Here is a 72,089-nt window from a genome sequence, read left to right as displayed (position 1 = left end):
TGTGCGGCAATGCCTCGAATGGGGTGGCATTGGCAGTTCTTGGATAGTCCCAGTGTATGTCTTGAACATTGAATTTGCTGACCTTCATCCACAAGATGAAGATGAAGCTCCACCAGGGAATGGAAACCCCCACCCAATGCAGGACCCTGCTCCTCCAGGAAGCCAACAGTTAGCGGTGAACCAACTTGCACAAAACTGGCAACCTCACCACGGAAAACCATGAATGCAACAACCTAGGTCACCATGCAATGCAGGATGATGTGAATAGGATGGGATGTTTCCCCAGATGTAGTGCTAGCTCTCCAAGCTCCCCAACCACAAGTGCATCATCATTCCTTTTCTGTCAGTGCTGGTGTAGAGGAGGAGGAAATCAATTCCTCTTCTTCTTCTGTAAATCAAGTGGTTCAGGATGTTGTGCCTCAAGGCAATGATAGTTTTCCCCTGCAACAGCTTGGTACCCTCTCTCCTGACTAAATGAATCTTGTCCAGAACATGATGTTACCTTTCATGAATGATGCCTTCAAAAGGATCCTTGAGGTGGCAAGGTTGAACTGCATTGCCCAAAGTCACATGACCAGTTTTCTAAATCCCCAGCAGCAGCAACATGTGATGAAAGGTAGTCTTCAAAATCCTCCATCCTTGACTCTAGTAGTACTTCCTTCGTCAACTCCTCAGGAAGAAGATGACACACCTCCACGGCCTCCTTCTTAATGGTGTTAATAGATATGGCCAGGATAAGATCTGTAAAATTGTCAATATCCTCAAGTGTAGGGAACTTATAGATACCAGGGAACTCATTGAGGGAGGAAGAATTACCCAAAGCCTTGATCTTTTGTGGATGGATATGAAGACTTTAGTTTGGATGATCCTATGTTGTGGTGGTTGGTTTGGTTGTTAAACAGTGTGCATGCCTCTCATGTCATCCTGTGGTGTCTTGTCTTTTGGAACACCTTTAACTATTATTTCTTAGCTACCCTTACTGCTTTTAGTAACTGGCGGCTCTCAAATACCTGTTTTCTCTAGTCCTATCTTCTTTCTTGGTTGCTCCATCTTTATGGGGGTTCAGGCTGTGATGTTCTCACTCTATAGTTCTCATGGTCTACAGCTAGCTTAACTAATTTAGCTTATGGTCAAATTCAGGGTTTTCTCCCTCACCTTGTTTGAATGAATGTCAGCAAAAGGAACTGGAACATTAGAGGCCTAATGCTAAAAGGAAGTGGCTTGCAGTTAGAAATAAAATTGAAGAGAGTGCTTGTTCTATTTTCTTCATTCAAGAAACTAAAATGGAGTCCATCAATAGCTCATTCCTTAAGAAAATTGCACCCAAAAAGTTCAATAAGTTTGCTTTTGTCCCCTTAGGGGGGCCTCAGGTGGCATCCTTATTGCTTGGATCGGTTCCCTGTTCACTAGTAATATTACCTTTCTTGCTTCTTTTGCTCTGACAATAGCCTTCACCTCCAACCTCAATGCTGAGCAATGGTACCTAATGTCAGTTTATGGCCCTTGCCATGGTCCTGAAAGAGCTCCTTCGTCAATTGTTTAAAAGATCTTTAGATAGATGATGAGGAAAATTGGTTAATCTTGTGGGACTTCAACTTCTATAGATCTCTGAAGTTAATCTTGTGGAAAACTGGTTAATCTTGTGGAAAACTAGTTAATCTTGCATACACCTACTTTTACTGCTTTAGGGCGGATGACCCAGTACAGGATTCCCAAGAAGTTTATGACTAACCCCAGTACTGAGCCATCCATCTACTACTCTTCTCGCATGTAGGTGGCAGGCGAAGACCTAGAGAACAAGTGGCTCATTGACTCCAGTTGTTCGTGTCATATGACTAGAGATACATTATAGTTCTCCAGCCTCACCCCAACGAAGCGGTACGAGTACATCACTTTCGGGGATGATCAGACACTTTCAGGGATGATCGGAAAGGAAGGGTGAGAGCTAAAGGTATGGTAAGAATGAATAAGAGTTTTACTCTCAAGGATGTGATTTTGGTGGAGCATCTAGGATACGATTTGCTTTCTGTATCTCAATATTTGGATGAGGAATTGGAAGTGCATTTTAAACACGATACTTATCAAGTTCTTGATTCTTCTGGCGCTTTGATTTGCCGGATTTCCAGAGTTGGGAGAATTTTTGAAGCTGATTTTTCTGAGTCCCTTGGTTCTTCTCATTGTTTGATTGCTCAACCTTCTTCTGAGCTTTGGATGTGGCATAGGAGACTATGACATATGATCTTTGAGTTGCTTACTTGTTTGAGTGACCTAGGCTTGATCCGACGATTTTCCCAGCTCAAGTTTGAGAAGAGCCTCGTTTGTGCTCCTTGTCGGCATGGCAAGATGGTTACCGCCTCTCACCACCAGTCAATCTGGTGATGACTGAACGACCAGGAAAACTTCTCCATATGGACACTGTTGGTCCTTCTTGGGTTCGTTCTACAGGTGGGAAGTAGTATGTACTTGTCATTATTGATGATTTCTCTCGCTACTCTTGGGTTTCCTTTCTTTGAGCAAGGATGAAGTGTTTTCACACTTTTGGAGCTTGGCTTTGAGATTATTCAAAGAACTCCCTGGTGCATTGAAAGCAATTCGCAGTGATAATAACACTGAGTTAAAAAACTATCTCTTTGATGCTTTCTGTCTTGAGCATGGCATTGAGCATCAATTTTCTGTCTCACGCGTTCCTCAGCAGAATGGCGTGGTTGAGAGGAAGAATCACACTTTCGTGGAGATGTCTAGGACGATGCTCGATGAGTATAGGACTCCTAGGAAGTTTTGGGCTGAGGCCATTAGCACGGCGTGCTACATCTCCAATCGAATTTTCTTGCGCTCGATCTTGAATTTGACTTCTTATGAGTTGCGTTTTGGGAGGAAGCTGAAGGTTTCGTATTTGATAGTTTTTGGGTGTCGGTGCTTCATCCTAAAACGTGACAATCTTGATAAGTTCGAGTCACATTCTTCCGATGGCATTTTTTGGGGTATTCTCTTCATGGTCATTCTTACAAGGTCTTTAATATTGACACTAACACCATCATGGAGTCCTGTGATGTGACCTTTGATGAATCAACCCCTTATGGTAGCCCTATCTTTGAGTGTATAGGTGATCAGGAGATGAGCGAAAACATTTTTGTAGACAACGACCTTCCAGCTTTCGAGGATGATCCACTACTTTCTACTACTACACTCGCTCCTGAGCTGGTTCCTGCCTCCTCAACACCGGTAGAAGGTCCTGCAGTCTCTACTTCCACTTCAGCTGCTTTTGAGCCTGCACCAGCAGTATTTGAGGGGAGGTCATCTTGCAACGAAACCTGTCAACACATTCAGCAGCGACATCCCCCGCAACTGATGATCGGTGATCTTGGTGAGAGGGTAACGAGATCCAAATCTGTTTCTCATGCTCATTTCACTGGTTTGAGCCCCATGATGTTGGACATGCTTTACATGCTTTATTTGATTCGAGTTGGGTCAATGCCATGCATGAAGAGCTTGAAAACATTGAGAGAAAACAAGTTTGGGTCCTAGTAGAACCACTCCCAAATGTTCACACCATAGGCACCAAATGGGTTTTCAAAAAACAAACAGGGGGAGGATGGGTCTGTAGTAAAAAACAAGGCTAGACTAGTAGCTCAGGGTTTCACTCAGGTAGAGGGGATAGACTTTGGAGAGACCTTTGTATCAGTAGCTAGGCTAGAAGCTATTAGGATCCTCTTTGCATTTGCAGCATTCCGAGGTTTCAACTTGTATCAAATGGATGTCAAGAGTGCTTTCCTAAATGGTTTCATAGAGAAAGAGGTCTATGTCAAGAAACCCTAAGACTTTGAGCATCCCAAATACCCTCATAGAGTATACAAGCTTCAGAAAGCTTTGTATGGGCTTAAGCAGGCACCTAGGGCTTGGTATGATAGGCTTAGGTCTTTCTTGCTAGGGCATGAGTATGTGATGGGGTCAGCTGATAAAATTTTGTTCACTCTCAAGCATGTCAATAATTTCTTACTTGTTCAGATTTACGTGGATGATATCATTTTTTGTGGCTCTTCTCATGCACTTGTGGCCATGTTTGCAGAAACTATGAGCAGGGAGTTAGAGATATCGATGATGGGCGAGCTCAACTTATTTCGTGGGCTGCAAATCAAGCAATGCAAGCAAGGTACATTCGTCCACCAAACGAAGTACACCGAGGATTTGCTGAAGAAGTTCGACATGAGCGATGCAAAGCCATTGGCGACACCGATGGCTACCTCGATCATGCTTCATTCGGATGAAGATGGTGAGGAGGTGGACCAGCAGGAGTACAGGAGCATGATCGGCTCCCCCCTGTAACTGACGGCGACAAGACCTGACATCCACTTTGCCGTCTGCTTGTGTGCTCGCTTCCAGGCTTCACCGAGGACGTCTCATCACCAAATGGTGCAATGCATTATGAGGTATCTCAAGCACACTCTCGAGTATGGCCTTTGGTTTTCTGCATCCTCTTCACTTTCTGCATCCTCTTCGCTTTCTCTTCGTGGCTTGAATCCCTGCTATGTGGCTGATTTACAATTTTGTTCAAGAATAGGTTTCTTGGCTGGATATCTGTTGTGGTGCCGGGCCAAGAACACTTCATGGTGGCACATTTGTTGTTTCCTTTGAGCCGCCCAGAATTGTAGTGTCGCACCTGATTTTACAAGACCAAATCAGATGTAAACTACATGTATACCAGGATTAGTTTCATCATATATGTAGTGACATCATCAGTGATAAACAATACTATATCGAATAAAAACAACTTTGTTGAAATAAATACTAGAGTTTTAAAGAGTAGCGAAAGAACGAGAACACTCTAACGAAAACTTCAGGGCACACCACATGCAATCGACTGGGGGCAACGCAACCTAGGATGCTTCATCTTCATTGTAGTCTTTAGCTTCCTTGATCTCCGCGTAGTCTTCTCCAATTGAGTAGCATTTATTATTGGAAATAGCAAGTGTGAATACATATTATACTCCGCAAGTGTGGGAAAGTATGACATGAGGGATTGAGACAAGAAAGGCTTGAGTCAGGTTTACTATATTTATGTCATCCTAACCTAGATCTCAAAAATGTATAGCGGTCCTATTTACTATCTGAGACGATAAGACTTTAAAGATACATCTCATCAGATTCCATCCAACTACATAACTCACCAGATATTCAATACCTAGCTACCAACTCATCGGTTCATCGCCACCCGACTACCAAAACCAACCATCCAAGATTCCCCACTAATTATGAAGAAGTCCAAGCCCGCTCTTGACAGTGAGCATGGCTGATCTCTCGGTTTTACACTCTGCAGAGGTTACACACTTTACCCATGAGTTGTGATTTCCGTGTTGCTTCACACTTCCAGAGTGTAGAGCTGGGGTCTCACTACAAGGCCTTTACAAAACACCTCTTAATCTGTGTGCACCCACTAAGGTTTCACCGGTAACAGGGATTTCATCCACTGCAGAGGCCCCCTCTTGTGCCACTCAATAGCCAACTGGTGCATACATGATAAGGAGGACATATAATTAATTGGCTAGGTCATAGCCATATAAGCCTTGTGGTTGCGCTGTTGTGACGGGTTATAGGCTTCACAAACTGGTCCTTAGGATATCAAGCAGGTACTACCATCAATCCACAGTGCTTACGTGCACCTATGCATACCCGCACCATCATCATACCACCTCCTGCTCATAATCCCTATGTTCCATGTTGCTAAAAAGATTACCAGACCAGTTCATGTAGTATATATACCATTAAACAGATTAACATATAAACCACCCAACATGATAGCACAACTAAGCAGTTCTACCCACGACACTCAAACTACAACATAGGCAAGAAGGATAATCACGGAAGAATCTAGTAAACTCTAGTCATGTGATTCATATTGAAAAGCATGTATGCAAATAGAATAAAAGATACACTTTCCTATAATAGAGTCAATGTGATCAAGGACACTTGCATTTCCTGAAGTGCTGCTCAAAGTCATCGAAGTCTTGATCTTGAAATATTCTTGAACGGCTCCAGGACATGATCAACTACACGCAGAGAGAACAACACACTCCGAACAAGCTCAAAACAAAGCAGACACAACAAACAAATATTAAGGCTGGCTAGGTTATGATTTTAGAAAGACTAGTACATAAGAATAACCCAAATCAGAGCTACGATGCAGAAACTTCGGCTAAACAAATTTTAAATGGCTAAAAACGATGAAAACTATTTTTTTTGGAATTAAAACTATTTTTAAATGGCCTAAAACATTTATTTAAAATTTTCTAGAATTATTTTGACATAAAACTAAATAAAACCATTTATAGAATTTATTTATATTTTTCTAGAATTAAAACTAATTTTATATGCAACAAAGCATAAATCAAAGAAAACATTTTTAAAACATTATCATAATTAATCTGGATTTTATAAAACTATTTCCAAAGTTAAAACATTTATTCTAACATTAAATCTATTTTTAGTATTAAAACATAATTAAAAACCTATTAAAAATATTTATTTAAATCATATACTAATTATGGAATTTTTATAATAAAGAAAAAAATATTTTCAGAAGTATTCTATTTTTGTGATTTATTTTTCTAAAGGAAATTCAAATTACTGCATAAGCGCTGATGTCACTGCTACCTGGACTCGGTGGTTGACGTGGCAGACATGTGGGCGACACGTGGCGCTGATGTGGACTACATAAACCCAGTCATCAAAGGGACACGTGGCACGATCTAATTGGCCAGCGGAGAGGTATGCCTGGATCTAATTGTGGCCGCACGTTATAGATCAGACGACTGAGAGACGCCGCTCTCGGCTCCGGTTGTTGGACAACGACGGTGTCGGCGAAGAACGACCGGAGGTGACGAGAACGGCGCGGCACAGCTTGGACGTTGACGGTGATCGGCGGAAGAGCACGGGGGACGATGAAGAACTCGTTTGAGGGGTGAGTTTGCATTGGGACGGTCTCCAACGGCTCGGTGACGGCGGCGACCTTCGGGGATGGTTCATCGGCAGCTAGAGCTCCGTGCGGTGGCCGGAATTCGATGGTGAATGGTCGCGGATGATGATATGCTGACGGTGAACACTGGCGAAGGCTTAGACGGCGTCAGGGCGCCGCGAATTGACTCGGCGACGGTGAGGGTGGCTCGGCGGAGTTCGGTGACGGCACGGGAGCTCTCGGGTGAGGGAATTCGACGAGGATTGAATGTGCGGGCACGGTGAAGCGGGAGAAAGCTCGGCCGAGGGTCAGGGCAAGGTTTTTATAGCCACGGGAGGGGCGGGTGGTTGCGAAGACAGGGTGGGATCGTGGTGGCAATTTCGGCAGAGTGGGCGGAGCGGGAGCGGGGTTGGGGATGACAGGCGGGGCCCATGCGGCAGAGAGAGGGGGAAAAACAAGCGTCACACGTAGTGTCCCAACCGCTGCAGAAAAGAGGCCTCTAGTGCTCCATGGCCTTGAAGCATTTGTCTGCTTAGTCGTAGACCCTTATTACTCTTTAATCTTTCCTCTCGAAAAAAATTACTCTTTAATCTTTAAGTGTTTCTCTAAATGGTTTGGAAAAGTTGTTCCTCCAGATAAAAAGTGATTGCAGGGCGCAGAAAAATGCCTTTGTGTGACTAAATAACAAGAGAAGTTGTTTGGTTTATGGTTTTTTTCTTTGAAAAAAGCAGTTATATGCTAATCTTCGTTCGAGTTATAGTAACACAGCATAGGCCAAAATACAAAGAGAAAAGCAAAGGCAGCAGAGACGTTAGGGAAGAAAAACAAGAGAGAGAAAGCAGAGCAGGATAATGTACACACACGGATACTAGAGGTTACAAGCTCATCTTCATTCAACAAATTGAGCTGTAGTCTTCAAGGTAAGTGGATGACCAAGATTATATGCCCAGCAGCTGCACGAGATGAGCAAGAATGGTCTCTCAAGGTCGAGCTGAGCGGCAATGCCTTCCGTGTGAAGGCCTGATATGCTTGCTTCGAGGAAATATTTGGTTCTCTCCAAAGTCTCATTGCAACACATACTCGCAATTTCATTCAGTTGACATGGAAGGGAAGGAGCATCAGTAAGGTGTACAGATGAAAGTAACTTCTACTTAATTTGGATACTGTGACGGTATCTATTGAGTGTGTGCATATATATACAAAGATTATCACAATATATGCATGATCGAGTTTCTCCTGACAATGGAGTTCTACATGAATGGGTGAGAAGAAGCGCATAAGAGATTGAGAATGCGTGATAGGTAGGTATTTACTGGTGGCTTCATGCAAACCGGTGAACCAAAGTGAAAGTGAAGGGTGTCCATACTAGATGATACATATATTGTCAGGAGAAACTCACCGTTAAAAAAAAGATGATGCATATATATTCATACAGAGAAAGAGATGGCAAATCTTTCTTCACTTGTCAAGCATTTCTCCTGGAATCAGTCTCTGTCAAGCATTCCTCAGAAATGGAGTGGCCCAGCTGCAGGAGTAGGCACAAGCGTCGGGTACCCAAGTATTGGTGTTTCACTTCTTGCAAGTCGCCATCACCTTGCTTGCCGCTCGCGCCTGGCCCATCGAAGCACCGTGACGCACGCGCCACGCAACAAGTGGAGAACCCAAGTCTGCCACGGTTTTTTGATGGGAAACCGGAGGGAACGAGTCCCCCATGCCCGTGAAGTGACTTGGATCTACCGAGACCAATCAAATAAACCATGGTTCAGTCCGGTACCCTCTAGATCAAATAAACCATGGTTCAGTCCGGTACACTCTAGATCAAATAAACCATGGTTCTAATACTATTTGTTAGAGAATTAGTCCGTGCAGTGACTTAGATCTACCGAGAAAAATCATGTAAGATTATAGACGATACCGGAGATATGATGTTTATTAATGACGTTCAACGAAGTCTATATCCCGAGTATGACTATAGGCGCTTCTCTCCATAATTGCAACATCGGTTGGGATCCAAGATACAACAGAACCACCGGCATCCCCTAAGAGCCTGTTGTGTTATATCGTCATAATGATTACAACAATGGACATCTTATATTTATGAGGAAGCTGGATTATAAGAGTCCGACTGCAGTGGACCTCTCATATTTATGAGAAGAAGAAAAATAAGCAAGAGCAACGATGTCTTATGATGAAGAACAAAGCATGTAGTCATGAACATCATTCTGCTGATATGCAAACTATGCAGGCATCATTCTGCTCATCTGGTACCTGCTATATCAAAAATACAAGCCAAAGAAGAAAAATGATTTGAGATAATGCATGATTAAGAAAGAGGGTGAAAAACCTTGGATTGATCATGTATGACGACAGCCGGCTGGCAGCACGATAGGATTGGATCATTACGGTACCAAGGCCTCGGGTTCCAATGGATTTTGAGACTGTCAATTTGTCTTCTACTAGTAGTTTATTCAGGTCAAAAAAAGTTAGATAGAATGCACAGCTTTGCAGGAAGTAGAATAGCTTATGAAAGACAGACTGTAACACCATATCGTTTTGGTGATTTCAGCTCCCAAAAGCACCGGTGATCCCCGGAGAAGTCTGTGTTTGTATAGATATGGACACAATTTCATGCATGACCCTTTCTCGTCAAACAAATTTTATTTCCAAGTAAATGGGTTTAGAAGGTGAAATGAAATCCTTTCAATGCAATATAAAAGAAGGTGAAATGAAAAGCATGCATGAGAAAGTGACTAAGTGAGTCGGATAGGTGGATTTCGCTTCACGCAACAGGTTGTCACACCTGATTTCAAAAGAACAAACCAGATGTATTCCATATGTATGTTAGGATCATGTTCCATACATACGGTGATGTTATAAGTGGAATCATTACAGTATCATTATATAACGATATAATTCATTAAAAAGTACCCGTAGGTCTTAAAGGAAATACTAAGATAAACCACCAGCAATAGCAGGTCTTCCATCAGTCACAAACGTTGTTTGGAGGAGCGCCAGCCTAGAACAGAATCTTATGGTCAAAGTTTTCCTCTTGGAAGTCCACTTTATCATCAGGGTTTGAACAGCAATTGGTCGCAGCAAGGGAAAGGGAAAAGAAAAAGAGTGAGTACATAGAGTATTCATCAAGTGTAGTAAAGCATGACATATGTGTTTAGGACAAAGAATGCTTGACTATGGTTTATTGTAACTAAGTCATTCTAAATTTGGACTCAAGAAGGTATAGCAGTCCTATTTACTATGTGTGACGATAATACTATAAAAGATATAGCTCATCGGATTCCATCCGACTACCAAACCCACCATATATTACATATCCAGCTACCAACTCTTCGGATCACCACCACCTGACTACCAAAACTAGCCATCCAAGACTCTCTCTAATCATGAAGAAGTACAAGCAGCTCTTGACCGTGAGCATAAATGATTAATCAATTTTATTTCTCTGTAAAAATTGTACAACTTTATCCATGAGTTGTGATTCTTGTGTTACTCCACACTTCCAGGGTGTAGAACCAGGGTCTCACTACATGATCTCCAACCTGCCTAGATCTGTATGATCCATGCTGCTACAAAAGATTACCCAATCCAGTTCATATTGCATAGACAGTTAATTAGGTTATTAAGCAACACACCCATATCCATGACAGTGGAGCTAAGCAAATCTAACCTTGACACCCGACTCTAACACAAGTAACAAGTATAATCTAGAAAGTACTAGTAAACCCTAAATATGAGATTCATATTGACAAGCATGCAATTGAACAAATAAAGGACACACTTTACTACAAGAGGATCAAAGTGGTTAAGGACACTTGCTTTCAACAGCAGGTTACTCACGAACATCGAAGGCCTACTATTGCAAGCTCACACAATATTCGGCTCCTATTGCATTCACGAATACCGGAAACAAGCAAGCACAAATAACTAAGAACAGTACATCAAACCATATCAAAAGGCTAAAACAAGCTTATTAACAGAAAGTACACGTCACTAAGATCGCGTGAGCGCAAGAATTGTCTAAAACGGAGCTATAACGAAAAAGTTATAAGGGTTTTAAGATACATGGGTCTTTCTGTAAAAGAACATGGACTGGTAAAAACAAAAAGGTATAGGGGCTTATTTGTAAAATTTAGGGACATATATGTAAAAAGGTATAGGTTTAGGGGCTCCTTTGTAAAAAAATGTAAATGTTTAGGGGCCTATTTGTAAAGAAATAAAACTACAAAGGGGCTAAATGTAAAATATCAACTAATCTAGATATTTATGTAACAACAGCAAATTTTAGGGACTAATTTGTAATAAAATAGTAACTCTAGGGTTGTAAATGCAAAAATAGGAAAATATAAGGGCTTTAATGTAAAAATAGTAGTTGATAGTGGCCTTTTATGAAAATAAAAAGGTCTAGGGACCTAGATGCAAAATTACCTAATTAAAAGAATTAACAGATATATTTTAATTACAGAACAATAATTATTACATCAATATGACGTCAGCACGCTGACTAGCCGGCTTGGTGGTTGGCGTGGCCGACACGTGGACAACATGTGTCGCTAATGTGGACTACATAATCTGACTGGGATTTATGAGCCTACGTGGCAGTTTCCTATTGGTTTGCGAAGGGGAACGCTGACGTTCTAATTTGGACCGCACATGTGAGATCCAACGGTGGAGGAAGGGGCTACCTGGGATTTGACTTGAGGGTGACAATGACGATCTCGGGCGATGGCAGGGGTTCGTCGAAGATGGCGGAAACGGCACGGCGCAGCTCAGACGTCGACGGTGAGCGGCGGAACAGCACGGGGGACAACAGCGAACGCATTTGAAGCACACGAACACGGATGGCTTGGTTAGGCGAGCTTCAACGACAAAGCTTCGGTGGCAATTAGAGCTCCGTGCGGTGGTCGAACTCCACGGGAAGCGGTGGATAACGATGAGATGAGGTCGGTGATTGTGGGTGTGACTCGAATGTCATCGGGGATGCGCGGAGGGGCACGGCTACAATGGCGGATCTACAGCGATGGCTTGGCAGTGGCTAGCAGGTTCTTGGGTGTCGCTGGGCTCTGAAAGAGGGTGAATCGACTACAGTGGTGGATGTGGTGCTCCAGGGGGTTTCGGGTGCTTACATAGGCTGGGGAGTGGGCAGTTGCTGAGACGCAGGGAAGAATGCATGCCAAGTTGCGCGGGACGTCATGGCAGCGATTTCGGGCGGAGTGGGTGGAGAGCGGGAGGTTAGGGATGACGAGCGGGACCCACATGGCAGAGAGAGAGCAAACACAGAGAGGGAGAAAAATGGGCGTGACACAAGTGTCGACCAGTACTGTACCTTCATAAATCATATGAATTTGCAGCTTAGGCAAATCATTTTACCACTTAAACAAACAATCATGGAAAAACAAATTGTTACTCCAATCTAATGGTTAGCTGCAATGGGGAACAAGTGTTGATGCAACATTAAGCGCTCTTATCCTCTTTTACACTCATCTTTTCCACAACAAAATCTAGAATGCAAACAGTTCGTGGGAAATATCCAGCAAAAAATTACATTTCGAATTGAATGTGGGTAACTGATTAGAACAAACGAAATCAGCACACCAATATTACTTGGTGTAATTGTGCACTACCATCCAGAACTGTATCTGCTCAAAGGACCCATGAGAATGCCCAGCACAGGCTTGTTGAATCAGAACTCCTCTGTTGCTTTCAACTTCCTCGAATAAATCCTCTTGCGAAGCTTCAGATGAACTGTTGCAACTTTTCAAATTCATATCTTCGTCGCTGGTCGTATCTTATATTTCTAGTGTACTCGTGAAATCTCTGTAGCTCATACATTGGCTGGTAGCAGAAATCGACACCGATAAATCCTGAGTCTACTCTCAAGCAGATTACTGCAAAGTGGATCCATGGCTAACTCGGTTGTACTTGGTCACTCACTCCGGGTTTTCTTCGTCGTCGAGAATCAAAATAGTTCCCTCCAGAGCGTAATCTTTTATTTGGTTTGCTCCAAAATCTCACTGATAAGGTAAATCGGAGTTGAAGGAAAAGCTGGTTAGGAGCATCTCATGCAGATGATATCCCTGTCCCGAAGAAAATATAGATGCATACATATATAGATAGAATGATATCCCTGACCTGAAGAAGATAGATGCATCCATCTGATAACCTTAAAATCTGTTTTGTCATGCATTTCACCTCGAATTCAGTCAATCTCTAGATTGGTGTGAGTGAGTAGGGAGAAAAGCATGACAAAATTACGGGGTAAAGCCCGGATTCCTTTCAGTACAAAATGCAATAGAATCTCGAAGTACAAACTACTTTTGAATTACACGTGCCATTCAAATTACGGAGCCCCATGCTAGAAGCCTCTTCAAGAAACTGTCGGACCAGCAATGATAAGGCCCAGTGAACCTGGAAAACTTTCTCTATTTTTTTGTCCCCCCTGGATGATCATCAACGCTTATAGAACGTTTGTTACTGGCTAATTTTGCCATAACTAGGGGACCTGTTTGGAACGCAGGCAGTGTCTAAGCTAGAATTGAAACAATGGTGGTGCACTATAGTAGAAAAGTTTAGCCTAAATGGTACAAACATGATCAAAATAATAAGCTGATTACAACTGAAATTTAGATTTACCCTGGTGATTGTGCACCATCATAACTCCATTTAGCTTCGCCCCGGAACGCAGAAGTTTCGCGAGAATTCCATATAAAGCAGTGCTTATTTCAGATGAACCAAGAAAAATTCAACAAGATCTAAGCTAAGTGAATTGTGGCTTGACAAAAAAAAAACTATGTCAAACAACATTCGTGCAACAAGTGCGGTAAAGTTAGGCAAACAAAATGTCACGAGTCCAAAAAAGTGCGAGCCTCGATGGCGCTAGTGAACCCTTTTTTAATACTAAAACAATTGTTTCAATGAAGCAAACATATTACAAAGATATTGTTGTGTGATTAAGTTAGGGGGTGGCTACGTGGCGATGGACTAACATTCTTTTTTTAGGAGAATCGGAACATTCTTTTAAAACTCCATGTGTATCGCGCCACTTTTACAGCGCAACCGATATCCTCAATTTGGGCATCTTTTTCCAACCTAGCTAAGTCCATATGTTCACCAAGTTGAGTCAAACGGAAGTAAATTTATATACGAAAGACCTTCATTAGACTCTGATCTAGTCAAATATTCTCTGATCAAACGGTTAGACTAAAAATAAGAGAAAAGGAGGAGGCATGTGTCACCACAGGGAAAGATGTCTTTCGTAGTATTCGATCCTATAAAATTTGCTTCCAAGTTAAGCATGAGGCCTAGCGTAGAAATCGCGCCAAAATGCCTCCCTTGCTCTGTTCGCTGGCTAGGCTAGCTCTTCCATGCATGCACAAGATCGCCGTTCCCCAAAAACCCCAAAGAAAAATGAACAAAAGAATGAATCGTTGCATCTCGATGTTAACCCAGAAAAAGAACAATTTTCTTCAATGCTCCTCAACTGAATCGCTGCTACTATCAGATTCGTGATTCGTGGGGCCTCGATCGTACGTGCGCACCTCTCCAGATTAATCAGACGGAATTGCCAACATGATGGAGCTGCAGATTGGTGCTTGATCTCTTGTTGCCTTAGGAGGTAAATATTTCTTTTGGATTCCTTTTTGGCGCCTTTTGGAACTCAGGAATTTTGCAGGATTCTTGTCTCGCTGTGAATTGCATTTCTTTTTTGTCGTAGGAAAACATCTGACGTCTATTGTTTCATGTGAAATTCATCGCAAGATTCATGTGAACGCTGTGAATCGCGCCTTAACAGATTCTTGTCGCAGGAATTTTGCAAGATTATTATAGTTCAGAAATCAGGGCAATTTCTATGTTCACTCCATCCCCAATTCATGTAACAGCGATGCAACAAAAATCCCTCCTTCTTGATCTTGATTTGCTTAAGCTTTTTGGACTCCAAAGAAAGGCTTGATCTGGACATGGAGAGCAATTAACCGACGAGGAGTCGATGATGTCAGATAAGAACACCGGTGGCGTGCCGTCGCGGGGGAACAGCGAGGACGCCGACTCCCTGAGGAGCGTCCTCAACGGCTACATGACAACGAGCAACGCCACCACCAACACGGACGCCAGCAGCGTGGCAGCGACAACGACCACTACGACAACGTACAGCGATCCCGACCCGTCCACGTCGGCAACAACACCGGTGGCGCAGCACGATGGGCCGCAGTGGAAAGCCGTGGCCGAGGCGTGGAGGTGCAGGGCCAAGCGTCGGCTCTCCACCGGTATCCCGTCTCTAAGGCCAACGATGACGTCGACACTCCGGCGCTTCAGCATCCGCAGGCCGAACCACGGCGAGGTGCAAGAGTTCTGCGTACTCAAGCCATCCCTCCGCACTTTCTCCCTCGCCGAGCTCAAGAATGCCACGCGCAACTTCAGCAAAGGTCGCCACTCTCCATGACCTCCATTAACACACCAGCTCACGAGCTTCACCTCCAAGAACTCATCCATGGATGCCCGCGTGCGTGCAGAGAACGTGGTGGGCAGGGGAGGGTTCGCGAAGGTGTACCGGGGCAGTCTACCTGGCGGGGAGCTGGTGGCGGTGAAGAAGCTGACAGCGATGCAGGGCAGGGTCCGGATGGAGGGCTTCCTATCGGAGCTGGGCCACATCGTGAACGTGAGCCACCCTAACATCGCTAGGCTCGTGGGCGTGGGCGTCGACGGCGGCGAGCACCTCGTGTTCCCGTCCTCCCGCCTCGGGTGCCTCTCCAGGATGCTCCATGGCAGCGGCGGCACAACACCGATGCCGTGGGAGGCGAGGCACAGGGTGGCCATGGGCACGGCGCGTGGGCTGGAGTACCTCCACGAGAGGTGCGCTAGGAGGATCGTGCATCGGGACATCAAGCCTGCCAACATCCTCCTCATGGACAACTATGAGCCCCTGGTAAACTACTCTTCCATTCTTCGGTAAATGTGTTTAAGAATAAGTACAATCAAATTTGGAAAAAATGAGACCTAATGTACACAAAAAGGTATTAATGTTGTTGAGGGTCGCCTTCAAGGACCCCTGACGCCCCTGACTCCGCCAACCTACGCATGTGGATCACTAGCCTCCGAGCCCTTCCGAAGTGCCTAGGATCCGAAACCACCTCAGAGGCCTAGGTTTGCGGGCCCTCGAAGGCCACTGGTCCCCAAAGCCTTAGGGGGACCCATCAACCCTTCAGAAAGATCAACTAGAGGGTGCCTCATTGGCCACCCTCTACTTGCCATTAAGTGACTAGCATTTAATGCTGGTCTAATCGGTAACCGATCTGATACACACAACAGAGCGGCGTCGTAACAGACGACCGACTAGACACTATGCTACTAGGACCACTTGCCGCAATACTCGCTGCCACTAGCTGTGGCAATGTTTTACGGTGTTAGCCCTATGTCCTGGTTATAAAGTAAAGACATGTATCCCAACTCATCCCGTAGGGGTTCTTACACTCTGAATAGAAATATAAATGCTAACCCATGGCCATCAATCCTGGGGGAGATCTTTCCACTATCAATTTTTGCATTCTTTTACTCTCCATTTCTTCTCCAAGCTTGAGCAATTCCAGTGGGTCGCCTCTTGCCGCACTTTATTCGTGTAAGATATTTTCTTTCACCAACAGCCGGTGACGTCCGTGAGGACCGAGAAGCACTAGGAGGGGTAAGATGCTACCGAAGAAGAAGGCCACCAAGGCCTCAGGCCAAGCGGCTGACTCCGTGGCAATGGCAGTGCGAAAGTTCGCACGGCAGCCGTGACCAAGTACACGCTACGCGACACTAGTGCCCCAGCCGAGTGGAACAAGGACCCAGCAACCACCACTGATCCGGCCACGACCCCGACTGCAGCTGGCACTGGGGGTCCTACCAGTTCAGAGGCATTTCCGCAAAAGCACAGTGAGAATCCCGCCGCACCCCAAGGGGCTGCAGTTAAGGCCGTAGCTATACATACCACCACAACAAGCCAGAAGGCGCACATGGCCGTCCTTCGAGCCCAGCTAGAGGAGCTATAGGCAGCCCTATGCGTTGCACAACAATCTACAGACCATTACCATCAATAGTCTCACGACGGTCGGTGCCACGCCGGCTTGAGCTCCGGGGGCCAGTGAGGGCGTCGTCTTAGCTGCTCATTGCCCACAAGCGTTGTCAGCGGTCAGTCTGTAGGCACTTGAGCCTCGGGCCTGTTGGTGCAAGGTTCCACTGCTAGACTCTAACTCTCCCCTGCCGCAGGTTGTATCCTTTCCTGATGGGTTCTGGACCCACAAGCAAACTAAGTCTAAGGGCGATTTGGACCCGGATGAGTTCGTCCGCTTGTATGCTCTCGCCATAGAGGCCAATGGAGGTGGAAAGGCTACCATGCCAAGTGCTTCCCTCTCGCCCTAGAAGGGGTACCCCTCCGGTGGTTCTAGGCACTGGAACCTAGGGCCTTTACGCCTGGGCTAGCTTTGGGACGCTTTCTGCAACAACTTCTAGTTCAACTTCGTTGAACCAGTGACATTTGGGAGCCTGTTCGCCATTAGGCAACAACCAAGAGAAACCTTCCAGGAGTACTTTCAGAGGTTTGCCCAAATCAAGGCCCAGATAAAAGGCATCTCGGAGTCGTCGGTCATTGACGCGACAACCAAGGTTTGGCATCCGGGCCCCTCTTCGATTGACTGCACCGGCGCCTGAGCGCACGGTGGATGCCCTCATATGTAAGTTTGAGGAATACGCTCGTGCAGAGGAGGAGCGGATCTGTCCAGAGGTGATGGATGTTGCCGCAGCCCCCTACATCAAGCCCGCGGAGCTATCCTCGCAAGTGGGGTCCTCACAGGCCCGCCGACTCCTTTGGCAAAAAGGGGCTTCGAAGAGACTAAGGGCTCCAGAGCGTGCAGATTCTAGAAACACCAGCGACACGCCATCCACAACATCGACCACGCATGAGCGGCTCCAAACCTGCCTCGATCTAGGGGATGTGGCCCATTACATGAAAAACAGATAAAGGAGACACTACATAAGTGATGGATCACCAGGACCCATCACTTAAGAGTAATAAGTGATGAGTCATGTTGTGACCCATCACTTATGTAGCCTCAGGTCAGGACCGGACCATGACCCTCACTTATGACAGGTCATCAGTGACGGGTCATAAAGTTACCTGTCACTGATGACATTAGTGACAGGTCAAGTTGTGACTCGTCTCTAATGACAACTCATCAGTGATGGGTCATCTTAGGCCAATCATCAGTGATGGGTCTCCCTGGGCTCTGTTATTAGAGCTGACCAGCTACTGCCCAAGTGAGAACTACTCTTTTCTTACTTAGTTTTCCCAACTAAAAACTAAACATATTGTGAAGATCTGAAAAGATATTGTGCAGAAAGCTTACAACCATGCTATAGCTGAACATTTACGCATAAAAACACAAATGTAAACACTAAACTTAGAACTATGCTATAGCTAAAATTCAAACCAAAGAGGTATGAGACTAAAACATTTACAGAAAAATGCATCAACAAATTACAACTTATGTTTAGCCTATTTCTTGAATTTTCATTCACACATTGAACAAAACTGGTGTAGGTACGACAGTGTAGTAGGCACAAATATTTTTTATTATTTTTAATTTTCTCTTATTTTTTCTCACCTCATCAGCACTAGAATAGGAATCATTCTATATTTGTACTCAAGTTTGATGTAAGAGGTGGTGGCTATGGACACAAACGCGTGTTCCAAAAATAGTGCAAAAACTTTAGGGGACAAGAACTCATTCTTCCAAGCCGAATTTGGCCTCGAAAAATTTGTAGAACCCGACAAAGTCAGAGAAAAATGGATGTAACTTTTTCTGTAGATGTCCGTAGAGTCAAAAAGATGTCAAAATTGGAGTATGTATGCATAAGTTCTGCCCGTTTTACGGAAGGCACTCCGAGTCAGCTATCAAATTGCGATAGTCTAAGAGAAAGAAGTGGCAGTCACCGTGGATCCGATCCTGCAATGGTTAAACTCATTTAAAAGAATACATTGATGTATGGACTCCGGTAACTACAATTTAAGAATTGGAGAATGTGCAATGCAATGGGACTAGAAAAGTTGAGGAGAAACGGATGTAACTATATGATTTGGCAAAACTGAACATTAGTGACAGGCTAAGATTCTGACTCATCACTATTCAATCATGAGTGACGGGTCACGGTTATGACCTATCACTCATGACCTTCGGCAAAGAAGGATAAAAGGATAAAATATCATGTTTATATCACAACTACATGATAGATGAGGTGGTAAGGTGGTTACGTGCATGAGGGGAGGTCTCGGGTTCGATTCCCACAGAACACAGAGTAACAAAATAGTGCAAAAAATAGCAAGTGGCCGATAGCAAGTGGCGATGGGTCTACGTTGAGATGGCTCGGGTGAAAAAAATATTTTTTTTGTCTTTTTTCGTGTTCAAAAAATATAAAAAATGAGACATTAGTGACGGATCAGATTTATGACCCATCACTAATGACCTCATAAATGACGGGTCATAACCTGTCACTAATGACTAGTCATCAGTGACGCGTTCAGAGTGACAGGTCCTGGACCTATCACCCATGACAGTTATCACCCGTCACTAAAGGTTTTTTTCACGTAGTGGCCGTGGGCGCTCTAGCCCCTTCCCCGAGCGACAGCGCACCCTTGGTCGATAGCTAGAAGGGGCGTACTGGTGCACTCTGCACGGGACCAGACGTGCCCATAATACCGAAGACTAACGGACCCTCGTAATCTTCTAAGAGGAGTACCTCAAAAGGCAAGCGGCACGTGCAACGGGGGATAGGATCGGCGACGAGCGGCCCGGGGGTCGTAGGCCCATAGCAGGCTGCTAGGTGGACCACCTGGCCTTACAAAACCCTATTCAGCTAGTCCTGCCCCCTCTGTCTTTGTCACCCACGGTGCAGCGCATCAATGATGGGGACCAAGCCAGGCAAGTGGTCCTAGCCATAACATGACAGAGAACCTCTTGTGACTCCTCAAAGTGGCAGCACTGAGACTACGTGCGTGGGGTCAACCATGTCAGAGCAACCAGCATTCTCCACTAGGTTGCCGGATGGGCTGAACCCCAAGTGACTTTCATCTTCAACTATGCTATAGGGGTGAACTTCCCCCACATCGATTCCCTAGTCGTCATGGTTTACATTGCCGACATCGAAGTCTAGAGGGTGCTGGTCAACGGAGGAGTTCCATAGATCTTCTCTTTATGCATGCCTTTGATCAGCCCCGCATTCCGCGGGGGCTACTCTCTCCAGCCTAGAGACCCCTTTTGGGGTTCAACAGGACCCCTCTCAATACATTAGGCCAGATAGAGCTTCCAGTCACCTTCGGTGATGGCTTTGCTACATGGACCGAGGTGGTCACCTTCGACGTTGTGGATATACCCTACGCGTACAACGTCATCGTAGGCCAGGGCACTCTAAACAAATTCGGAGTGATCCCCCATCACAACTACCTCTGCATGAAGATGCTTGATCCCTAGGGGCTGATCTCCATCCACGGCAGTCAAAGCTTGGCTAGGCACATTGTATACGGGCATCCTACCCCACTCGATAGCCGCCACATTCATAACATGGTCAAAGAACCCCTTGAAGACCCCCTTCAGCATGCCTCGAGCACCATGGCCCCCTGAAGCCACAGCCAGAGGGAAACATGAGGCATGTCCCATCGGGTACGGGACACCTTGACCGATCCTTTCAGATTGGGGCAAGTCTCACTCCGGAGTAGAAATCCTAGCTCCTAGTCGTCTTGCGGGCCAACCTTGATGTCTTCACATGGTCTCCGCAGGACCTCCCTAGAGTCGACCGCCGCATCATCAAGCACACCCTCCAGGTCTGAGTATGGTCTCTATAGCATGAGTATACATGTTTCTAGCTCAGGTCACCTTGCCCTATGAGACTGACCAAAAAGATCAGCTCAAAACAAATATGACTTATCAGATTTGCTTTGGTCACCTTGCCTTATGAGACTGACCAAAAAGATAAAGAGCTATCTCACAAAATTAAGATGGACCCTGCCACTTATTCAAATTCAACACCATCCGCCATGCAATTTTATGTTATAGTTATCTGAGAAGGGGGATTTGATTTTACATTGTATGTCCATGCTGAAATATGTATAGGAGTGCATACCACATGTAAGCTACAAGTGATAGAATAAAATATTTATAGGAGTGCATTTTTATTGCATTGGCACAGGTTGGGGGCAATTCAATGTGTGCGAAAGAATCAAAATTAGAAGTCATAAATGGATAAGGGGATAAAGAACATAAACGTTATAGTTTAGACATGACATATTGTTTTGTTAATGAACCATGCATAGATTTAAATGGATATAATGTGAATGCAATGGGATGGGACAACATAGATTTATTCATAGCCGAATGTGGTTGAGTTTCTTTATAATTCATGTCAAATATACCTATGAGGAGTAGATATGAGTAAAGACGCAAATATTATATTCAGTAGAAAGGAAAAAGGGTTGAGGGGGACATATATAATACAATCTTTGTTACATCTACCTTGATGATAATGTTGATAGATAACCAAGGTTTTTGAATGGCTAGCTGAGAATAGGATGATGATTTGAACCAAAAAGAGTAGAACTCAGATATGAAAGATTGCAAGATGAGAAAAATAAGATATACAAATTCAATTCACAATTGTGAGGGTCTAAACATGCCCGAAGAGTTTTCAAAGGCGCTTACTTGTCGTAAAAAAGGCTATTAGGGTTCGGTTTTCTATGAAACATACTAATATCAAAGTAGGACACGAAATACCTCATAAAATATTTACTTAAATCTTTGTTTGATGTTGTGGTGACCTTTCAAAACAATGCTTTTCTTTCCTTTATTCGGATAGTGCAGTTAGGTGAAAGCATTTTTCTTTGTAGTTGTACACTATAATGTTTTTGGAATTAGTGAAAACATAATGGCTAGCTCAGAATAGAATGATGATATTAATCTTTTTTCCTAATTCACTACTAGAAAATTGGAGCTAGGTTTTAATCTATTTAGATGTTATTTTAACCTTTTTTTCTTAAAAGCATAATCACATACTTTCGAATCTAGAGCAATCGAGCAAATAAATCTAACCACAAATGAAATGTAGATCATCTTTATGTGCCCTACAATGAGAAAATTGTAATTTTTACTCAATTAGAGCTCAATTGGAGCTCTAGCTCCTCCCAAAATTTATCACCATGGAGTAATCACATACTTTCGAACCTAGAGCAATCTAGCAAGTAAGTCTAAGTACAAATAAAATGTAGATTATCTTACTAACATTGGAGCACCTTGGGCATGCAGATTCCTCCTAATTTTGTAGTCTCCAAGCGCAAGATTGGGCACAAATGGTGGGAGCTGAGCATAACAGAGCTCCTCTCTATTTTGTTCGAGCTTGGGGGAGAAGAAGGCGCCTCTTTTATACTATACATTTATTAGTGTCGGCCCGTAACACGAACCGGCACTGATACTGAGTATTTGTCTCGGCTCATGGTTACTAGCCAGCACATAATTAAGTATCAGTGCTGGTTTGTGCCAAGAGACTTCTAAAGTGCCCTAGGACATCCCCATTGCCTTAAACTTTATTATACTAGTTCATGGATCAATCGCTGGTAGAATACAAGTCATACAACATGTGGTAACACAGTCATACAACAAAGGGAGTGGTGAAACAAATTCACCAAGCTAATAATACATAAAGGATTCCACTAAGGCTCACGAACAACCAAGTCCACATCACCAGAGGTCACAACATGGCATGCCATTCCATAGGCAACTTGGGTGCGAACGTGGTCAAGACTTAAGCGTTAGCTTCACAGTCGACGTTGGTGAAGTTCGGATCCTCCTCTGAAATCATAAGCAAGGGTGAGTACAAATATACTCACCAAGTCCCCAACCCTTGCCCTACATCAAGGGGTATGAATGCATGCATACGGTATTGACATGGGTAAGGCTATAAACTTAATTTTGCAGAAATGCCAAGTTTACACATGCAAAGGTTTATTTTTATAAGGCGGGTTTTGTGAAAAATATATCATCATTATTAAATGAAGGAGGGTTCGGCCGTGGTGGAAGGTCACCAGGGCCCAAGTTTTAATGTTGTCGGGCACTCTATCCATAGCAACCCACGACATACTGTCGGACCTATTTTCAAAAACGGGCACACCCTGCCCACTCACACTCCAAGGAAACGCACACAACCTATGCTAGTTGTGGTGACCAAACCATAATTCATCTATGACCGTGGACATGCCTATTCGAATTATTTTACCTCTGTAGAGTGGTACACTTACCCACAAGATGCGTTTAGCCTACCATTGTCATCGTAGTGCGACTCAACAAAGTTATTACCCACCATAGCATCATCCCGCTCCCTCGCATCGACCAACTCGTGGACTCCATCGCCAACTGTGAGTTGATAAGCTTTCTAGATGCATACTCTGGATACCACAAAGTGTGGATGGCCATTGAAGACGAAGGCAAGACGAGCTTCATTACCCCTTTCGAGGTGTACTACTATGTTCCGATGCCTTTGGCCTCCGAAATACCAGAGCCATATTCTCCTGCCTAGTGTGCAAAATCCTGGAGCAACAAATAGGCCGCAACGTGGAAGCCTACATCGATGACATCGTTGTAAAAATCAAGCTTGAGGCTGACCACGTTGATGACCTTTAAGAAACATTTGACAACCTCTAGGTCGCAGGTGTGCAGCTCAACCTGGAGAAGTGTGTATTTGGCGCCAAAGTTGGCAGTCTGCTGGGGTACCTCATCTCTAGGAGAGGCATCGAGGCAAACCCTGGAAAGATATGTGCCATCACGGAAATGTCACCCCCCATCGATGTGAAGGGAGTCCAGCACCTAGCCGGCCGCCTCGCAACTCTCAACCGTTTCCTCTCCAAGTCCGCCGAGCACAACCTCCCATTCTTCAAAACACTAAGGGGATTCGAACCTTTCTGATGAACAGTGGAGTACTAGGACGCCTTCGAGGCCCTCAAGCCCCACCTACCCAACCTCAAGACACTTGCAATAACCTTTCCGGGTGAAGGGATCCTCTTGTTCTGGTCCACCTCCACCTCCGTTGTAAGTGTTGTACTCGTGTGGTATGAGGGGAATGAAGGTTGCTCTCTACAGAGAGCGGTCTACTATATTTCGGAAGCCCTAAAAATGGCCAAAACACGCTACAATGATCTCGAGAAGATGGTGTATGCACTTTTGATGTCCTCACGCAAGCTCGAGCACTACTTCCTCACCCACAACATCATAGTACCAACTTCATACTAACTGGGCAACATGTTCCGTAATCAAGAGGCGATGGGATGTATTGGCAAGTGGGATGTGGAATTAGCACCCTTCGCTGTGAAGCTTGTGGGCCGTTTGGCCATCAAGTTGCAGGTCCAGGCTAACTTCATCATCGAATGGACTCCCCCCACCTCTGGGCCCCCAACAACCCCTCCCCATGACGTATGGACAATGTACATCGATAGAGCATATGGGTCCACCAGCGCGGGGGACGGGGCAGTCCTCATCTCCCCGACTGGGCGGCAAGCTGTGTTCGCCGCCCGCTTGGAGTTCAAGACAACCAACAACATCATTGAGTACGAAGCCTTCGGAAGGCCCGAACCTTAGGAGCCACCAGGGTCATTATCAGGACAAACTATCATGTTGTCACCAAACATGTTGACAAGAGCTTCTAGGCTCAGCATCCAGACCTGGCAAAGTACCTCGAGGCCATATGCACAGCCGAAGGGTCCTTCCGGGGCATCTCAGTGCAAATCATACCACACACAAACAACCGAAAGGCTAATGCCTTGGCCAAAGCTACAACGGGGAGTGGAACCCTTCCATTGGGGACCTTCCTCTAAATCCTCCACCAATCCACGACAAGTACCCCCGACGAGGTCATCGCCAACATACTCCCCATTGGACTCCCGGAATAGAGGGCCCCCCTCCTCTCCTTCCTGAATGGAACGGAGGAGCATGATGACCCCGTCAAGCTCCGTCCTAATGAACAGTGCACCAAGGGCTACCTCTTGGTTGATGGCGCCCTTTACAAAAGCTAGAGTCTGTGCACCCCTCCTCCACTATGTCACCAAGGAGCAGGAGTCCAACCACCTTTGGGAGGTTCACGAAGGACTCTACGACAGCCACCTCGCGCCCTATGCCTTTGCAGGCAAAGCACTCCAACAGGGGCTATACTGGCCCACGATCATATCAGATGTGGAGAAATTAATCCGCACCTACCAAGGATGCCAATGGATGGGGCGTTGAAGCCAATCGCTCCCATCTGGCCCCTAACACGTTGGGGAATGGATCTAATTGGACTATTCTCTCATGCAAGGGAAACCTATGGTTTGCAGTGGTGGCTTTGGAGTACTTCTACAAGTGGATCGATGTCAAGCCCCTCACGGCAAATACATCGTCGAATGTCCAAAAATTCTTCTGAAAAAACATAATTTGCCACTTCGGCGTCCCACAGCAACTCACCATCGACAAGGAGACATAGTTTGACTCCAACCTATTTCTAGAGTTCTGCACCGAGCTCGGCATTGAATAATTGTGCTTCACCATCGTTCATCACCCACAGTCCAACGGGACCATCAAGCGTGCCAACGGAAATATCATCTCAGGCCTAAAGCGGTTTCTCGTCGGCCTCGTTAAGGGCCTATGGGTTGAAGAGTTACCGAAGGTATTGTGCTCCCTCCACAACACGGTCACACGTCCCACTGGGTTTACCCCCCTTTTGCTTCTTGTTTCGTGACGAGGCTATGACTCCAACTGAAATCAAGGGACGCTCGCTCTGGGTTCAACTCCCGGAAACCACAAGAGAAAAAGAGCTATCTCTCTACCTCACCGAGGGCACGAGGCTCCAAGCTATTTGAAACCTCGACCGCTACATCGCCGAAACCAAGGCTTGGTACAACCCCAAGGTCACGCCGCGAACCTTCGAACCCAAAGACCTAGTCCTTCAGCGCACGTTGGCTCCAAGAAAACTTCGAAACAAATGAGAAGACCCTTACCTGTTCCTCGAATCCAACAAATGTTATCACATAAAGATGATATTAGTATAGTCCGGGATTTCAATTTCGCTAGGTGTTTTTATCGTTCATGGGCGAAATCACCAAAATTTGGGTGAAATTTCAAGATTTTCAGTTAAAGTGACCCAAACAAAATTTAATTTTTTCAGCCAAAACTTGACCGAAATTTCAGTCAAAATTTTGCCGAAATTTTGGCAGACTGCAACGTGAGGTCCGGTTTGACATTTTATTTCAACAAAAAAGGTAAATAATATAAACTGCAATGCACCTGACATGCTACCTCACCAAAATGGCAGATCAAATATAAACTGCAGAAACATGTAATAATATGTGTTCTCTTTAACCATCATTGTAGCCTCAGACCATGCACCCGTAACCAAAATAACATCCTCGGAAAGCAAGAACGAAAAATCTTGATACCTGACAGTATAACCTTGTAATATATATCACCCCATCTATACTTGGGTAATACCCCAAACTAAATCATCCTGATATATAACCACAATTTCAAAGAAGACAGACATCCGCCTACCACCACAATCCATCTCCTCCCTCCTCCTACGGTCCTACCTTTCATCTTCAACACAACCCTCTTCCTCATCTCCTTCCCTCTGTGAGCATGCATGCATATACAAGAAGAGCAAAAGGCTACACCATCCACATACATAATGGTAATTGCTTCTTGCCTTGTAACTTGCTCTATTTTATGTATCCATTTGGCTAAAGGTAAAGATTTGGATGTGCAAGTATGTTAGCAGTTGAATCATGGCTACTACCTGGCAGTGGAAAAGTAGATCGTTGGATAAGAAGATGGAGAGATACGGTTTACGGATCCTTTTTTCTTTCAATCAAAGTCTCTCCTATGTTCTTTTGATCCCCAAAGAATGGTATATAAGAAGTAGTAGACTAACACTAGATCGAGCAAAGGGTTCCACCGTACCACAGGAGCAGATGGGTGGCTCACCTTGACCAGGGTAGCGTCAGGCGCCGGTGTCCGGGAACCCTTGGACGGCGGTTTTGGTGGGGTTGGCGGTGAGGTGGCCCTTATAGGCGCTGGCGCTGGCGGTGCCGCCACCGCTCGAGTGGGGCGGCGAGGGAGGCAGGAGCCAGCTGCCAAGAGGACGTAGAGGGTCGATCGTCGGGTGAAAGAAAAATTAAATTTTGTGAAAGCCGGCTGCATATTTGGTGGAGCTAAGATTATATTTGGAATGAGCTTGGGCTGCTCTATCAATTGGAATCGGCCCCATTTAAACTGGGCCGAATTTTTTTGACCAAAATGGGTTAATTTCGATCTTAGCTGAAATTAGCAAAATTTCGCCGAATTTATTTCCCTGAGTATATTCATCATAAAACTATTTTCATATCATTATATTTTTAATAAATGTTAGTAACATATCTTTAGAAAACAAAATGGTAAAAAATATGCATCAAAGACTGTCGACATCCAAAATGTCGAATAAAAATAACAGGCCGAGTACTTACGCATGCTTTATTTGGAGTTTGAACAAGAGTACAACTTCTAATATAATAAGCTCGGAATGACTAAATTTTAATGTGGAATCATATAAATTTCTCACCTTCAAATTTGCTTGAAGATCTGTAACCTATCAGCCGTGGTTGCCTTCTCCGGTGTCAATGGCTAGTGAAGTAGGGTGGGAGGTGGAGGTGATGGAGGTTTGTGATCTGAGTTTGAAGGAGTAAGGGTCGACCGACCTAATGTTGTTTGTCCTAAATGATAATGCAAAGATTTGCAATGGTCCGTTCCATGACATGTTCACGATCGGCACGCGCGTGCAAGCTTAACACACATATTGATGTGGTTGTCTCTCAGATATGCGATTTCGGCCTTGCAAGGTGGCTGCCGGCGAAGCTGACACACCTCCAGGTGACCGTCTTCGAAGGCACATTCGGGTCCGTACGCATGCATGCGATTGCACGTCTCTCAAAGGCACCAGATCGACCTAGCTAGCTAGCTACTCCGCTGATCGACAAGCTGCCGGCCGGCTGGGGAACAAACTGACTGACGGCATGCATGCAGGTACGTGCCGCCGGAATACACGACGCACGGCGTGTTCAGCGAGAAGACGGACGTGTTCGCCCTCGGTGTCGTGCTGCTCGAGCTCCTCACCGGCCGCCGCGCCATCGACGCCGCTAAGCTCAGCCTCGTTTCGTGGGTACACATGCACACTTGCACGCCTACCCTGCTACGACCTGCGATCGAGCACTACAACACGCATGGCACAGCCTGATCTTGCATCGATCTGCAGGCAAAGCAGTTCCTCGACGGCGAAGACGAAGACGAGATCCCGAAGATGGCCGACCCTGCGCTGGGCGGCCGGTACGACGTTGAGCAGCTCCGCAACATGGCACGGGCGGCCAAGCTCTGCATCCACAGTTCCCCTGACCTTAGGCCACAGATGAGCCAGGTACGTACCCCACAAGCGAATGCTGCTCTCGCTCTATTCACAAATGTATATGTCGCGGTAGTAAACGCGTGGTCAGACTTCTGTAACTTTGGAAAATGCAATTTAACATGTTCTTGTGGACATATGAACTATTTGGTTTTTCTATTTTTCTTATTTAATATTTATCTATCTGTTGATTCTCATTATTTTTTTCATCTAACTCTAACACAAATCTCAATACAAATCAGCGATCTTTATAAGACATGCATGCATGCGTAAGCACTAGTGAAAATTTCCTATTTATTTGACTGATAGTATAAATTTTGTGCATATGACTATATGGATGGATACGTAGATTGGGCGTGTGAAAGTAGTTTTTTTGCAAACTTCTTAGACGTGCCAAATTAATTTTGCTTATGCAGGTCGTGCAAATACTTAGAGGAGTGGGGGAGCCGCGACGGAGTGACGAGGGACACAAGAGGACCGACCAGCCTAGTGCGATGCAGGAAACAAACGGCTACGATGCAGCGAGATACATGGATGATCTGAGCCGTCATAAGGCGCTCGCCTTCGACTTTCAGAAGGAATCCACGTCGCTAGCATTCATAGAACATGTTGATTCTTGAAATTCTAGGCACAACGTTTTATTGTACTGGGAATGTACATGTTTTACAGAGGGAAAAACATCCAATTCCTTAAGTTTTGCATTGTACAAAGTTTGCTGAGGAAGATGTACATTTTGTGCAGAGGGGAAAAACATCCAATTCCTTAAGTTTTGCATTGTAAAAAGTTCGCTGAGGAAGTAGTAAACATATTTTGTACAGACGTGAAAAAACATCCAATTCTTAAGTTTTGCATTGTACAAAGTTTGCTGAGGAACCCTATGTGAAAAAAGCCCTTAAGTGACGGGTCATAACCGTTATTAATGATGGGTTCATACTCGTTACACTGAACGCATCACTGATAAGTTGTCATTAGTGATGGGTTAAGACTCGTCACTAATAAGGTTATTAGTGACAGGTCATAACTATAACTCGTTACTAATGATTGAATATAAGTGACGGATCATAACAGTAACCCGTCACTTATGACTTAAGAACGTTTTTCTCGTTTTTTGCAGTGAAAAAAAGTCAAAAAAAAATTCACCCAAGTCATCCCAACTTAGGGGCCCATCGCATATGCCCCATAAACCATGATATTTTTCAAATGGTTTTTCGGTCTATGTTCTGTGGGCCTCAAACTCGTGACCTCCCCTCACGCGTGTTGCTCTCTTACCACCTCTTCAATCAGTCATTAGCGATAGAAACCAGATATTTTATTATCTTAACCTTCTGCGCCAAAAGTCATAGATGACGTGTTATAACCGTGACCCATCACTAATGATTTAACATTAGTAGTAGGTCATAATCTTGATCCATCACTAATGACTGATTTTGCTAAATTTTATAATTTAATAGGTGACTCGGAGCGCCTTCGGTAAAACAGGCATAATTTTTGCATACGGACTTCGATTTTGATGTTTTTTCACTCTATGGACATCTACAGAAAAAGTTACATCCATTTATCCCCAATTTTTTCGGTTTTGGTAACTTTTTGAATATAAATGTACAATGATTCCTATTCTAGTACTGCTAAGGTGAAAAAAAAAAGTATAGCATCATGTTATGCACATATTTACTATATATATAAGCATTCTAGGCACAATTGCTACTTGTTTGCACTTTGCTTTGTTTCATAAGCATTCTAATGCCAATCCATGTAGTAAATAGTAAATACTTTTCTCTAACTTAAATTAAACACCATATAACATCGACAATAGAATCCATAAATATAATATGCAAAAAAAAAACATCAATATTTAGAATAATTGGACACATCAGTGCACAACATTGTCAATTGTATGTACATCAAACAATAATCTCATATACCAGATACTAACCAAAACTCATATCAAGGTATCAAACAACGATACCATCATGTAAATCAAAACTGAGCTAAGTATATGTGAACACCGTCATTAGTGACGGGTTACAACTTGACCTGTCACTGATAAGTTAGTCATTGGTGATGGGTCATAACTTGACCAATCACTAATGATTGACCTACGATAATCCATCACTGATGAGTCATGATTAGTGATGGGTCACAGCTTAACCATCACTAATGACTGGCCTAGTATGACGCGTCACTGATGGATCACAACTACTACTCATCACTATTATCATCAATGATGAATCAAGTTACAATCCATCACTAATTTCGTATCTTATTTGTCTGTTTTTCACGTAGTAGAAAAAACATCCAATTCCTTAAGTTTTGCATTGTACAAAATTTTCTGAGGAAGCTGTACATTTTGTAATGCTTGGGGGGGGGGGGAGGGGGGGCGGGATGACCACTCGTCAGGAATTCAACACACAGTAACTTGTCATACGATCGACCGTAAGGATCCATGACATTCTCCCAATCGGACAGATTAGTACAACACCTCTAGTAAAAAGGGAAAAGAACCATGTTTCGTAGTACTAGCAATTTTGCGACCCTTCAATTACTTCCTCCGAAATTCCTGCAGTCCAGATACATTTTAAGAAAAGAAAGGACTCAGGAGCTCTGTTGTGTTAACTAAGATGATAGAAGTTTAGTTTTACAAATTGGGCACTAGGCCCCTCCCCGTCATCCATCAAACCACAGGCTGGTGCGGTACACCCAAACCTGTAAGGGTAAATATTTGAAGGATGAGCGTTAGATGGATCAATCTATTTGTTCGGTCATACACGCACAGACTGTGTGGTAATATGAAAGTGATTAGCAATTAATGATTGTTTCCGGCACAACAATTTCATACCTGAGGAATGCATCCGCGCATGCATATTAAAACACCAGGATTTTCTTTCCATCGTGTTCCATCTTCTTAGTATCAGTAAGGATGTGTTTGGTTGCTCATATAAGTTTTTTTAAATTTCAGTGTATATCTTAGACGAGTAAAAACAGACTGAGTGAATATAGTAACTCTGAAAAGAAAAATGATTTATTATCTTTATGGCAGATACAATGACCTTATACCTACGGATGCAATGACCATGTGAAGTTGTTTGGTTACTTATATGGGTAGATGTAATTATCCTACACTTGAGACTAACGAGTAGATCCATTGCAGCACTGTAACAGATACAATGTATCCACTCGGCCAGGCTCTAGAGAGAAGCTCGATTCGGGCGTATCCACCAGACTAGGCTTCAACTGTACAATTGCATATGTGGATGTAGAAAGAAACAGCGCATGTAAGCAACCAAACGACCTTCTCCACAGAAATATACGTACTGACAGAGTAAGGATGCCCCTAATGCGAGCAACCAAACACACTGTAAGTAAATTGGCAATGCATATCATGTCTATTGGGGCACGAAAACGTACCCCAGATAGAATACGGCTAGAGCCTCTTCTAACGAGAAGGCTCAAGCTTAGGAATAAACTGAGAACCAAGAGGAGAGGAAGGAGCAAGGAGAGAAGCTGTCTCATTGAGTCCAGAGAGGGATTCCCTGGCTGCCCCTTGAGGTCTTATTTTATAAAGAGAAGAGGCAGAAAAAATTAACTGTCTGCTCCTAAAATATTATGTTATAATCATGTAAGTAGGAGGATATTTTGGATCTTTCATCCTTTTACATGAGACGTGGTAACTGAAACACTAGAATCACTATAGTAATATCATAGTACATTATGTAAATATTTCAGAGCTTGTGCCGATCCTGCACCACAATGTCACGGAAGGCCATGTACGCCTGTGGCCGCGACCACAGATGGCCAAATGGGCCGTTCGGGCCGGTTCGGCACGGGCCTATCTAGGCATAGCCCAACTACGGCCCGACCCGAGCGGCCTAGGTACTATTACAGGCCATGCCGTGTTAGCCCGCATGCCACCCTCTCAGCCCACGGCATGGCCCGTCATCCACTGTGTCGTGCCGAGCTGGTACGAGCACAATTGCGGCCCGACGGCACGGCTGGTCCGGAGGCACGGTTGGGCACGCCGTCCCGGTAGCACTTCAAAAATAGGAAAAAATAAAAAATAATGGTTACAAAATTCTAAAAAAAATATATAGAAAATAAATAAATAAGCTTTATTGATTGGTTGCCTCGTTAAAAATATTTCTACTAGAAGGAAAAAAGAGTACAACCTTTATTGATCCATGAATGGAAAATTTGAAATATAGAAATAATAGAACTGATTTGTTGAAGTGGGCAAGTGGCTTTGGAGTTTGGATCAGTGGGAGTTTGGCATAGACGGATTGTGGCTATTTATAGGCCAAGATGAGAGATGGGTGATGGGTCCCGGGTCGCTTTCGAAAAAATAAAGAAAAATTATAAAAAATTTAGAAATAATAGGGAGACATAATTAATTCTAAAAATGAGGTTTATTGATAGATTGACTCATTAAAAACCTTTCTAGCAAAGGAAAAAGGGGTATAACCTAGCTCAAAAAAATTAGAAATTACACGTTCTCAAGTGTCAACAACATCTAGATACAAATTTTTTAATGAAGTTTCAAGCTCAGTGTTCTCTGCAGTGTGTTGCATTCGCGTTTCAGCTTGTTCCCGGTCTTTTATTATGGTGAGTATTTTCACCATCTCATTTGTGAGATTTGTTCTTCTCTCTTCGATTATCCTTCCAGTAAGACTGAAGGCAGCCTTAGAAGAAAATGTAGATACGGGAACCATTAACAAATCTCGTGCTAACAGTGAAAGCACTGGATAATTCATTTTGTGCTCATGCCACCATTACAGTATGTTAAAATTTTCTTGTTCATGGCTGATAACATTGTTGTCGATGAAGGTAGTTAGCTGCCCTTCGGATGTTGGAATTCCAATGATCGTAGTCGTAGACGATCATGACGAAGAGTCTGAACTTCTTAATGAAGAACCTCCACCAAATATTTTTTCCAACATTATCATCTTCTTACTTGTTATGGGTGCTAGTGGAGGTCGTTGCAAACGAACTCCAGCATACTTTGTTTCGTATTTACTATAAACATCGAATAACTTAGAACGAACATTAGTATAATAAGTAGAATAATCATAGTCAAGGGTATCACCTAGAATTGTGATAACTCTACAAAAACCTGCAATTTTAGTTCTAGGATCTAAAATAAAGGCAAATGCATACAATAAAGGAATTTCTTTCTGATATTTTAAAAATTTAGATTTCATATGAACTACACAATCTCTTAGAAGATTGTTATTTTCATACATGTTTAAATGAGTATCAATTTCAACAATATTATGCATTACTAAACAAGATGTTGGATAATAAACTCCTGATAAACTCACAGTTTAATCATAAACTCCTGATAAACTGCAGCATCGTCTGCTTCATGGCTGCTCCACTCTTTCGCTTGCAAGTTATGGCGTGCCTCTTCAAATGTCATGTTCCACCTGAGAGCTTTACAGATAATCCATGTTTGCAAATATAACACCTAGCATACCTGACACTTACCCCATCTTCCTCTCTGTAGAACCTTTCAAAGTCTTGCCAAACTTCGGAAGTACCGGCTCTTGATCTTTTAGAGCCAGTGCTTGTTAATACGTGTGCACTTATAGAGCCTGACGATGGAGGTGCTGCTGCATCATTTGCATGTGAACCAACCGTAGGTTCACTGTCGGGTCCATCATCACTTGCAGCACTGGTATCAAAGGGGTTGTAATCCCCTGTGAGTCCTTGGAGAAAAAAATCATGATCGATGGATGTATTATGATCATGATCACCGGCATTCATGATCAATGTTGAATGGCACTAAAAAAATGCAAATATTCAGAGTTAGAATTAATCAAATAATAAAACTAATAATAAAACAAAAATGAACAACGATGGAAAAAAAATCACCAAGATTTCTTCAACATCAAGATAGCAAGATGACGGTTTTGGAATTGCTCGGATTTTTAACAACAATTCAAAGTAATTTTGCCAAATTATCGCTAATTCTCAAGAACTTTAAGACAAGAATGAGAGGAGGAAACAAGAGAGCAAATGGTGTTGCTGGTGTGCAATAGAAGGGCAGGGTGATCCTCTATTTATATATGAAAAATAGTGATTTTTGCAATTGTTTGGAGCTCAAACAGTCACAAAACAGCTACAAAATTAAAAAATACCAGGCTAACAGGTTAAACGAGTCGTTCCAGTTGGCATCAGCCTCTTCATCATGGTTGGACAAAAGTGCGGGCAATGACAACCAGAGCGGCAATGTCGGTAGTGCTCGCATTAAAGAAGGTACAAACGGGTAGGGCGATGATGAGGAGGAGGCCACGATGTGGATTCAAGAGTGAAGTGAAAGAGAGTGAGAGACTGATGAGAAAACCCAAGCCGGTTGTCTCCCACGTGCGTGAATGATGAGGATATATATATTATGTATATCTCTAAAGGGGTATATGAGGATTGTCTATATATTACTCGATACGGGGCTGATCGTAGCTGCCACAGAATAAGGTGTGGAGATAAAATACAAGGAAGTTGATGGTTTCAAACCAAGAAGCTATCTCTTGTTCGAAAAGGGATCCTAGATATTCAGGAGTCTAACAATCCAAGTAGATTACGCCTGGAGGAGTCCGGGTAGGTTACATCCGAGTATCCCGGACTATATAAGGCAGGGAGGGGTCACGTCAAAGACATTTGATCTCACATGAAACCAGTTGAAGCACAAGCAAGTTACGCCTTCATATCTCTGAAATCACGAAATTCCTCAAGACTAGCCAAGTAGAAGACCAACACCTATCAAAGATACACAGTAGAAGCAATCCCCTAGTTGATTAGATACTGAGTCCTAGACATTGCCAAAATTGCCTACTTCTTAGGGTTAATACCATGTATTTCATCATTGTACTCTGTGATGCAAGAATAATCCAGGCAAGATAGTACGTATGGCTATTACCCAACTCAGGATCTTGAACCTGTATGAACTCTGTGTCTCTATGCGCGATATACATCTACAGCTACGCAGGTATCCATATTTTTTTATCACAAAATAATATACAACTGGCTATCAAATCCTCGACAGTGAGTATATAGGGCGAAGCATCATCCTCTCAGCTTCATGACTATTCATATTTGAGTCAGTTCCACAAGAAAATTGATTGTTGTCATTACCATAAGCACAGTCGGCTCACCTGGAAAAGTGTCTGGAAACGCATTGCAGTCATTTCGTATTGAAAAGATATTTACAGTGTTGTTACATATCATAAATGATTCTACAATATCCCGTCAGATATGTGACATTCTATAGTGGTGATCTCTCAACAATCCAACAGCGTCCATCCTCACCGTGACCAATTACTCGATTAGTCCAAGAAACAAACCACCGATGCCCAAGTCCCTATCTCTCTCTCTCTCACCCAGACCAACACGGAGTAATGAAAATAAACATGGACCGAAATTCAGTAATGGAGCAATGGTAGGGTGGCCGGTGGCAGCCTATGGGGGTATGCCAAGGATAGCGTCGCAGGACAACTGGAGCGTTGCAACAGGGACGATGGCGGTTTTAGCTAGAGGGGAGGAAGATAGTGAATGATATTAAAGGGAACGTGCCTGAGAAGAAGCAACTAACATGTGTTAGACGAAGCGAGATTTGAGAATAAAGTATTGCAGTTTAGCAAGAGCATGAATTCCAATGGTATGTTTGCAAAGCGGTCCAAAAATTGTGCAATACCATCAATTTTGCCAAGTTTTAATAGATTCCAAGTTCGAATGCTCATCCTGCAAATCCTAGGTCCGCCACTGTATCTTCCCATGGCTTTAAAGGAGACATTAAGTGCGACCTGGTGTTGTCATTTCGGAGATGTTGGATTTAGTCTCTCACATTAAAAATTGATGATGGAGGAGTACGACTTAAAAGATGGAGGATCATTCACCTATTAGATTAGTCTTTTAAGTTGAGTTAGCCAAGGACTTTTGTCGTGGCTCTGTTTGGGCCTGTGCGTTTAACACTCATTGAGATCTGGGCCAGGGGCGATGGCTCATGGACATAGAGAGCTAGATCAGACTGTTGCGCACTTTAACAAGTGGTATCAGAGCCTAAGGTCGACAAATCGGAACATCTTTAAGATCACACTGTGCAGGTGAGCCGAAACGTCTCTAGGATTACATATGTTGTGTGTGACGGGGGAGATTGTTAGGACCCAATGTGTGTCGGGAAAGATTATTAGATTTAGTTTCACATTGAAAATTGATGATGGATGAGCACGACTTAAAAGATGGAGGATTCCGCACCTATCAAGCTAGTTTTCTAGGTTGAGTTGCCCATGGCTTTGGTCGTGGCTATAGTTGAGCCTGTGCGTTTAGCAAGCTTATTTAGACCTAGGTTGGAGACTTGGCTGGTAGGTATAGGGAGCTAGACTATACGGCTGCACACTCTCCTGATCATCGTGCCCGGAGTAATGAAGTATCTTGTCTCATAGGACCCCAAGCGCAACAATAAAATCAATGTGGATCAATTATCGCACGAAACAGAAGATTGATCACTGCACCTGAATCTCAGCTCTCACATTAAGCCAGCACTCTTGTTTGGTACCCACATGAGTGCATGCATATATGAAAGGGTTTTGTCCACAGCAAGTGATATATGTTGCAGGTCGATCTGCACCATATTACTCCACAATTAAACATTGCTCAATATACATATTAACCACCACATTGATGGTGTTTCGCCTCACTAAACACCATCTTATCAAGCCTGTCTGCCTCTTCTGAGTTCTCACCTGCCAAGAACAAGCAAGCAGCAGCCAGAGAGGCAGTAGATTTTCAGCAAGATGAGTAACTCGGATGTCTGCCACGCACTAGCATAAATGCGTAGATTTGCTTCGGTTGCGTTTGGTCCGCACTACCGCTGTCATTCAATGGCCTCTGTGTATGTGTGTGTGTTTGCAGACGCAGAGGTTCAGAAGAATTCAGAGGCACGTACACCGGCAACAAAACTGCATCAGCAACATCACTTCTCTGTGCAATACGGCAATGGCAATGGTGTCCTCAGTGAGGAGCTCACTCTTTATTGAGTTGCTGTGCTGTGTGTCCCTCCCATGTAACCTACTTACCAGGACACTGAGCTTAGCAGTGGCATGTTCCTTGCATGGCCAAACATAGCAACCAAAAATTACCTGTTACACATGGTGTTGCTCACGGGCGATGCTAGAGTGAAAAAAAATCCCTGGTGCATCACTTCATAACGTATATAATTTTCAAGCAATGTTCTGCTATATGTGGACTAGTAAAAAGTATTAGTTCTTTTATACACGTGCACTAGGGTAGCTCACCTTGGTGTCGCCCCTGCTGCTGCTGCCTCAAGATTAGTTGAGCACAAGATTAGGAGACATGCTAAACGACGTTCGATCTACGAGTCGTCTAATCTACTCCCCACTTTAATGAATGACGAAGCTCATGCCACCGAATGTTTCAAGTAACGAAGGAAAACCCAGAGAAGTCGATGGTTACCACGAAATCAAGCGTGAAATGGAACTGTATCTGTCTCGAGTTATATATGTTCAGGTTGGCGCAACTTGGGCTTACAAAGAAGTTACTGAAATGTGGCATGTGAATACAAATCACAGAATCCAGTTGGCGAAGGAGGAAGACATTTGTGGCTTGTCAGGGCACCCATGGAAGTATCGGTCTCGCTTGGAGCTTGCTGGAGCCAAGCACCATGTCACATCCTGTAGGCTGTAGAGCAGGAAAAGGTGCTGCTGCATTGCTGCCTGCAATGCAAAAATGCAATACGAGACAACAGGACATTTGGACAAAGAGGCTGCTCATGCCCTAAACAATGTTATCTAGACAGACGTGGTATAGGAATTTGACTCGGATCTTGGTGTCTTATTAGACAAAAAATTGAAATGCAACTCAAAATGTGATATGAGCATTGGAATCCGACTCGGACGGGTGTCTGGACTAATACTAGTCCGAGATACATCAACTTTTTGCCCTAGATACCCCATGATTAGGGCAAAACAAAGCACAAGCAAACAAGAGCAAGGAGAAGATGCTGCTGCTTTCGGGAATGAAAGCTTACACTCATCAGGACACAGGCGTGGCGCGTGGAGATTCGTGCACGGGACAGCGAGAGCGACCTGGTGGCTCTGACCGTTTTGACCTGGCCTTTTCTGCACCGGTGCAACTAGTAAGGGTGTGCTTGGATGCCTTGCTTGCATGTACCGACGGATGCAGAGCTGATTGGTGTGCATGTGTTTAGTTGGCGCTTGTGACTGCACCCACTCCTACAGCTGTATCTATCTAGCCAGACTCGGGAAAACGTCGAAATCGGTTGTTTTCGTTGGGCCTGGCTGGGGAGATGAAAAATATTGTACGTACGAATTTTTTTATTTAACTTTCGATTTTATTTAGACGTTTAAAAATTCTAAATGTTTTCGTGAGTAAATTAGAGCTCACTAACAACCCATTTTAATTAGGTTGATCAAAAAGCCTAAGTCAATATTTAATTAAAATTCCCTAAAAATCATAAAATATTCACTAATATTCTTATCCGGTGATGTACTAATTTATAAAAATATTTTCAACCCTAGGTTATTTGGTAAAAAAGTGAGTTTCTTTGTAATACAACATATACTTATGCAGACAACTAAACACAATCTCTTCTCAACCAGACTGAGCACAAGCAGCTAACCAAACAAACCCTACTACATCTCCTCAGCCTATCTCAACACAGCCAGTTTAACTCATACAAATCAGACTGAGGGCATGCAGTCAACCAAACAGGCCCTAAAGCGGGCAGCAGCTCGCTTTTTTTTTGGGAAAACTGCAACCCCCCCCCCCCCCCGCCAAAAGTCACTTGGATTTTGACTTCCCCCCCCCCCCCACCAAAAAAAGTTGTTTTGTTGAAAAAAAACCCCCAAAAATTTGACTTTGTTGCAAAAAACCCCCTAAAAATTAAAAAAATAAAAAAATTATTAAAAAATTCTAAAAAAACTAGAGACAATTCTAAGACCTTCTGTTAAATTTTTTTGCAAAAATAATATCCTTTGCATCATATTTCATGGAGAGGAAGTTTGGGAAAAAAAAGAAAAATGTGCAGCTCATTTATTAACTCATGTTATTTTAACTTTATCATGTCTACCATTATTTTTCCTACACAAATAATTATTTAAGTAAACTAATAAAAGTAGATTCACTAATTTTAGGGTGTTATGGATTAGTTATGAATTAATCTATCTGCAACACATTTACTCAATCCTGCACGTTACAATAACTATTTCAGGATTTCATATATTTTTACAAGATAGAGGATCATGTAAGAAGACTAAAAAAAATTATTTCATGATTTTTGGATTAGTAAATAATTAACTATGCATTTAACTCGAATTAATAAATGAGTTGCACGTTTTTCTTTTTTTTTTAACTTACTCTCCATGAAATATGATGCAAAAGATATTATTTTTGAAAACAAATTTCACAAAAGGTCTTATAATTGTCTCTAGTTTTTTTAGAATTTTTTTTGATTTTTTTAAAAATGTTTGAATTTTTGGGGGTGTTTTTACAACAAAATCAAACATTTGAGGAATTTTTTGCAACAAAACAATTTTTAAGGGGAAAATCAAAATACAAGTAACTTTTAGGGGGTTTTGCATTTATCCCTTTTTTTTTTCCCTCGCTCCAAGCGCACGTGGGGACCACACCTCCCCGCGTGTACCCACTGCCAGCGCGGCGACACGAGGAGGAAGGCTCTCACTTCCATGTGGGGCACAGGTGAAGGGACCCACGTGTCATTCGCAACGCGTTCTCCAAGAAGAGCAGGGCTGTACTCTTCAGTTTCTGACGTGTGGGCCATGGAGAGTATCGGGTCCACGTGCCGGTGAGACAAGAACGACGTGGCGTGCAGGGGAGGTAGGGTTCTCTCGCCCGAGCCCCCAACGCAGGCCCACATGGCAGTGACACCACGTGTACACATTAGACCTCCAGCTCCGCCTCCACCCGCACGGCTCGCTCCGCAGTGCCGGCCACTGACACATGGGGCCCAGATGTCAGTGGGATCTCTCGTCATCTTGTGGGGTCCACTGCCTCGCCGCACGCGCTTCAAAGCACAGAGGCCCCCCACCAAAGACGCCGCCGCCTCCAAAGCACACCCACCATCTTACTCCACACAGTGAGCTCCATTGCTGCTGCCAGGACCAGAACTACCACTTCGCCTCATGGTCATGGGCGCGCGCGCGACGCGCCTCCTGCTGATGCTTGTTGTGTTCGTTCTGGCGGCGGCGGTGGAGGCAACGCTGCACCCGGTGGACTACCTGGCGCTGCAGGCCGTCCGGCGCGCGCTCTCCGACCTGCCGGGCTCCCGCTTCTTCGCGTCCTGGGACTTCACCGCTGACCCCTGCGCCTTTGCTGGAGTCTCCTGCTCCGGGGACGGCCGCGTCGTCACGCTGGCGCTCGGCGACCCCCGCGCCGGCGCGCCGGGCCTCTCCGGCCCGTTCCCAGACGCCGCGGTCGCGCGGCTCTCCGCGCTGAGCTCCCTCTCCCTCGTCCCCGGCCGCGTGACCGGGGGGCTCTCTGTCGCCGTCGCCGCGCTCCCGTCGCTCCGGTTCTTGGCGCTCTCCGGGAACCTCCTCTCCGGCGACATCCCCGCCGCATTCTCCCCCGCGCTGCGGACCGTCGACCTGAGCAAGAACTCCTTCTCCGGCTGGATACCCCCGTCGCTCCTCCAACTCAGGGGTCTGCGGACGCTCGTCCTCTCCCACAACTCCCTCTCCGGCGAGATCCCCAGGACGGTGAGCTCGCCGTTGGTCCATCTCGACCTCAGGAGCAACCGCTTGTCGGGCGCCGTTCCACCTCTCCCGGGAACGCTCTTGTACCTGTCCCTTGCCGGGAACCGGCTCTCCGGCCCAGTGGGCACCGTGCTCCGGAGGCTGCCCAGGCTGTCGTTTCTTGACCTCGGCCAGAACTGGTTCTCCGGCGAGGTACCCGGCGAAGTCTTCTCCTTTCGGATTGGTTACCTGCAGCTGCGCAAGAACGCGTTCTCCGGCGAGCTCCGCCCGGCGGGGCGTCTGCCGCCCGGCGCCACGGTGGACCTCAGCCACAACGCGCTGTCCGGGCGGGTCCCGCCGGAGCTGGCGACCGCGGGCGCGGTGTACCTGAACGGCAACAGGTTCGCCGGTGAGGTGCCGCAGGAGATCGCCGCTGCGGCGGAGAGTGGCCGGATGCGGGTGCTGTTCCTGCAGGACAACTTCCTTACTGGGATTGGCGTGGGCGGCGTGCCGGCCAGCTCGGCCGTGTGCGCGCACTGGAACTGCGTGGCGCCGCCGCCGGCCGTGGTGACCGCGTGCCCCGCCAAGGGCGGCAGGGGGCGGCGCCGGCCGCAGGCGCAGTGCGGCGGGCGAAGGTGGTGAGTTATTGAGGAGAAGGGTTTAAGGGTTTTGGGGGTTAGTGAGTAATGGTGGTCATGGTCTCATGACTCATGAGATCTACAAGTGATCAATAATTTTTGGTGTATATTTTCGGTCTAATCCTGAGATATAGGGCTGTGATTTTGTCGGAGGACACGTGGACGGTGGATCCGATGCGTTACCAGTGTTCAGTGGTTGCAAATTACATAGGAAAACTTTGTGTAAAGGAAATGTAAGAATTAGGGTGGTTTCTGTTGTGTGATCTCCACTCTAAACTCAAATGAAAACCCACAAGTTTGAGTTTAATCATTTGTATTGATCTTGAGATTCTCAATTGCTCAAATTTTGCAGGACAGATCTGCCGCATGATTCTTATGAATCCATATAAAGTTTGCTCCACAAAATTCACAGCTATCTTAATTCATATTGCATCTGCTGCCAATGTTCAGTGGATTCATAATTTCATTTACTCGAGATACTGCATTTTCTTTTCTGAACTTTGCGTTTTACAGGTGAAGAATGATCATTCGCTCCCTTCTTTCCTTTTTTGTTTCCTCTTTGCATCTTGGCAGAGAGCGTTTCCGGTGTCAATGGATGCAATTTACATAGAAAGAAGTTTGTGCAAAGAGAATGCAAGAATGATGATTGCTTATGAATTCTTATTTGTGGTTCAAATGAAATTACAACCCACAAGGTTCAGTTTAGTGATTTGTATTGATCTTGATGTTCTTAGTTACTCAAATTCAGCCGGGCAGACTTTCGAATCCTTGATTTATACAAAATTTTGCTCCGGATAACTCATATTGCATCACCTGTAAACAATGTTCGCTGGGTTTATAAACTCAAGATACTGCATTTTTCTTTTATGAATTTGCTTTGCTGAGTGGAAGAATGGTCATCCTCTCATTTCATTTTTTTTCCTTTTCCTTTCCTCCTTTCCTCTTTCCAAGTCCACTTTGGGAGCCGAAGAGGATGGATTGACCAGAATGATCTGCGTGTTACAGTAGCCTTTCAAGTTCATATCGGATTCTACCTCCTGCAAAGCTGTGCATGGAATGCACACAAGTCTGTCTTACCCTGTGTTCTCAACCTTTAACAAAGCTAGTGGAGTAGAAAACAAAAGTGACAGTCCCAAAATCTCTTGGAATCCGATGTATCATGCTGTGTGTCACGTCACTGAGCATCGTCTCATTGATCAACCTTCAACTTTTCGCCCCCTGCGTTGTTAATGATGACCTCAAATCTTTTCCCCTCTTTGCCTTCGCTTGTGCTACCCACATAGCAAGCACAAGACAAATGTACATGGCGGCATGTCTTTGCTCCGCATCATGAGGCTTCCATCATTGCCTCCGCTGCCATGGTGCTTGAGAGCACACTATCATGATCCATGAGTCCATCCATGGCGACACCAAATCTGTGATATGTCCCATGTCAAAGGCAATTAGAGGATGGAACAGTCAGGCTAATGAGCGACAAGATTGGTGAATTATGCTCTCTCTCTCTCTCTCTCTCTCTCTCTCTCTCTCTCTCTCTCTCTCTCTCTCTCTCTCTCATCCAGTAAGTATCACACACTCCACAGACTACACATGGCTACTACTGCAGACAGACAGTGGCAGGTGAGTGCCTCTGCTGCTTTGCCATCTACGCGGCGTGGTGCCTGTCTGAAGCTCTGAATGAAGTCCGAGCCCTGCATCGCATTGGCATTGCGTTGCGCTGAATGCTTTGCTGCTTGCGTTGTCGGCAGGCATGGGCAGGCAGAGCAAAAGGGCTAGTGAAGGGCAGCGCAAAAGAGGCAAGGGAAGACGAGCGCCGGCGTGCTTGTCTGGCCCCGCTCGGGTTGGGTGCTGCTCCCGTCCTGACGGGCCCCTTCCGGAATGTGAGATAGCGAGATCACAGAAGCAGCAGCAGCCATTGGTTTCAGCTCACGGGTCGTGGTCTGACTCTGACTCGGGCTCCATCAAATTGTTGCCACATTAAGCTTTGCACAATCAAGTAGACAACTGTATACACCTGCCAACTAGAGCAGAGGGCATATGTGCACAGGTGAGCAAATCTCAGTATTCCCTCCTCCGGTCACAAAAATTTGAGTTTTGAATAAGATTATGTCAAACTTTTAAACTTGAACTAGTAATAACTTTTAAAATACTTGGTTTGGAAATATGAAAATCATATGGGTAGATTTTGCTCAAAAAAACTTTCATAACTGAAAATTTTATTAGATTTTTATAAATATATTATAGTAGAAAAAAATAGTCAAATATGTACATTGGAGACAGTGTTGTGCTCTAGTATTTGTGAACACGAGAACATTCAGCAATAGGTAAAATTACCGCAGGCTTCATCCATCCAGGTGAAACGGAATGCCTATGTGCAAAATTTGTTGTCTGGTTTCTTCTGGTCAGCAAAATCTTCAGTCTATGTCTATCCTAGCAGACTTTCTGCTATGTTTTAGAGGGCAGCATGGTTTAGCATGAATCACAATTCAGAGAAGAAAAAAAACTATGACATGTGCTTCAATGGGTGTGTGATAGCAAATGAATGTCTGGACGAACAAGCCAACTATGACAAATACTGACAAGAATCCTTCTGCATGCGGCTCCCGTCCTCTGCTCGACCAAGAACGAGTGTTCCCTTGCTATGCCTTCGTCTCCTGTCGTCCCCAACACCCTTCTTGCCCGATTGATTGTTTAATGCACAGGATCAGCCACCGGACGGTGACCCCGGCGCTGGTCACGCACGTCGGCGGCCGGAGCCGTCGCAGAACCTGGCGGGTTGACTTGTACGTCAGCACGCGCCCGTCCCTACCCGCGGCCAGGAGGACCTTGGTGGCGCCGGCTTGAAGTGTCCATTGCCCACGCCGCCGTGGAGGTTATTGCTGGCGCCGTCGAGCTCCCATCGACACCGGCTTAGCTCTCGAGAGACTACCGGCTCGACACAGTGTTGGATCTATGCCTCCCATCGACACCAATCGCGGGGTGCAGACTGGAATGGCGAGGTGCGGCTGGATCCTACAGAAGCAGAGGAGCTGGTGTCGTCGTCGCCGGGGACTGAAGGCACCACCTCCGACCTCGAAACACAGATACGAGTTCTGAAAATGTCGCTTCTTTCTCTCTTCTCCTTCCTATGTTCGTAACTACACTGAAGAGTCTGCTTGACACGCATCGATGGCGATTCCAGGAGCAACAAGCATGCTCATTTCTTACAGTCATTCTTGCAATGTGTCTTGGTCGCATTGGGGCTCCGACAAGTTCAGAATCCACAGAAGAGAGCGTTCCAGCTTCCAGGCTAGAATGAATGGTTCCAGCAATTTATTGGTTGGATTCTTTATTCTGCGTAATTTCGTCGACTTGCCAAACAGTAATCAGGCAAACTTAGCCCCTTGTACCACTATTAGAGCAAGTTATCAAAAGACAGCAACTTTCGTAAATTGGTTGGATTAATCGCAAGTTTTAGGTTCAATTGCTGTATACTGAAATTTGAGATTAAGAAATCTTCCAAACTGTCCGGAGGCCATGAGGAGCTGGTGGTGACGTGCACGCCGAAGAAGCTCCCTCCCTGCCTCAGAGGAAGAGCGCGAGAAAGCGGGACCAGGATGGCGCTTAGCCGTCGGTTGGTGTAAGTGGGGGCGCCATGGAAGCCGGCCTCCGGGAGGAAGGAGAGCGAAGCGCTCCGGCGAGCCAGGCCGTCATTTCAAGTACCGACCGGGGTGGTCGTTATTTCAAATACCGATCACCGCTTGGGGTCGGATTGCGTGGAGTGGCATTCGGGCGTGGTCGTCGTCTTGCTCAAAAGCCGGACGGCGGAGGTCCAGCCCGGATCGCGAGCGAGTGCACGATGCAGCAGCAGAGCTCGATGGCCGGCCAAGCACCGAGGTAAACCGTCAGGAGGGAGGTCGTGGAGGCGAGCGTGGCAAATGCGAAGGCAAACGTGTTCTGCCATCGCGGCGGACGCGGGGAGGAGCCACGGCGCCATGGCCGCTTCTTGTCTTGTTCCCGGAAGAACGGCCACTCCTCGAGCCAGACATTGGCTTCGGTGGGCGCGTCGCACGTGAACGCCTGCTCTCGGCGTTGCGGCAGCGCAAGGCGACAACGACGACGACAGAGAACATGCGCCAGCAGAGATGTAGCAGAGCACGAGGTGCAGCCGGCGGTGACGATGGAGGAGATCAGACATTGGTCTGTTGCCCTCATCTTTTTCAGAGACAGAAAAAGCAGTTTTCCATTCAACATGACCTCTCGTGTTCCAGCATTCCAGCCTAATCGATAGAGACGGCTACTGCACAGAATGAACACAATCTTAGGGTGCATATCTGTGTGTTCCACCAAATAAGGCGAGGCTGGAACAACTCCGGGGAAAGTTCAGTTCTTCATGAACCATGAAAAATATTTGCAGCTGCCTCTACCTATAGATTTGCCAACAAAAATGTGTATTTGTGTTTACAAAATACAAAACTAGGACAGGCTGATTCTCATGTGCCGTTTTCAGCCAGTTCATTCTCGTGCATACAGTCGTACAAATCCATTGTGAATGAACAGCCTCAAGCAATACACTTACAGTCGCATGATGTAGAACACCTATACAGCTAATTTCATCTTTCCCCTTTTCCAGTGGGGTCTCAATACATTACAACAGGGTCTTGACCACAGAAAGGACACTAATTTCACTAGTCATGACTCGCTGAATTTGTCAGCAGGTAGAGCCCACGATTTGCACACGTGATTCTGCGTTCATAAGCAAAATGGTGAGGATGTCAGGAATTTCCGAGCAGTTTGAAAGCAATCAACCACCAATTCAAAGAGGTACACACAACGAAAAGAAAGATGACTGCTTCCCACACCACCAAACAGAAAACAAAGGAAGAAAAAAAATAATTGTGGTCAAACATTTTGTATCGGTTTTATTTTAATGAACATTAAAAACTAATTTCTCTAATTGCCTGAAGTCAAGTATCGCATACAGCACAGTGCAGTACCATTTTACCATCATCCTTTTGCAATTACGAATGTATAAATTTGCACAGCACTAATCTTACTGATTTCCCTGTAAACCGGAGAACATTACCAATGCGACTCACACCTGAGAGCATGAAAGACCTAGCCATCAGAAGGTAGCTGCTCCTCCTCAAGCTCCATTTTACATAGGAAGCATTCCCTCTCAAAAATCAGGAATTCCTGACAAAGATTGAATAGCAATTTTGTTGATAACAGAAAAAAAGTACTTATTGGATGAACAAACCAAAGATCATAAAAGTAACCTGCAACTGCTGCTGGCTGAACAAATGCATCATTCCAGACTCGGACGAAGCAACTAACTCAATCAGTTTATCACAATGATCAAGAGACTCGCCTGCTTCGGAAAGTGAGATAGATGCCTGCAAAATATAGCAACCAAAGACTAATGTGTCATCAATACTGAAAGCAGCACAACAGCAGCCATTCATCTGTAACACAATGCAGTAACTTATAGAACTAATTTGCTAGATCACCTGCATAGATCGTAGAATTGTTTCAGGTAGGCAGCATCTTCGACAAAGCCCTCGAATTATGTAAGCAGCTGTGCTTTCCACAGAACCATTCCCATCAGAATACCAAGCATCAAGCCGTGAAATTTCCATTGAAACTCCAGGTTGGAACCGATTGAGTTCACCTGCCATAAAGAATCACTCACGACGATTGCACAAAATATTTTGAATGACGGCATCATTTTGTTAAAGTGAAGATACCTTTAAAGCCAGCGGCCATAATTGCAGCAAGAAGACCTCCGTCATTGGCTTCATGAAGTCCATACCCATCACCTTCTGTTGCTAAGCAGCGAAGAGCAACTTCAACACAAGAAGGATCTCTAGACGATATCTGAACGTCCACCTGTTCAATCGATTATACATTTAGAATTTGCAGAAATCTACTACAATAACTGGAATTTGAAATTAAAAGCTGTTTTCAATAGTTCTCATTTCCACTTCAACTATTTAGATTAACAGACAAGCAACAAGCCGGACTTCACTTATTTATGTTGGAAGCATAAAATGTGGAGGAAAAGGACCCAACCTTCAACTGGCGATGAAGCACGTCCTCTTCACTAACAATTGAATATAATGCACTTGTCAAAGCCGTGCATGATGTTGCATCCGGTAACATGCACTCTCCAGAAGGTAGGCAGAGTATTGCAGTTGCATGCAACTCAAGGAAAATAAGCTCTGAGGATTCAAATGGACTGCTCTCAACAGCATTCAACCATGGTCTTTCATCCCCTGATTACAACAGACAAGAACATCAAAAACAAAGTTGAATACTTAAATACTATCAGAAATTTTGCAATTTTTAGAAGCATATTTGCACATTGGCACCATATAATACGACCACTTATTAACTTACTGAGTAATAACAAGAATGCCAACTCCAGTGTTTCTCTTGCTGCAGCAACAGCTTGATCCTTTTCCTCTGCCGAAAGCATTTCAGGAGAAACAACAGCATTCTCCATCTCCACTTTAAGCCAACTCCGGTAAGTTGCATCGAGGGAGTAATATTCATGCTTTTGGTCATACAAAGCAATCACTTGGTCAAGAATATTTATTATGTTAATTACATAGAGATAAAAATATTATCAGCGTCAAGAGAAGGTGAACATTAGGATAAAAATAGAGGTCGTACCCAATCTTCAAACTCCCGTAAGTTATCAGATACCTCTGGATCTTCCAGCGAAAATAAATTTTCTTTTTGCTTTAATGGTTCAGCCAGGATGGCAAGCAACTTGTGCGGCCCTGCTGGTAGTTCAGGGACTCTCCTCATTGATATCAGGGAAAACTCTCTGAACAGTGTATTGCTGATTGATAAAGAAATCAAACATAAGTTCCATGGTAACAAGGTTTTAAAAAAGATAAATGAAACCATTCCATATATACAACTGCAACAATAAATATAGTGATGGCAGGAAGCATTAAACAAGAGAAGATTTCAAGTTTCTCTGGCACAAAACAAATTAGACGACCAATAACCTATGCATCAATGCTCGTATCAGAAGCTTCCCGGTGATCATCTGAAAATCTGGAATCGAAGGTGGTGGTGTGAAGCAAAGCCACTGAATAACCATTGCCTTCTGAAGTGATTGCAAGTGATGCTGTTGTGCAACATCAGAGAAATCCTCTTCATACTTGCTGCTTTTCGTTTGTCGAGATCTTGAAAGCACCCTGCATTATTTATTTAAAAGTTGTTAGAACACAACCGCAAACTTGATCTAAATCTCTGAAAGTCGGTAGATTCCATTGCAACATATATCCCCTGAATCAACAAACCTCTCAATGATCTCTTCAAAACAAGCCTTGGATGCATCCCCGGATGAGAATGGCAGATACTCCACAGCAGAGAGGAAGAGCTTGTACATAGTATGCAAACTGTTGCCAGAAAAAAAGTGTGAGCTTGTACATTGAGTTTGAAGAAAATTTAAACTCGCTCAGCTTTCCGAACCATATATTGAATGCTGCCCGTTGGATTTACTAACCACCACAAAAAAGTAACATTGAGAAACATGAACAGAAAATAACATATGTGTCCATCATTATCTGAGAAAGTGAACAATGAAAAATAATACCAATATACACAAATACTCCCAACTGCAGACAATTAACCAGATAAGAATATGATAATCATACCTGCTATTTAGCCGTAGTTCCATCATTTCCACGAACAAATCAATGCAAAGGTCACGTTCAAGCTGAGAGGTGTATACTCCAACCAACTCTTCTTGATGCTCTGAGAATAAATACCTAACATACCTGGAGTCATAGATTTTCCCTGTTATGATGATAAATTAAACACAACGAGAAGGCACGCACAAAATCTGGATAAACATAAGAATGAAAGATTCAACTGAAATAAAATAAAAATCTAAATTTAACCTTCAGGTAAAATAACAGCAGAAAACAGGATTAATCCCTTGATGGATTTTATAAAACAATGCAAAGAGTATTTCATCAATAGTACTTACGTGTTGATGATGAGATCACCAACAGTAACCAGCTTTTCCCCTAACTCATCTTCCATTTCATCATTGAAAAGGTATCTCAGCACAAGAACAATATGTGCACCAAAACGTATCATCTCTGGGTTATCAAGGGGCCTAAGTGAACACAGAAGTTATTTGAAAGTGATATAATAAATCCATTAAATATTTGGAGGTTATCACATGCAAAATCATAAGGACCCTACCTTGAAATGTTTTGGTCCTCTTCTGAGGGAGACAACCATGACCATAGAAGGTCAAGAAGATGAGCTATATTTCCACTCATGAGATTCATCTGCAATAAGAAAAACATGAAATGGCCAGAGTGGTGAGACAATCAAGGGATTGCAGCTCCCAATTGGATAATGATTTATCAATTGTAATATTTGCGGGATCTGTTTCAATGGAATGTGGTTTAAAAAAAACTCGACCAACCTAGGAGGAACTAGGTAGCATTATAAATAAGAAATAGGCACCTAAATTCGCGTCAAAGAGAACTCGAACCTGGGTGGTCTAGGCGTACATCCACACCCTCGACCAATTGAGCTAGGCTCAGTTCCTTGATTTGTTTTGAGTACTTTGAATGTGGGTGGTCGAATGTGGTTTTGAGTACTTTGAACATGTGTGTGCATTCCAGTTAACACCATGGGTCAACAAAATTTTAATAAAATTACTGAGTTAGAAAAGAACTGAAACCTACAGATTTCAAAGAGGGAAAAGAGGGAAATTCCAATCATTTGAATATTATCTTTTTGGGTTTCATCTCCATAAAAAACATGGCCACTCTTATGGAGATGAAACCCAAAAAAGATATTCAAATGCTTGGAATTTTTCGGAACCACACACGTACAAATATTTTTAATAGATAGGCCTTGACTAATCTAGGCCATAAACTGGCATCTTGTCAGAACAGCGCATAAGAACTATCCTAATTCCCTGTGCTGTCATGTAGAGCAATTTGTCTAATTCAATTCAGTAAATCCTGTTAGACAAGTTGAGTAGGCAAAATGCATAATGCACAAGAAGTTAGTTCTTCATTCATGGAAATGAATATTACCTCAATTTGTCGATGCTGCTCTCGGCATGCTCGAGAAACAGTTTCATGAACAAGGTCACTGCATCACATGAGCGACCGATAATATAAGTAGGTAGACAATTGATAGGGAGTACTAAACAATTTAATACCTTGAGTGGAGTTTCTGCAGAAGCGCAGCTATATCACGCGGTTGCTGATCAAGAATATGGTATGGCCAACTTTCTGGACCAACTGAACTTAGCATAGTTTGGGTTCCGTTCATATCATCATCGAGCTGTTTTTCGTCTGGTCTACTGGTTTGGTACTGAGATAATTCTAGATCCACTTGAACATCTAGCCAGGATTTTGCCATTGCCCAACAAGCTGACTAGGAAATGTGAATGAAAAAGATGCATCACACACCAGCAGTCGAAGAAAAGAATAACATTAAGTCAGCAACATACCTCCCAGTCAGTACAGATTGGCAAGACACGCTTTAAGTTACTGCACTGTAAAGCATATACAGCCATCTCATACCGGCCACCATCTTGTTCAGCTATTTTCTGAAATAGTTTTATCAATTCAGAGTGAGTTTAGCAAAGCAGTGTGCTTGGTAAACACACAAGCAAAAGAAATCAAGAAAAGCATAGAAGTTGTTTAATGTACAGCACTATGTCTAAAATACCAGAAAGAAGCATACGCTAGAACATGAGTAGAGTTCACCTCTGAAGCACAATATGATGCCCATTTCCAAAGACGCCACTGCCGTCCAACACCACTTTCCAATTCAATGGCTTGCAGTGCTCTGGACTTTCCATTCTTGAGCAACGCGTCCAGGGAAGGGAACAGATCTATCCCACCAAAAGGACAAAGAGTGGCAGCTCTCCATGCCTGAAAATACTCAAGAGTCGAGGCATCACAAAATAAGTAGAGATTATACATAATAAACAACATATTCTACATTACCTGGCCAGCAGAACGGCACAACTCAGATGCCTCTTCTAATCTTCCCGCTCTTAAAAGAGTCCAGATATCTTCTAGAAGCAATTCATCTTGCTTCTGCTTATATACAAAGAAAAGCAATTTGTTATTACTTTACCTGAGATGCTAAATGGAAAGAATTTTGAAAACAAGCTTTGTTTTCTATATAGTGTTATTAGTCCAGTGTTTTTGCTTTAGTTCAGTGAAGAAATAACTTTGAAAGGCGAGATCAACCAGAGTTATCCAAGACATGCTCTGCTAAACGAGGGATAAGGACATGAACATTGAGCAGTTCTCACATAACTACATAAGGGCAAAAGTATTAAAGGATGGTTCCGGTTCCAGAAAGGTAAAAAAAAAAACCATTGTAATGCACATTTCCAGCATTAGCAAAAAAGAATATACACAAAGTAAACTATTGGCCCATCTGTGAGAGAATGTTTCACTGTATTTGGAATAGATGGCAAAAGGCTACCTTATCATCAGGAAGAAGTTGCGCTCCTTCACGAGTTGGAGCATCAAAATCCACATGCTTCACTATAGTAGAGTCATTATTCTTTCTCTTTAGGTACCTCTGTGTACGGTGCCAAACACCAGAACTTGGTAGATATGAACCAACATGAGATCCACGCACCTAAATGAATGTGTGACATCAATAAGCGAGACTATACAAGATGTCATATTATCAATTTGCTCATGAATATAAGTTGATCATCTATTTTCTCAAATATTCAGCTACTCCATAGTTTGTTGAATGACTAATACAAACAGAAAACAGTAGTCCAAGGATATGCTTCCTTGCTGCCTTGGGCACACACTGTGGTGTGTGTGGCCGTGTTTTTTCTTTTTTTTTTGGGGGGGGGGGGGGGGGGGGGGGGATGGCAACAACTTGGGTACTGTCTGCGGCTGTGTGCTGCAGGGCAGGACCAAACACGGCGCAATGGACTAACAACCTGGACTGCCCTTGTGGTGGAACACAACAATGGGCAACGATGCATGAATGTGTCTACAATGCCAGTTGGGATGTAGAATAGGGCCTATCGATCCAACTTGTAAGTCAGTGGATGATCCCTAACATAAACTTATACTAATAAAATAGTTCATGTGATGAGCCCCAAATCAGACATTTCCTCTCAGTCCCGACCTAGCTTTTGATTGGACAAGCACGGGTTAAGGAGCTGGGAGCCTGGGACACAAGAGGAGGAAGCAATTGAGATGGAGTTGGAAGAATAATACTAGAGGTATGAGGGAGAGGGTGGCAAGGAGGAGCGGCCTGCTAGCAGAGAGGAGGCAAGGGAGGAGGGAGAGAGATAGAGAGACTGAGGAGGAAGAGGAATGAATTGTGGTAGTCCAGTCAGCGCCATGTGTCTCTAAATGAGCCACCATGTGCAAATTTGACCTGGAATGCACTACTTAAACAACTTAACTGATGAGTTTGAGCAATGGTCAAGTTCTATGACTTAGTTGCATCCACCTAGCACGTTTGTGTACCTGTAGTGCAATATAATCTTTTTTTTAAACTAGCATGACACTCCTACCTTTTTTTCCAAATCAAGAGCTTCAGAAGCAAGACCTTCGAGCCAAAGTACAATCCGCAGACACAGTTGTGCTGTAAGATCTGTTGCAACAAAGCGGCAAGCCTCCTGATGGGATGTAGTTGGCGACTGTTGGCAAATATAGTGCAGAATTTAGATTTTAGATGACTAACATCTGAGGATATAAATGCAAAGCAAGGACTTGAATAAAATGGTAGTTATAACTGTATGTGCATCTTACCACGAATAGCTCTCCAGAAAGCTCGTCATTTCCTGTCATGAAGCAGATGAAATTTCAAGAGGGTACAACAAAGTGGTTACTGAAAAATTACACATTTATACTTTATAGTATCTGGTACTGCAAACAAAAACTGATAGAAAGAATATATTTAAGTGATTCAAAATCGGAACTATCACCTTTGCCATAGAGGTACCAAAGAAGCGACCAGGAAGCAGCTTCGTCCAGTAAAAATTGTGCCTTTTGCTGCATAAGTTTATCTTCCACCACCCGAAGCTTTCCAGTAGCAGCAGATCTGAAAATCAAAAGGCATTACCAGGTATTCAATAATTAATATCTAGGCTATAATAAAGGCATTGAATCATCCCTCGACCTTAGCGACCTCGTTCTTTTAAAAAAAAGGAACTACATTCAGTCAGTGACAAAGTTATTAACTCAGTTGTGAAGGATTGAATGGCGAATATTTGTGGGGAAGAAATATGGTAAAAGCTATGTTCAAAAGTAGGTGGACGACGAGATTGGCATCCCTTGCTAACTCTTCACCAGAGATACAAAGCACCTGCAGCTGAGGCATATCTCAGTAGTTTGCAGGAAGAGAAAGATGGACTACACAATAGATCTCCATGTGACCTGCTTCCCCCAGACCAGCAAATAGAAAAAATAGAAAAGAAATGCTTTATTTACTACATCAAATAGCAAGTGGAAGGATTTGCCCACCTCATTTTCTTCTTATTCCAAATTCACTCCTAAGCAAGTTTGAACAAATTGATTATTCGTGTGATAACTGATAAGGGCTTGTTTGGTTTATGCCCCCAAATGAGCCAAACCAAAATGTTGGCAAAACCAAAACCTGGGCAAGACCAAAATTAGGTAAAAGAGTATATTGTTTCGATTGTGGCCATGCCAAATTGTTGTAGAGCCAAATTTTAGTGAGCAAATTTGGAACCTTTGGATTGACAAGGTGTGCTATTAGATTTCACTGGCGTTACAAAAATTTTGTGGGTGTTACCAAAATTCTGAGGGCAAAACCAAAGTTTAGTACCAAATCAAACTGCTGTCAAATTCGTTGGTGACTTGGCGTTGCCAATATTTGGTCCGATTCATGTTGCTAGCAAAGCAAACAGCCTCTAAATTCTAGTAATGTGATGTCTAGCAATTCAAGTTATATAAAAAATATCATAATTCCTTTTTCCTTCCTTGAGTCGTTTAGTTTTAGTCAGTTCATGAAAAAATGTATACTATTGATTTCTTCTTATTCATAATGGATTTACCTGGACCAAACCAATACAAGATATGCTTGTGCTATTTGAGGGATTTGTTCTTCTTCATTGTCAAGATTCAAAAATAAAGTACTTGGAGCATATGAATATTGTTTACTGATCTTGGAATGATGGGAGCAACAATATGACTAGATAACAGTAAAGTTTTAAGTGGCAAAAACATGCATCTAAGAGTTTGTGAGAAGTAAAATACTAAAATCCAACAGCACATAGGAATTTTACAATGAACTATTCGAAGTAAGGCAATAAAAAACCTTATGGATTCGGAAGCGTTTCGACATGTCCTCTCAAATTGTAGAATTACATCTGGGAAGGGAATCAAACCTGCGACAAAAAAGAGAACACATTAAATAACACAATTAAGTCCTTAAAAATCTAATCAACAATGAACTGGAAACTGTAAAGAAAGTAAAAGGGTTAATTTGTGTCATACTGACACGCAAACCAAGGATATAGCTAGAAACTACACGCATGCTAAATTCAGGTTGCTGGTCACGGCAAAAATAAAGATCCAGGTTTCTAGTGCTGCTACTAATCAATTGATGACTGCAAAGAAAGCACTTCAACGCTCTCGAGACAAAGCAAGAAGGCACAATTTGTACAGCAAATTGAGGACAGGATCTGCAAGCAGACGGTAATAGACTACTAATTTGTGCTACTTGAAGATGTGTGCAATTTATTTTCAGAACAACACATGTAATTTATTATCCATCGGTCAGAGTCAAAGAAAACAAAAAGGAAAGCAATGACATGGATCAAATAACATATCAGTTGACAATAAAAGTAAAACAAGGTGTAATAAAACTTTGGAGCTGAAAACATTTCTTAACAAATATATCATCCAAAAAAACCCACATGAACAAAAACAAAATCCCATAACACCGTAGATAAAGAACTACTCCTACAAGCAGCTCGTTAACCAGACTACAGTGCTCCACGAACCTTGGATTGCAGAATCAAGGAGCGATGCAAACATTGTAAAATTTGTTTCTCCTTCATGTGGCACATACATATCGTCCTCCAGTTTGACCGATTTTAATGTCTGTGTCACCGCCCGCCTCCCCGAACTGAAAGCTGCATCTGAGCTAGAACCACCTTCTATTGATGCCCTTCTTTTTGATGAACCGAACAGTCTCGATCCATCCAAGCCATCAATGTTGGAATAATCTGCAGCCTCCTGCTTGATATCTTCAAGGAGTAAACCAGCATTAGGCCGCCTCTGGACGCTATCTCCATCATACAGCAGCCTTGCCTCGGAGAATTTGGAGAGTGATTTCCCCAACAGCGGGGAGGCATTTGAAGAAGATAACCTCTTCCTGTAAATTTCAAAGGAAAACAACACAATCAGCAGGTGCACCAACCACTCCCAGTATATGTAAAATGTCCTTACATATCTCGTACTTAGGTTGTATTTGCCCTTTTGTGGCAAAATTTGCTGTACTAAGTATTTCGACCACACACACAGAGAATTAGGTGAAGAAATAAGGGCACTGAGCAATTGAGTACAAGTCTTATCCTGGCATAGAACATAACAAGTCTTGAACGGATCGTCAAGCTTGGGCATTGTGATTCGTGAACTTAGCACAGAGGGTATCTTCTGAGCATCAGGCTTATTCAGAAGCCGGACATGATAAAGCTCCCCTTCTGCTAAAAAATTTAATGCGGCCCAAAGCACGCAAAGCCTCAGTTGCACATTGCCAACACAAAGGAACTAGTTGGGTTGCCTGGTCAGCAGTTTCTGCTTTCTATGCAGCCAAATATTGAGAGTCTGGTATTTTTCCAACCAAAGGAGATTCCAAAATGTTGCCAAGGTGAAGCAGTAGTACTAACTACTAAGTAGCATATGACTTGAGGTAGCAACAAATTAACAACCCTTTTGTCACCAATCTAGCCTTGGAAGCTCCAATTGGCAAAGCACAATCCACACAACAAATCTAAACAGCAACCGCACGAATCAACCGATCTCCCCAATAATTCCCAATCCATTTGACTCGACCCCTCGCATTGCTCCCACGCCGCCACCCCCCCCCCCCCCATTGACTACTCAACCAAAGGAGTAAGCAACGCAGCATTCGAATCGAGAAGGAGATGGGAGCGATATGGGGGAGGGGAGGGGGGGCGCCTGACCTGTAGCGGCGGTACTCCTCCCGGCGGCCGGAGGACTCCGGATCGAAGTAGCCCGGCAGCGGCGGCGGCCGGGAGGGCGGCGACGGCGAGGGGTCCACCTCCATGGATGGGGCTCCACGGATCGGGAGGCGCTAGGGTTCAGCTAGGGTTTTGCTCCCTCGCCGTCGAATCCTCCGAACTTTCACCCCTCCTTTTTTCCTTAATTTTTTTAAAATGTGAACAAGGCATTAGGTTTGCGTGGGCCTTTCCAAGCAAGGATTTGTGAACGCTAGAGGCCCAGCAGGGCAGCAGTGCACGATTTTTTATTTTTTAATCCAAAAATTGTAAATATATATGTTTATTTTTAAATTTTGCAATTCTATCGTCCTGTGACATGCTATATGTTTAGCGATTGGATCTAAAAGTGTTAGTAGGTTGGGCTCAGATCGCGCGACAGATATTTTTTAGTGGGCTGGGGTGGGCTGCAAGTGGCGTTCCCTACTGGCGAGTGCATTTTTCCTATTTGATCCCTTTTTTAATCGTTTCTAAAAAATATCTAGTCCAAAACTATATTCGGGATGGACTACTCAGCAAGTGAACCTTCTGGGACAGGGATTACCTAGTCCAAAATGGACTTTCTGGGACAGGGGATATAGATAAGTACACATTATCTATTCTCGTATAAAATGGATGGGTTGCGGTAGATTTAAACGATCTCTATCATGCATCTTACACGAATAAAATGATTTATAATCAAAGTTGTTCCTCTGTCTCCTCCTTTCTCAATTGTTTGGAAACCTCTAATCAATTTGAAACATATAATTAATAGGTGCTACCAGCATTAAAAAGTATTACTACATCATTATTTTCTTCTATCTATATCAAACAACTAGAATCAATATATATCTTCTATAAAAATTAGATATAGTAGTATAATGCAAGAGCTATACATCAACTTTTGATATCTACGGTCTACGAGTTTTAATCATATGGCTCAAATTCATACTTAGACCCCACTAATTATAGAATATAATCAAATTTCTTGATCCCCTCCAACAAGGCAACAATCAATCACTTCTCATACCTCGCATGATCGCATCTAACTCTAAGTCCGCTTCACCATGCTGCGTGTTGAAGGTTAGCTCGATCTCTTGCTCTTTTCTTTCTATGCTATTATCTTTCTCTGTACAAATAAGGGTATGTTTTCACTATCTTAAATTGAAAAGCTTTGTGATGTATCCTCAGTATTTTGTTTTTCAATTATTAGTTTTCTGTGAAATTTTTTGATCTCGTTATAACATTATTGATTTCATGTATGTAACATGTGGGTGGTTAATAGTCAGAGAAATTGATCAAAGCATATATATATTAGCTATTTGATTCATCAAACGCAATATATATATAATTCGGTTGTGGCGCCACGGGAACCTTGTGCCTCCTATATATTCCATTAATATTGCATGCTCTCTAGATAGGGTAGTAGTATCTTACACATCTCCTGCCCGATGATAGATGCATATATGATGCGTGCAAACTTAGGTAGCATGTATCACATAGGGATGTGGTCGTCACTCGCCACAAGATAAGAGCGCAGCGTCTATATCATGACATGACATGGTGCAACACGCCCACCAAGTTGGCAACTTGCGTGGCCAATACACGCACGTATCTACAACATATATTAACACGTCAAGAATCGGTACGCTTTCAGGCCACCTACCTCGTTGAAGCTATTGTGCCGACATGTGAGGCTACTAGAATAGTGTTCCCCTTCTCTAGAAAAGAAAAAGAAAATAAAACCCACGCCGTTCCACCGCCGCACGCGCTCTGTAGCCGTCGTCGTGCCCATCGCACCACCCTGCCCTTTACAGAAAATTACGGTAGCACGAAGTCCATCGCCACAACACACCCACTGCTGTTGTCAAGGACGCCACCACATCGCCCTCCTCGTCGCGGGAACTGCTGCTACCGAAGACGAGGATGCGGCCACCGCAGCTATCCAGGACGGAAGCGAAGGAGCCCTTGAAGGCATCGAAGAAGGATCTGGCGCGACGGGCGGCGGTGAGCTCCGAGAGTAGGTGGATCGAGACGAACTGCAGGCGCGGTGAGGCGTCGGCCGCGGTGTCGAGGTAGGCGCCGAGGACGCGGGGCGGGTGGAGGTCGCGGAAAAGTCGGAGGAAGGCCCGTTAGAGGCATGACGGAGCCAGCGCCTGGAGCCGAGGGCGTTGCGGAGGAGGTTGGTGTGGAGACCTAGGCCGAAGAGGATCTCGCACAGGAGGTCATCGTCGTCGAGCACCAATGACATGGCGACCGCGCGGCGGCGATGGTCCATGCCGGTCGGCTGAGGCGTGACGGCACCAACCAAGACGGCAGTGCCGACATGGCTAGACCCAATGCAACGCGCGGTGGAGCCCCTTCAGCTAATCCGGCGACCAACCACGCGAAGCAATCACCAACAGGTGCAGATCCGCCAGCTTTACCCGGTCGACAGCGCAGGCACGCACCAGCAGGGCCAGCCACGAAACGACGCTCGCCGGCCACGCGCTGGCTAGCAGCGATGCACCTGACCAGCCCCCATGGCGGCCTCCGAGGTGGGATCCAGTGACTGCGCGAGGAAGAGCAGCAAAGAGACTGCGGCGGCCAACCGGACCGGTGGCGCCCCCGCACAGGATGAAGAGGAGGCGGGAGCAGGATAGGGAAACCCTAACCCTAAACCGACCCCCAGCTTATATATGCGCCAGCCCGAATGGGTCGGTCGTCGAATGGACCAGAAAATGGGGCTGGTCAAATGGGCCGAAATCAGGCTGAGAGCAAAGACATGACCTGACACGAATTTTTTTACAAAAAGTCATCAAAAAATTCTAAATTTACGTGCTAGAGCCACAATATATAAAAACCTAATGTTTTTATATGTTTAAGTCCTCATATTTATTGTGTTATGTTTTATTACATAATATTAAATCTATACTATATTCTAAAGAGCATGAAATCGACAGCCTCCCACTGACTTGATCACTTTAGCTACTGTTCATGTGGGCCCATCATCAGGCATGGACACGCTTGGCCCGTAGCTATCCACACGTCACCCGCTCCTGTTTAGATTAACTGTTTCTTAATTGATCTACATAATTTCAAACAATATTATTACATACGTATTGCCTAGACATTATCTCTTTTCTCTTACCAAACACTAAAATCATATGAGTACGTGTAGACGTACCAATCAAACTAATTATTTTTTATACAGAACATGAGTTGACACAGCGTAACACGTCGATCCATTTAATTACACTATTACGCTAGGACGACCGGCCTATTGCGTGATGTAAAAGAACCTAGCTATCACCTAGCTACACCACCTATCATTCCGAGCCTAGACTAAGTGATATGTATATAGTAAACCATATCATCTTCCAGAATCAGCTCCTCTGACTTATCAGAGGTAAATCAAAAGGGGCTACACTGCCATGACTGTCTCCCATTGAAAGCCATTGGATTGGAAGTAGAACATCCAGATTTGATGCTACAGTATGATACAGTATTCGTGCTACAGTGGATTAGCACATTGATTTCATGCACAGTCATCCGTGATGTTGCTTCTCAACATTAGAGGATTCGGGTCCCATCTTCCAAGTTCCACTGTACCTCAGGATTCGTGAGATGATGCAATCGGACAGACCATCCTCATACTTATTGGTTCCAAACTTGCAATTCCAAACCATATGTGTCGGAGGATGAACTCCTGTCGCAGGGATCCCGAGAGACCCCTTTTTAGAGATTCGGCCGGAGGGATGATCCTGGATAAGCTTGTTGGGAAATAAGCAGGAACGGAAACAAATGCGATGGCTGGTGGGAGATGATCGCCCTAATGCGAGAAAAATGAGTGCACCGGGGTTTAGACAGGTTCGGGCCGCATGGAGGCGTAACACCCTACTCCTGTGTGAGCGCTATATTTATCCTTGAAGGGAATTCTTCAAGGATGTATCTGGTTCCAAGGGGAGAGCCGTTTACAAAGAGCTTGAGGCTCTCGTGTTCTAGCTTGGCTTGAGCTGGTTCGAGCGTCTGCGTCCTCTTCTTCACACACTTCCGGTCCTTCCTTTACGTGTTCTCCATCCTTTCCTTTTATAGGCGCGCCGACCTCAACATATCCTGAATGGGAAAGAGGGGATGTGAATGCCAAGATGCCACGGAGAAAGGCGTAATCATTTCGTCTTGACGAAGTGACAGGGGCGGTGGAGAAATGCGGCGCGCATCCGACCACCCGCCACTGTGGAAGCCCTCGGGCGCCATAAAGGGGGCCCACCGGGCAGCCTCAGAGGTGCCCGGTGCGCCCACCCTGTCTTGTTCTTCTGCCAGGGCAGGGTGGCAGGCGGAGCGCTTCGATTCTGGCAATGTTATCCCGAGGCACCCGGATGAAACGGGACGGGACCCGCGCATTTAATGGACCCACGCCCCCCTGCCAGTGCATGGCAGGGTCTGACACTAGGGCGTGGGCAGCTGAGAATGTCAGGATGTCAGGATGTCAGGCCGCGCGTGCCTATTAAATGCGGCATTGGGCCTTTGACTGGATGACACCCTGACGACGGGACCCTTCGGGTCGTCGAATGATCTTGCGCGAACCTTCGGGGAACCGAGTCCTCGAGGGCTGCCACGTGCAGCCCCGAGCACTCTCTCCCGAGCACTTCGGTGGGACCTTCGGGGCACCGAGTCCTCGGGGGCTGCCACGTGCAGCCCCGAGCACTCTCTCCCGAGCACTTCGGTGGGACCTTCGGGGAACCGAGTCCTCGGGGGCTACCACGTGCAGCCCCGAGCACTCTCTCCCGAGCACTTCGGTGGGACCTTCGGGGAACCGAGTCCTCGAGGGCTGCCACGTTCAGCCCCGAGCACTCTCTCCCGAGCACTTGGTGGGACCTTCGGGGCACCGAGTCCTCGGGGGCTGCCACGTGCAGCCCCGAGCACTCTCTCCCGAGCACTTCCTTCCCGGTATTTGGGCTCTGCGGATCATCGGGGAACTAGGGTGCTCGGGAACCAGAGGCGGCGGCCCCGAGCACCTTCTCCCGGGACTTAGCTTCTTCTTACCTTGCAGGGTGGTGACATGTGGCGGATGGCCGGCCTGGTCTCGGGACTTAGGGACCCCTGGTTCTGAATACACCGACAGTAGCCCCCGGGCCCGTTGGTAGCCGACGGGACGGAGACTGCGAATGGGCCCTTCGTCGCGACCGAGGCCAAGGCTGGCGCGGACGCCATGTGGCAAGCTTTCGAGAGGTGGCCCTTGCGGACCTAGACCTCAAGTACGCTCCAACGGGAAAATGAGTGGACACGTGTCCACACAACTTCCGAAGGGTATGAAGACCATACGGGCGGCACGCGCGGTCGCCGCGTAGATCGAGGAAAATACGCCTGGCAGCCGCTGACATCGCGCGATCGGTGGGAGATTTGCCTGGCAGTTGCGCCGATCGAGGCGGCGCTTCGCCGAGCGAACCGTTTTGGGCGGCAGTTTTTGAACTTTGAGATATAAAAGGGGGAATGGATCGGTCCGTTCCCCTTTTTACGCTCTCTCGCACTTGCGCTCCTGCCTTCTTCGTGCTCCGAAGCCCTCAGGAAACTCCCAGGCGACCGGAGCGTTCTCCCTTCTCTCTCTCTTCACCACCAAAAACACCCTCCATCCTGTCGAGATGACGAGGGTTGGAGGAGGACGCCGGGACAAGACTTCGGACAGCATCTTGCCGGAGTCTCGTCTGAGGAACGAGGAGGCGGCGGACAAGATTAGGAAGCTGCTGGTACCGGAGGGTCAGGAAGGTGCTGTGGTGGTGAGGCCGGCGACTCTGACGCCGGCGACGACCGTCCCTGGGCGGACCGTCCTATTCACTTCCTTTGTGGCGGCGGGGTTAGTGCCGCCGTTCTCCGCCTTCTTCCTGCAAGTGCTGGAGACGTACGGCATTCAAATGGTGCACCTAAGCCCCAATTCCGTCGTGGCGTTGGCGGTCTTCGTGCATCTCTGCGAAATGTTCGTGGGAGTGATGCCGTCGGCGACGCTGCTTCGCCATTTCTTCGTCCTTCGGTCGGTGGGGAAGAAGAGGGGGTTCTCCACGGCGGACGTCACGGGGTGCTGCAACCTTCGGCTCCGGGAAGGCCTGGGGGACCATTACATTCCCCAGGTGCTGCGCAGCAAGTGGGAGGAATGGCGACGGGACTGGTTCTTCGTCGACATCGATCCCCACGAGCGCCTCGAATTGCCAGAGAAGGCGGCGGAACCTCGGCGATCGACGTGGGAGGCGCCGCCGCCAGAAGACGCGAGGCTGAAGCCGGTGCTGGAGCGCATCTTGGAGCTGCGCGAGTCCGGGCTGACCTCCGTCATGGTGGTGGCGGATTTTCTGTGCCGTCGGTTGGCGCCTCTGCGAGAACGGGCCCGGCCGAGCTGGTTCTACACCGGGCCGGAGGACATCACCAGGACCCAGATTGGCGCGAGCTGGGATCTGGGGGCGGCGGAACTGCGGGGGATGACAAGGGTGATCACCGGAACGGAGGACATGAGCCGGGCAGAACTCCCGTGGCCGGAGATGGCACTCTGTGCCAACCCCAACCGGGTGGCCATCATGAGGCGGCTGCCGGAGTTTGACGCCCAGGGGCCCGTGGACCGGCCAAGAAGCCGGAGTCCTGAGGCCTCCGAACTCCCCGGGCTGGAGGAACTACTTGGCGAGGAGGTCGCTGGCAGTTCGGCGCAGGCTGGCGAAGGGGTCGCCGCAGGCGGCAGCCGCCGTGCCAGAGAGGAGGGCGCCACTGAAGTCGTAGAGGAGGTGGCGCCGGGAGACCGGGGAAAGCGTCCCAGGGCCCTAATTCTAGTACCGGACTCTCCGCCGTCGCCGACGGCGGCGGCGGCGTTCCCGGTGCTGGCGCCGCGGCTGGTGCGGATGGGGGCTGCGCTGGCGTCAGAGACCCGCGCGGCTGATCCGGAGCCCCGCGCGGCGGCACCCGAGGCCCGCGCAGCGGCCACACCGAACCCCCAGCGGAAGAGGCGGCGGGAGGAGTCTGGACCGACAGCACCGGACCCGGACATTAGGCTCCCAGCGGCCAAGTGGCAATATCGGTGAGTCTCCTTTCTTGCTTTTTCCTGGGCATTTCTGGCCCGAACTAAGCTTTTGACATTTTTCATCTGTCTCCCGTAGGCCGACCGCGGGTGCCACTGCGCCGGGGAAAGCGCGGGCGCCAAGGCCAGAGCCGAGCCTGCCTGCTGCGCCGACAGAGGTCGGCACAGGAACGGTGGAGGCGCCAATTGACGTGGCGGCCACTGGGAGAAAGGCGGAGACGGTGGCCGAGAGGAGGGCGCCGGCGGAACCTACCCTGGGCGCGGAGAGCCCGGGGCGGATAATGGTGGAGGTGGATGTTTCGCCGGGGCCGGTGGCCAGGGCGGCCGATGCGGGAATGCGGCCGCCGCCCGAGTCTTCGGCGCCGGCGGAGCCTACCCCGGGCAGGCAGAGCCCGGGGCGGATGGCGGTGCAAGGCCCTGCGGAGAGCTCGGCCCCCCTGGAGGCACTCTGCGGAGAAGCCTGGGCCCCACCGGTGCCCGGCCAGCCCGCCGATCCTTTCCTAGGCGCCATAGAAGGCGTCCAAGTAGCGGTTGGGCGGCTGAGCGCAGCGGTGACCGCCAAGGAGGGGGAGCTCGAGGCCGAGCGCGCCCGCCTGGCATCGGAGAAGGCGCGGCTGGCGGGCGCCCAGGAGGAGGCCCGCGCGGCGGCCGCGCGGGAGCAGAAGCTCCTAGAAGACATCCGCGCGGAAGCCGCGCGGGAACGAGAAACTTAGAAGACCGCGTGGGCAGAAGCCGCGCGGGAACGAGAAGACGCCGCCCGCTTGGCTGAGGCGTCGAGGCAGCAAGCTGCCGAGGCCCTTGCCAGGATGGGGCAGGCGCAGGAGAGGGAGGTGGCAGTCGCAGCCCAGGAGCAGGCGGCGGAGGAGCGGCAAGCCGAGCTGGCCCGCCGGGAGGGCGCAGCCGAGAAGACGGGCACCGACCTCCAGCGCAGGGAAGACGACCTTCGGAAGATCAGGGAAGAGATTCGCCGTTGGGAGGAGGACGTTTCCTTGCAGGAGGTAAACAACGAGCTATTAGCATCGGAGCTCGATGTTCGGGAAGGTTCGGTGACTCAGCAGGAGGACGTGCTGGCCCGGCGGGAGGGCGAGATGAGGCGCCGAGAAGACGAACTGAGTCGTCGAGAGGGCAAGGCTGCTGCTGCGGCGGCCGCCGCGGCTACCAGGGCGGAGGATAATGCGAAGCACGAGGCGGAACTGGCCGCCCGTGAACGCGCCTTGTCCGAGATGGTGGCCAAGACGAAGCAGGCTGCCGCCCCCGCCGCAGCTGGCGGTTCTTCCGGTTCGGTCGGGAACCAGGGACTCGAGGCACAGCTGCGGGCCGCCAAGGAGAACATCGAGACCGCCTTTGTCTCGCGAGTCAACCTCGAGCATATGCTGGACGACATACTCCGGCGGATACGACGGGCCGTGGAGAAGGGTGGTCTCGGACGGCTTGTCGACGACACGAAGGGCGACGGCCCCGCACGACAAGTGTTGGGGCTGCAGCAGGTCTGCGAGCGCCTCGAGGCCCTGCCTTGGGCAGTCCAGGAACTCGCCGCCCGGGAGGGACGTGGCTTGGCGCATGCAGTGGCCGAGCACGTCCTGGCCTGCTACCGAAGCAGGGACCCTAACTTCCCGCTGGAACCGGCGCGGGAGGGAGTGGTCGAGGCTGAGGGGGAGGCCGCCCGGGCAGCGGTCCGGAGTACCGCCGCTGAGGTGGCGGCCGGCTTCAGGCGAGAGGTGCCACCGCCGTCAGCGCCCGGGGACGACTCGGAGGATTCAGCCGACGCCTCTGCCGCCGACTAGGCCTTCTGTGCCCTCTTTTCTTTTGTTGTAGATGTAGGAGTGAACCCTTAGAAAATGCCTTGGAAATATCCTGTGAATATTAAATGGCAGTTTTTCCTTGGGCTCGCAACTCCAGTTTCTCTAAGTGTTCGATGCTTCTTCTGATGTTTTACTTTGAAGTCCCGGGGAGTACTCAGTCGGGCCGTTCCCGACCTTCCCGTCCCCGAGGATGAAGTTGTCTTGATCGGTGTTGCTGGCACAGTCGGCCTACAAGCTCTTGCGAATCCGCATTGCCTAAGTTAAGAACAAAGACACAGACTTCCTTGCCCGGGAGATAGATCGATCCTGTTCGGAACACGCCGTGCCTAATGAACACTTTTTTACTTTGCGACCACTCAGTTAGTAGAAGGGAGACGTGTGCGGGCGAGAATGTGACCAAGAATCCTCGCGGTCCGGTGGTGCCCGGGCTTGAAACGGGCCGGACCGAGCACTGACAGCCTGCCCCCGAGACCTGAGCTCCGGACTACCCGAGTAGCTCAAGTGATAGGATTACCCAGGGTACCCGAGGACTCGGTAGTGCTCGGGGTCCTTAAAAGCGGACCGAACACCACGACCACCACGAAGGGCTTCGGTCAGACATTATCGCAAGCACGCTACTCTTTTCTGCAAACCGTTCTGCCGTTCTGGGAAAAAGTAGTCACGCGGCAGGGTTTTGCGTGCGAGGAGACCACCTCGCCGAACAGATTAAACCACGAGAGCCCCCGAGAGTGACTCGAGGACATGAATTTACTTAAAGCAGAGTTGTCTGAATATAACCACTCACCGGACAGCTGTCGGCCTTCCGGCTCATCGATCCAGGAGGGATGTGCTTCCGAGCTCGGGTGCCCGGGGACTTGATTCTTTCAACGGAGCGCCCGAGTGCCCAGAGGCATACGAGGCTCCTAGGGTCGGGTGATCTCGACCTCCCATGCCTAAGTGGTAGGACCACCCGAGGACCCTTGGGGCCGACCAAAGACCGGGGCATTGAAGCCCTCGCGGCCGAACTGCTCGTGATTGCCAGCCTGTGACTTAAGAGAGAATATAGAATTTTTTGTCTGGTGCGCTCTGTTAGTGCGGTACTTGCTATAGACTGCCCTCGTTCTCGACCCGAGACCTCTCGAATACCCAAACCGGCGGACAAGAGTGGACAGAGGCATAACCCAGAGGTCCTATGGTTCGGTGGCGCCCGGGTATGACAGACCAGACCGAGCACCGACAGCCCGCTCCGGGGGCCCGAGCTCCGGACTACTCGAGCAGCTCGAGCGATGGGATTACCCAGAGCACCCCAAAACTTGGTAGTGCCCAGGAGCCTGTCACGACACCGAACATCACAGCCTACCATGCCGGACGTAAGTCAGCGGCGACTGCTCGCATGCATACCGATTGGGATTCTTTTATCAGCGGGAAAAAAGAGAGAGCGAACTTTTTCTCGCACAACCGAGCACCTCACCAGACAGATTAAACATACGGAATCCAGAAAAAATATTTTGACATAGCGATTGCTTATTGAAATACTGAATGTGCAATATTTACAAGGTTGGGCGACAGCGACTTACCCAAGGGGCGAAGCCCTCGGACTGCTTGGGCGGGGAGAAGCCCCCGGCCTTGCTGACTTGAGCCGCGAGCACGACCATCTACGGGTAGAAGCGTCAGAGATGCTCGATATTCCACGGATTCGGGAGTGGCTGTCCTTCCTCCGTCGCCAACCTGAAAGAACCCGCCCGCGGGACCGCGATCACGGTGAAGGGACCTTCCCACACAGGGGATAGCTTATTCATTCCTTCGCGCGACTGGACGCGTCGGAGAACTAGATCCCCCACCTAGAGAGACCGGGCCCGGACATGGCGCAGATGATAACGCCGCAGACTCTGCTGATACCGAGCCGCCCGGACAGCGGCACGCCGTCGGCGCTCTTCCAGGTAGTCCACGTCGTCGCGTCTTTGCCGCTCCTGCTCACCCTCAGAGTATGCATGCACTCGAGGGGAGCCCAGAGTGAGCTCGGAGGGGAGGACTGCTTCGGCGCCATAGACGAGGAAGAAAGGAGTCTCCCCGGTGGCGCGGCTTGGCGTAGTCCGATTGGCCCACAGTACGGCTGGCAGCTCATCTACCCATCCCTTCCCGTGCTTAGCGAGCACGTTATAGGTCCGGGTTTTGAGGCCCTTCAGTATCTCCGCGTTGGCGCGCTCGACCTGCCCGTTACTCCGAGGATGAGCGACGGAAGCGAAGCAAAGCTTGATGCCGAGATCTTCGCAATAGTCCCCGAACAAGGCACTAGTGAACTGGGTGCCGTTGTCGGTGATGATCCGGTTCGGGACACCGAAGCGGCTGGTGATGCCGCGGATAAACTGGAGTGCCGTGTTTTTGGTCACCTTGACGACTGGGACCGCCTCCGGCCACTTGGTGAATTTGTCGATAGTGACATATAGGTATGCATAGCCCCCGACTGCTCGGGGGAATGGACCCAGAATGTCCAAACCCCAGACCGCGAAAGGCCATGACAGGGGAATGGTATGGAGAGCCTGAGCTGGCTGGTGAATCTGTTTTGCATGGAACTGGCACGCCCTGCAGCGCCGAACCAGCTCGGAAGCATCCTGGAGAGCTGTAGGCCAGTAGAAACCTTGCCGGAAGGCCTTCCCGACCAGCGTGCGGAACGATGAATGGCCACCGCACTCGCCCTCGTGGACCTCAGCGAGAAGATCGTCGCCTTCTGCCCGAGAGATGCATTTCAGGAGGACACCTCCTGCGCTACGTCGGTAGAGATCCCCATTTACTATGGCATAGCGCCTGGACTGCCGAGCAACTCTTTCGGCAGACGCCTCATCCTCGGGTAGGAACTTTTCTTTCAAGTACCCTCGGATGTCAGACATCCACGAGGCATCTTGAGAACATTCGGCGAGCACAGCGCACTCGCCGGACGGCGGCGCCCTGACGGGGCTTCCCACTGAGGGCACCGCCGGGGTCCCCTGAATTAAGTTCGAGGTTTCCCCTTCATCCTGTTCGGCAGGCAGGACGGAAGGCCGTGCGAGTCTTTCTTCAAAGACTCCAGCAGGGACGCGCGCACGTGAGGAGGCCAGGCGAGAGAGCTCGTCGGCCGGAGCATTGTCGCGGCGAGGGATATGCCGCAATTCGAGGCCGTCGAAGCGTCTCTCGAGCTTTCTGACTGCAGCCACGTACGCCGCCATTTGAGGATCCGTGCACTGGTACTCCTTGGATACCTGGTTGACGACCAGTTGGGAGTCCCCTTTGACCAGGAGGCGATGAATCCCGAGCCCCACCGCAGCCCGGAGGCCGGCGATGAGACCTTCATACTCCGCCATGTTGTTGGATGCGCGGAACTGCAACTGTACGACGTACCGGAGCTCTTCACCCGTTGGGGAGGTGAGAACCACTCCGGCCCCTGCGCCTTTCAGCGAGAGGGAGCCATCGAAGTGCATAACCCAGTACCCGGGCGCGTCGTGCCCAGGATAGGCAGAGACCTCTTCTGGGACGACGCAGGGGACGGGCGTCCACTCTGCCAAGAAGTCTGAGAGCGCCTGGCTTTTGATTGCCTGGCGACAGACGAAGTGTAGGTCGAACTCCGCCAGCTCAACCGCCCATTTGACAACGCGCCCGGTGCCTTCCCAGTTCCGGAGAATGGGTCCCAGTGGATAAGTGGTAACCACCGAGATCTTGTGCGCCTGGAAGTAGTGGCGCAGCTTCCGGGAGGCGATGAGCACGGCATAGAGTAGCTTCTGCGCCTGGGGATACCTTGTCTTGGCCTCCCGGAGGACCTCGCTGACGAAGTACACCGGTCGCTGTACCCGGTGGGCCCGGATGGTGGCCCCACCCGGGGGGCTGCCACAGCCCCCAGGGTCGGCGGTATGGTCGGGGCTGGCCGGGCACTCGGGCTCGATTCCTTGGCTGGGAAGAGCAGTGTGCTCGGGCTCGACCCCTTGCCCAGGGGGAGCCGCGAGGACAAGTGAGTGGTCGGGGGCCTCTGGGAGCTGGGACCCAGCACCCGGCCCCGAACACTCGTCGCGCTCCACCACCAGTACTACGCTCACAACCTGAGGAGTGGCCGAAACGTAGAGCAGCAGGGGCTCACCTTGAGAAGGAGCCACCAACACGGGTGGCGAAGTAAGGTACTTCTTTAAGTCGCGAAAGGCCTGCTCGGCCTCCGGCGTCCAGTCAAAATGACCGGATTTCTTCAGGAGCTTGAAGAGGGGGAGCCCTCGCTCCCCGAGCTTGGAGATGAAGCGCCCGAGGGCTGCCATGCAGCCGGCGAGGCGCTGGACTTCCTTGAGTCGAACCGGGGGTCGCATCTGCTCGATGGCCCGGATCTTCTCTGGATTGACCTCGATTCCTCGGCCAGAGACCAAGAAACCAAGGAGCTTGCCCGCTGGCACCCCGAAGACACATTTCTCCGGGTTGAGCTTGAGGCGGGTAGAGCGGAAACTGTTGAAAGTCTCGGTAAGGTCCTCGAGCAGGGTGGCGCGGTCTCGGGTTTTGACCACGAGATCGTCGACGTAAGCCTCGACTTTGCGGCCAACCTGCGAGTTAAGAGTGATACGAATAGCGCGCTGGAAAGAGGATCCAGCGTTGCGCAGGCCGAAAGGCATTGACATGTAGCAATAAGTCCCCACCGGGGTGGTAAAAGCAGTTTTTTCCTCGTCCCCTATGGCCATGCGAATCTGGTGATACCCAGAGTTTGCATCTAGGAAGCCTAAAAGATCACATCCCGCAGTTGAATCTATAATTTGATCAATGCGAGGTAAGGGGAAGGGATCTTTAGGGCAAACCTTGTTAAGGTCGATGTAGTCCACGCACATGCGAAGCATGCCGTTGGCCTTCGGGACGATGACTGGGTTTGCTAGCCAATCGGGGTGGAGGACTTCTCGGATGAATCCGGCATCGAGGAGCCTGCTGACCTGCTCGCGGATAAACTCCTGGTGCTCTGGCGCCTGCCGCCGGACCTTTTGCTTCACCGGGCGGGTGTCCGGACGCACGGCCAAGTGATACTCGATCACCTCCCTAGGGATCCCGGGCATGTCGGACGGTTGCCAGGCAAACACGTCTATGCTGGCCCGGAGGAAGGTGACGAGCGAGCTTTCCTATTTGCTGCCCAGGTCACTGCCGATACGGACAACCTGGGTAGCGTCTTCGCCCACCAAGACCTCCTTCGTTGAAACAGAGGTGTCAGCGGCGAGTCGGGGTTTGGATGAAGAGGGTCCCGGGCCCCCTGTAGAGCCATCGACCTCGGCCTGTGCTGAGACTAGAGCCATGTATGATTGTTCAGCGCAGGAGACGGCGCCGCCGGAGTCGGCGATTACGGAGATAGAGCCTGCGGGGCCGGGCATCTTAACCGTAAGGTATGCATAATGCACGGCCATCATAAACTTGGCAAGCGCCGGACGCCCGAGGATGGCGTTGTAGGGGAGAGGGAGCTCTGCGACATCGAAGAGGATGCACTCCGTGCGGAAGTTGTCCCGGCTCCCGAACGTAACAGGCAACTCAACCTGCCCGAGGGGCAGGGAGTGCCCAGGGGTCACTCCACAGAAGGGGAGCGACGGCTTTAGGCGTTGGGAAGACACTTGCAGTTTCTCAAAAGCCTCTTTGGAAAGGAGGTTGAGGCCGGTACCACCGTCGATCAGCACTCTGCCGACCTTAACATTGCAGATAGTGGGAGACACTACCAGAGGTAGCCATCCCACGGCTGCAGTACTGGCGAGGTGATCAGCCATGCTGAACGTGATCAGAGCATCCGACCACCTCAGGGGTCTTGTGGCCTCCTCGCTCGGGGTTGCCAAGCACACCTCGCGTCGCATGATCTTGATGCCACGACGCGAGCAGGGCGTGTAAGCGCCCCCGTCGATGAAGGCAACGGCATGCTCGGGCTCCTGGAAGCCGAGCTCGGCGTTGTTGGGGGTGACCTCAATATCGCCTCCTCCGCGGGACTCGTCGCGCTCCCTCTGGCGCTGCTCCACGAGTCCTTTGACCGTACGACACTCCGTGAGGTCATGCCATCTGGTCTGGTGTATAGGACACCATTTACCTGGCTCGGGCCCCGCGGGAACGGGGGCCCTCGCTGGAACAGGAACTCGGCCGGGGGCCGGGGCTCTTGCTGGAGCCGAGGCCCTGGTGGGTATGGAGGCCCGAGGAGGAGCCCGAGCAGGGGCCCTGGCGGGGCGTCGATCGACACCCGGCCGGCACTCTTGCCGGGGGTCGGGCTCTTGCGGCACCCTATGAGCAGGGACCTGGGCTGGCTCAATGGGAGCGGCCTCACG

At 46.9% G+C, this 72,089-nt stretch overlaps 3 protein-coding genes across 3 annotated transcripts; 2 read left to right on the top strand and 1 right to left on the bottom strand.

Annotated features, from left to right (window-relative positions):
- The first annotated feature begins 14,951 nt into the window (after positions 1-14,951).
- LOC133886505 (receptor-like cytosolic serine/threonine-protein kinase RBK2) lies at positions 14,952-29,049 on the top strand. Its single transcript, XM_062326189.1, has 6 exons — positions 14,952-15,387; positions 15,475-15,887; positions 27,850-27,929; positions 28,057-28,192; positions 28,286-28,444; positions 28,846-29,049. Exons 1-6 carry the CDS (start codon positions 14,952-14,954, stop codon positions 29,047-29,049), a joined length of 1,428 nt encoding a protein of 475 aa, XP_062182173.1.
- Positions 29,050-40,554: 11,505 nt separating this feature from the next.
- Positions 40,555-42,034, top strand: LOC133887333 (LRR receptor-like serine/threonine-protein kinase SIK1). The gene has a single exon (XM_062327261.1). It carries the CDS (start codon positions 40,597-40,599, stop codon positions 41,785-41,787), a length of 1,191 nt encoding a protein of 396 aa, XP_062183245.1. The 5' UTR covers positions 40,555-40,596; the 3' UTR covers positions 41,788-42,034.
- Positions 42,035-46,146: 4,112 nt separating this feature from the next.
- Positions 46,147-57,176, bottom strand: LOC133886721 (nuclear pore complex protein NUP107). The gene is made up of 24 exons (XM_062326515.1): positions 56,959-57,176; positions 55,774-56,147; positions 55,086-55,155; positions 53,731-53,846; positions 53,555-53,586; positions 53,317-53,442; positions 52,254-52,412; positions 51,764-51,856; positions 51,521-51,688; positions 51,262-51,360; positions 50,968-51,185; positions 50,840-50,897; positions 49,989-50,077; positions 49,768-49,899; positions 49,433-49,555; positions 49,076-49,174; positions 48,779-48,970; positions 48,435-48,606; positions 48,159-48,315; positions 47,832-48,034; positions 47,507-47,648; positions 47,270-47,430; positions 47,039-47,155; positions 46,147-46,955 (listed from the first exon to the last, which is right to left on the bottom strand). The coding sequence occupies exons 1-24, from the start codon at positions 57,060-57,062 to the stop codon at positions 46,878-46,880; spliced, it is 3,282 nt and encodes a 1,093-aa protein (XP_062182499.1). The 5' UTR covers positions 57,063-57,176; the 3' UTR covers positions 46,147-46,877.
- Positions 57,177-72,089: the final 14,913 nt, after the last annotated feature.

This window comes from Phragmites australis, chromosome 12, assembly GCF_958298935.1.
Source record: "Phragmites australis chromosome 12, lpPhrAust1.1, whole genome shotgun sequence".
NCBI classification, from domain to species: Eukaryota; Viridiplantae; Streptophyta; class Magnoliopsida; order Poales; family Poaceae; genus Phragmites; species Phragmites australis.
The sequence above is the reverse complement of the archived record's forward strand: the minus strand, read 5'-3'. Positions and strand labels throughout refer to the sequence as shown.

Coding starts and splice junctions, on each gene's coding strand:
- LOC133886505 (XM_062326189.1), top strand. CDS start 14,952: ATGATGTCAGATAAGAACACCGGTGGCGTGCCGTCGCGGGGGAACAGC. Junction 15,888..27,849: donor TGGACAACTATGAGCCCCTG/GTAAACTACTCT, acceptor GTTGTCTCTCAG/ATATGCGATTTCGGCCTTGC. Junction 28,445..28,845: donor TTAGGCCACAGATGAGCCAG/GTACGTACCCCA, acceptor TTGCTTATGCAG/GTCGTGCAAATACTTAGAGG.
- LOC133887333 (XM_062327261.1), top strand. CDS start 40,597: ATGGTCATGGGCGCGCGCGCGACGCGCCTCCTGCTGATGCTTGTTGTG.
- LOC133886721 (XM_062326515.1), bottom strand. CDS start 57,062: ATGGAGGTGGACCCCTCGCCGTCGCCGCCCTCCCGGCCGCCGCCGCTG. Junction 47,649..47,831: donor TGCTTCATCGCCAGTTGAAG/GTTGGGTCCTTT, acceptor TCGATTGAACAG/GTGGACGTTCAGATATCGTC. Junction 47,156..47,269: donor CAATTCTACGATCTATGCAG/GTGATCTAGCAA, acceptor TATATTTTGCAG/GCATCTATCTCACTTTCCGA.